This window comes from Chiloscyllium punctatum, chromosome 44 (genome assembly GCF_047496795.1).
Source record: "Chiloscyllium punctatum isolate Juve2018m chromosome 44, sChiPun1.3, whole genome shotgun sequence".
Lineage (NCBI taxonomy): Eukaryota > Metazoa > Chordata > Chondrichthyes > Orectolobiformes > Hemiscylliidae > Chiloscyllium > Chiloscyllium punctatum.
In genome coordinates, this window is record NC_092782.1 from 47,294,111 (window position 1) to 47,351,099 (window position 56,989).

The 56,989-nt window shown below is 40.5% G+C and overlaps 1 protein-coding gene across 1 annotated transcript; it reads left to right on the top strand.

Annotated features, from left to right (window-relative positions):
* Positions 1-8,175: 8,175 nt before the first annotated feature.
* On the top strand, positions 8,176-50,643 carry smo (smoothened, frizzled class receptor). The gene is made up of 13 exons (XM_072562835.1): positions 8,176-8,191; positions 8,761-9,336; positions 12,039-12,244; positions 13,093-13,302; positions 17,094-17,266; positions 21,232-21,451; positions 21,867-21,990; positions 32,442-32,534; positions 34,824-34,932; positions 38,557-38,742; positions 42,851-42,999; positions 45,362-45,496; positions 46,168-50,643. The coding sequence occupies exons 2-13, from the start codon at positions 9,087-9,089 to the stop codon at positions 46,788-46,790; spliced, it is 2,478 nt and encodes an 825-aa protein (XP_072418936.1). The 5' UTR covers positions 8,176-8,191; positions 8,761-9,086; the 3' UTR covers positions 46,791-50,643.
* The last annotated feature ends 6,346 nt before the right edge of the window (positions 50,644-56,989 follow it).

The following is a 56,989-nucleotide window of genomic DNA, read 5'->3' on the forward strand; positions in this document are numbered from 1 at the left end:
AGAATCAGGATGGTATTGGACCTCAAGAAAGAGACTTTGTGGAGTGCCTCAGAGATGGATTCTTAGAACAGCTGGTGCTGGAGCCTACCAGGGAGAAGGCAATTCTGGATCTGGTAATGTGCAACAAACCAGAATTGATCAGGGACCTCGAAGTGAAGGAGCCATTGGAAAGTAGTGACCATAATACAATAAGCTTCAATCTGCAATTTGAGAGGGAGAGGGTACAATCGGAAGTGACAATATTTCAGTTGAATAAAGGGAACTATGGAGCTATGAGGGAGGAGTTGGCCAAAGTTCAATGGTGCAATACCTTAGCAGGGATGACAGTGGAGGAACAATGGCAGATATTTCTGTGTATAATGCAGAAGTTGCAGGATCAGTTCATTCCAAAAAGGAAGAAAGATCCTAGGAGGAGGCATGGGTGGCCGTGGCTGATGAGGGAAGTTAAGAAACATATAAAGTTAAAAGAGAAAAAGTGTAACATAGCAAATATAAGTGGGAAAACAGAGGACTGGGAAGCTTTTAAAGAACAACAGAGGATTACAAAGAAGGAAATACGCAGAGAAAAAATGAGATACGAAGGTAAACTGGCCAATAATATAAAGGAGGATAGTAAAAGCTTTTTTAGGTATGTGAAAGGCAAAAAAATGGTGAAGACTAAAATTGGGCCCTTGAAGACAGAAACAGGGGAATATATTACGGGGAACAAAGAAATGGTAGAAGAATTGAATTGGTACTTCAGATCTGTATACACTGGGGAAGACACAAGCAATCTCCCTGAGGGAACAGTGGCTAAAGGACCTGAACTTAAGGGAATTTATATTTGCAAGGAATGGTGTTGGAGAGACTGTTAGGTCTGAAGGTTGATAAGTCCCCGGGGCCTGATGGTCTACATCCCAGGGTACTGAAGGAGGTGGCTCGAGAAATTGTGAATGCGTTAGTGATTATTTTCCAGAGTTCGATAGATTTGGGATCAGTTCCTGCGGATTGGAGGGTGGCTAACGTTGTACCACTTTTTAAGAAAGGTGGGAGAGAGAAAGCAGGAAATTATAGACCAGTTAGTCTGACCTCAGTGGTGGGAAAGATGCTGGAGTCTATTATAAAGGATGAAATTACGACACATCTGGATAGAAGTAACAGGGTAGGTCAGAGTCAGCATGGATCTATGAAGGGGAAATCATGCTTGACTAACCTTCTGGAAGTTTTTAAGGAAGATGAAGGTGGACGAGGGAGATCCAGTAGATGTAGTGTATCTGAAATTTCAGAAAGCTTTTGATAAAGTCCCACATAGGAGGTTAGTGAGCAAAATTAAGGTGCATGGTACTGGGGGCAAAGTACTAACTTGGATTGATAGTTGGTTGGCTGACAGGAAACAAAGAATAGTGATAAACGGTTCCATTTCGGAATGGCAGGCAGTGACCAGTGGGGTACCGCAGGGATCAGTGCTGGGACTGCAGCTTTTTACTATATATATTCATGATATAGAAGATGGTATTAGTAATAACATTAGCAAATTTGCTGATGATACTAAGCTGGGTGGCAGGGTGAAATGTGAGGAGGATGTTAGGAGATTACAGGGTAACCCAGACAGGTTCGGTGAGTGGTAGAAAGGTTAGGTGAGTGGTCAGATGCATGGCAGATGCAGTTTAATGTGGATAAATGTATTCACTTTGGTGGTAAGAACAGGAAGGCAGATTACTACTTAAATGGAATCAATTTAGGTAAAGAGGCAGTACAAAGAGATCTGAGTGTTGTTGTACACCAGCCAATGAAGGTAAGTATGCAGGTACAGCAGGTAGTGAAGAAGGCTGGCCTTCATAACAAGAGGGATTGAGTATGGAAGCAAAGAGGTTCTTCTGCAGCTGTACAGGGCCCTGGTGAGACCACACCTGGAGTACTGTGTGCAGTTCTGGTCTCCAAATTTGAGGAAAGACATTCTGGCTATTGAGGGAGTGCAGCGTAGGTTCATGAGGTCAATTCCTGGAATGGCGGGATTGCCTTACACTGAAAGACTGGAGCGACTGGGCTTGATACCCTTGAGTTTAGAAGACTGAGAGGGGATCTGATTGATACATATAAGATTATTAAAGGATTGGACACTCTGGAGGCAGGAAACATGTTTCCGCTGATGGGTGAAAGCCGAACCCAGAGGACACAGCTTAAAAATATGGGGTAGACCATTTAGGACAGAGATGAGGAGAAACTTCTTCACCCAGAGAGTGGTGGTTGTGTGGGATGCTCTGCCCCAGAGGGCAGTGGAGGCCCAGTCTCTGGATTCATTTAAGAAAGAGTTGGATAGAGCTCTCAAGGATATTGGAATCAAGGGTTATGGAGATAAGGCAGGAACAGGATACTGATTAAGGATGATCAGCCATGATCGTATTGAATGGTGGTGCAGGCTTGAAGGGCAGAATGGCCTACTCCTGCACCTATTGTCTATTGTCTATTGTCTATAGACAACAACTTTATCATAAACAGATGAACTGTTATAGTTAAATTATTGAATGGACAAACGTTGGCCAAGGCCCCAGGGCAAATCTACAGCTCTTCTTTCAAATTGTGCTGTGGAAACTTTTATATCCACCTGCTAGGCCTTGATATAACTTCTGTAAAGTATAACCCCTCTGATATCGTAGCACGCACTCAGTAATGCACTGGCAGTGTCAGATTAGATTTTGTGCCCATGCCTCTGGACCAAATTTGAAATCATTACAAAAGTGCAACCCCTGAGGTGAAGCAGAGCAGAGTCTGAGTTTCTTCTGTCCTTCATTCACTGCAGTGGTAAAATATCATAGATAGTCGAACTCCAGTCAATTGATCTGAAGATACATAATTTCTGGATAATGTTGTGTCTTTAAGAGGAGAGAGCTCCAGAATTTTGGGATTTTGCTGTGTGCTACTACTGAAATGTGATGAGAGCTTAGTTTCAGTCCCTTATGATGTTTCAGTCTGTAAAGAATGATCAAATGGAGCACTTAAATTGCAAATTGTAAAATGTATGCAAACATTTGGGCAGTAAACTATGCCTACTTGTAATGTTATGCTCTGAATAGCTTTGCAAAGATTTGACTTATTTGTTTTCTGAAATTTAGGTGACTTCATATGAGGCTCAAGAAAGGGAGAGTAATCATTGAAGTTAGTTGGTTTTGGGCTCCAGATCAGTGCTGTACGAGCTTGTTAATGAAGTATTCAGCTGTCCAGTTCTGGGAGTCCTGCTCATGCCTCTTCTCAGTTTGTTGAGTCTGACTGAGTAATGCAAAGCATTCCAGTTGCCTTCATTGACTACTGATTTATAGAGAAGAACATGCACTCACAGTCTGCTTTTGCATTGCAGTCTGGTTATTTCTAATAGGAAATGCAGATGTATATGGAGTATGTGAATGGATATCGGGATGAAAACAAGATTGGGTTCACCTCTGACATCCTTCCTGGCTAAATAGCTGACTGAGTCAGAGAGTCATACAGTATGGAAACAGACCCTTCGGTCCGATTCACCATGCCGACCAAAGTTTCCAAAACTAAACCGATTCTACTTGCCTGCATTTAGCCCATATCATGATGGGGTCCTTGGATGAGAAACCAATTAAACTGATGGCCCAGCTAAAGGTGGTTCTAAACTTCAAGGGGAGGGAATGGAAAAAGCAGCTGGATTAAATCTAGTTTGAAAAATGTCAAGGCAGTGCAATTAATTATATAGCACTGTCAATGTACCAAATAGCTTTCTTCAGGACATCAGAATGCTATCATGGCAGGAGGCTGGATCTTTCTTTAATGTTTTCTTGGATAACAGGTAGGGGCTTTGAAAAACATTTTTAAATATGGTAATATAGTTTTTGTAAAGAGTTCTAATTTGTTAAAAATTAATTATGTCTCTATGAAGTTTATAAACCAACTGTTAGTATTTGCTTATTTATATTGGAAAAAAAATGCCAACTCACGAATTTCATTTCCAATGTTTTGATTTGTTAGGCTTTGAGACAATGAGGGTTGGCATTTAGTTAATTATTTTTAGGAGCTGGCTTTGACTTGTCAGCTTACCCTCAATGTGGAGGAAGTGGATAGACGTAATTATGGAATTATGTAAGTAATGCAAGAGGCTGCAGCTCCCACTTATTAATAAGGGCTGCTGAAGAGAACTTGCAGTGTCCTCTGGCTAAGGTTAATTACTGGAGCTACATTGTGAGGCATTTAGTATTAAGTTTGAAATGTGTGGGCCAATTGTACTTTACTTTTAATGACTCAATAATCTTCTACAGTTTTGGTCTCCATATTTCAGAAGTACTGGAGACGGTGTAAAACTAATTAACAAGGATGATATCAGATCTGAGAGATGACAACTCTCAGAAGAGATTACAAAGTTTGGGCTTTTTTCTGTCGAAATTAAAAGGTTGAGAGGTGACCTGATAGAAGTCTTTAAAATTATTAAGGGATCCAATTTCAGTAGATTCAGAGACAATATTTCCAATTATAGAATAAACCAAAATTTGGGGGCAGACAGATATTCACTAACAAATCCAGTTTGGGTTTCAGGAGAAACTTCTTTTATTAGAGAGCGATGAGAATGTAGAGCTTGCTACTACAAGCAGTAGTTGTAAATAGTACAATGGATTTAAGGAGAAACTAGATGAACCTGTCAGAGAAGAATGAAACTCAATGTTGATTGGTTAAATGAAGTAGGGACAGAGGACACTCATATGGAGTTTAAATATCAGCATGAACCAATTGACTGGAATGGCCTCTTTCTATGCAATACATTCTGTGTAATTCTATTTCCATGCCCTTCTCAACATATTGAGGTTCCAATCAGGATTTGAGTACGACAAACACTGGCCCAACCTCCAATATTTAAAGTATTCTTTAGAAATGTATTAACTTTAACTAGAAGAAGCAACATGTTGTTTGATCTGAGAGAGGAGCAAGAGGAGGAAGACATTTAGTAAGCAGCTCCAGAGCAGCCATTGGCTGTTGGAATATTTATTGATGTTTTTGGAGATGGTGAGGGTGAAATTCTCCTTGGATGTCAGTGCAGAAGGGTAACTGGTTTTGACTTGCCGCACAATTGGAAACATCTCCACATTTGCCTTATTGAAATAATTCATAATTTTGAGGGCTTTATCAGATTGCCCCCAATGTTCACTTTTTTTTGTCAGAAACTGCCATGGTGTTCCTCTTGCCTCACAGTTCTAATCTCTCACTTTTAGTGTCATCTTTGTCAGTTATCTTACACCTCCTGTAATATTTTTGTAAGGTGAGCCCAGAACTGTTTAAAATTATGGATTCATTTAAAGTGACAATTGGCCTGCACTTTTCAAACTTAACACTAACTGAATCATAAGGCTGCCTACACTTTAGATAGATTTGCTTACTTGCTACTCTCACAGAACACTGCCAATTGTTTTCTGAAATAGTCCATGATAAGCAGGAGCAGCAACTGGAATAAAAATAGAAAATGCTGGAAAAATTCAGCAGGACTGGCAGCATCTGTAGAGAGAGAAGCAGTGTTAATGTCTTCAGTGGAAATGAAAAAATGGTATGGTATGTCAATATGTAAAACAGGTATGGTATGTCAATTCAGTATCACTGATTTTTGTGCCATTGCACATCCGTACTCCCTCTTCTGGCATTGTTAGCTGATTGCAGACTATGGATTGATCCTGGGATCTTTTACTTCCATGTGTGGCTCAGTCACAGGCAGGACAACACATAAGCTCCTAGATTTCACCTTCCCATTTTACTGTCTGTGTTTAGATCAAAATGCCAAATTTCCTAGGGTGAGGGAACAGATGGACATCTTAATCCTTGAACAGTGAGAGGAGACTGTAGGCTACAAGTGAATCAGCCTTCATTTGCATGGCATTTGTCATGATTTTCATGGTTTTAACTCCAGCACCCTGTGCTGTATTGCCACCGCCAACTCACTTCCCTCTGTTGAATAAGTTTGAATTGTTTGAATAGCGAACAATGATCAATGTGAAACACCATGAACACATCACTTGGTCCCCTTCCCTGTTATAAACTGAAATCAAATCTTTTCTTCCCCAGTGTACACTGATAATTCTGCACCTCAACAGAAAACACTGATAATAAATCTGCTTCCCCAGCATATGTGGATATTCTGTTGATTATAATATTTTGTGCTACTTCCTATGGATTGAGTCATAGGGTATTCTGTTATACAATAATCTGGGCACCACTAACAAAGTGTGACTATGGGAGTGTGACATGAAGAAAGTGATAGGAAATATGAAATAAACAAATGTTACATGAAGTAGGTGAGGTATTTACAGGAAATGCATTCTGCTTGCAATAGTTTTGATATATATAAATGTTGCTGACTTAACCAAAGTACAAATCCTTCATACTGCTGAACCTGTGGTCTAGCTGGATCATTTTCATACCCCTTTCTGCTGATTATCCTATATTTCTAATTTCTAATGTGATTTTTTTAAAAATGTGATTGAAAACACAATGCTCAAATCAATACTGTAGAGTTTGCAGGTCACAACAATAAGTAAACCTGCACTGAAGTTCACAGAGCAGAAGTGTAAAATGTTAGGGTGCATAGCTGAAGGATTACATAGAGGAAAACTTAGGTAGGGAGGGATACAGAGCTGGGGTAGTGCATGGAGAGACACCGCACTATGGGGTGGTGTGCACAAGGACATTATACTGTAGGATAACACATGGAATGACACTATTGTGAGACAGTACCCATAGGGACAATGCACAGTGAAACACTGTTATTGGAGTACATGAGAGGCATAGCTGAGGGATTCCATGGAGGGACACTGCACTAAAGGACACAGATGGTGCACAGAAGAACACTGCATGGAAGGATACTGAGGAGCAGTGTTTGGACACCACACTGTGGAACACAACAGCGAGTGACCTGTGAGGCACTGCGGTGATCAGATAATAGAAGATTTCTAAAGGACAAGCTGCAGTTACAATTTTTAACATTTTTGTCAGATTCGTTGAGGAGTATATTTCTGTTTGTCCTCTCTGTTTAAAGGCAGCCAATGGGAGCCAGACAAATCTTAGTTCACTTTTTTAGAATCCATACAGTGTAAAAACAGGCCCTTCGGCCTCACACATTCATGATGAAGGGCTTTTGCCCGAAACATTGATTCTCCTGCTCCTAGGATGCTGCCTGACCTGCAGTGCTTTTCCAGCACCACACTCTCGACTCTGATTTCCAGTCCTCTCTTTCTCCCAACAAGTTCACACTGACCCTCCAAAGAGTAACCCACCCAGACCCATTCCCCAACTCTATTATTCCACATCTACCCCTGACTAATGTACCTAACCTACACATCCCTGAACACTCTGGCCAATTCACCTAACCTGCACATCTTTGGATTGTGGGAGGAAACTGGAGCACCCAGAGGAAACCCACACAGACATGGGGAGAACGTGCAAACTCCACACACAGTCATCTGTTGGAATTGAACCTGGCTGTGAGGCAGCAGCATTAACCACTGAGCCACTATGCCGCCCTGAGACCAATCTTCTTGTTTGGGCTGAGATTGTTGTTCTTTCCCAGATGAAGGTAGCATTGTATTCAAGTCCAGTCTTCTTGTCGTGGACTGTGAAAGGAACATGTGAAAAAGGCCAGAAGAAAGCCTTCACATCAAGTGCCTTTTGCACATTCTCAGGAAATGCAAGTGTTTACAGCCAGTTCAGTGCTTTGTAATGTGTACTCAGTGTGGGAAAATGTGATAGCCAATATTGTGCACAGCAAGAGCCCTCAAACAGCAATGACATAATGGTCACATCATCTGTTTTGTAATGTTGAGGGGATACAGTAGCTATTGACCAAGACTCTAGGAGAATCCCTTTTGTCTTCTCTGAAGTACTGCGTTGAGATCTTTTGAAAAAGGATATATGCAGTTCAGAGCAGATCAACTCGACTAGGATGCAGGAGTTATGTGGGATCATTTGATGCTGAAGAGCCTGGAAGTGAGTGCATCAGTTGGTGCTTGTGGATATTTTCTAAACACCCTGTAATTACACGCCTTTGGAGCAGGTCTGAACCTAGGCCTCTTGGTCCAGAGATAGACGCACGATCACCGCACCACAACAGCCCTTTATTAGGCATTAGGCAGAATTCATTAGGCATCAGCAAAGAATGTCACTCCTTGAATGTGGCGCCCTACAACCACTCGGCATTTCCGGCGAGTTATCAGCTGAGGTTTGTAAACTGAGGTATTGGGGACTGGAAGTGAAACAACTCCTGTGCCTGAGTTTGAGACTAAAGCAAAGGTGTTTTTTGGGGGTGGGAATTATTATCTTTCCAACTGCGATGGAAAAGTAGTCGGGGGCCAGAAAAGGGGATACTGACTGCGTTTAACTTTTGCCAGTGTGGTTGTGGTTTTTAAACTGGGTGGGGGATGGGTTCGGTTTAACCTTACTAAGTGCCTCCCACTCCTCAGCATGAATAAAAACTGTTGCTGAACCAAACTCTCAGGGAGTGAGAAAAAGGTGTATACAAAAAAAAACATTTTTTTCAGTGGACTGGTAGACATTCAGTGAATTGGACACAGATTCAAGATCTCTAACGGAGCATTGGGAGAGGTTACAAGGATAGAACGAGAGAGAGGGAACGGGGAAAAAATGGACTGGGTATCAAATTACAATCCTTTTTCTCTGTCACTTCTCTGGCACGTAAAAGTGGGAGTCGGGAGGCAAGTTGAGATCACGCACGTTCTTCGTATAAATCAAATGATTTGCATTTTCCCCCCGTGGGCTTTGTGTTTACAGAGTGTTTAAAAAAAACGTCTCAGTGAGTTTGGAGAGAGAATTTGGGAATAATCGTATCCCAGTCTGCAGCCGGCGGAGCCTGGAATGAGTTGAAACTGACGCGATGGCATTCGCTGCAAGTTGGGAAACTGACACATTTTCTGGGACAAACAGAGGCAGGGAAAGAGGCCAATAACCAGTCGGAAGAAGTTTCGAGTGGAAGGGGATTAATTCCCCGCTTTCAGAGAGGTGAACATTAAAGTTCGAAAATAGGCGACGGGGTGCGCGTGTGTGGAGAGGGTGAAGATTTCTTTTAACTTTGCAACTGGAAGTCTGGAAGAATCAAGATGTCTACCGGATGGCAGTCTTTTGTTAAAGCGGCTACAGTCTCCCTGCTTTTACTCTGGACCTTCCTGGAGCTGAGCGGCACTAACCAAACGTTTCCCCACGACCGCTGCAAAAAAGTATCAGACTGCGAGCCCCTGAGATACAATACTTGCATGGGTTCGGTTCTACCTTACACCCACACATCGCTCGCTCTGGCTGAAGACTCCAACACCCAAGAAGAGGCTCACAACAATCTGGTCCTCTGGTCAGGTATTGCACTCAAACCCCTTGTATTATCAAAGCAAAACGCTTTTTTTTTGGAATTGTATATGATATTAAACAAGTAGAAAATATTTTCAGTCCCAGAAGGGTATCCCCGTTTCCTTTATTTTGTACCATTTTAGCGGAACGCAGAACTTGAGGAACATCCAATGCACTTCCAACAAGATTGTCTGAGGAGGGAGAGAGTTGAGTTGTTGTTATACTTCTTCCCGTGTGATAACTTGGGTGGTATATCCGTCCTAAAGCCACAGTAGATTCTGAGATCCTATCAGCCACAATAAAGTCCTGTACACTCACATCCTCCTCACCCACCACTGATAATTGTGCCTTCAGTTGCCTAGGCCCCACATTCTGGATTTCAGCTCTTGCCCCTCCAAACTTCATTTTTTTTAATCCTTTGCTTAATATCTGGTTCTTTTTTCTTTAGCAAACTTTTGGCCATATGCCCTCATGTGGCTTTGTATGTTTGTTACAGACCCATTGAATACTTTGGAGAATTTTACCATGCTAAAGGGACTGTACAAATGCAGCCTCTGAAAGCTGTTTCAAGCCTACAGTATTATAACTCCAATATTAAATTTATATTAGGTTAACACCTCTTGTCAAATCCAAAGCATAGGTGAAGATCAAAGTACAGGCAAGTAAGGGAGGCATGGCTCAGTCCAGTTTGCTTTATTGTTGATGAAAGTTAATTAAAAATCTAATCTCCCTGTTCATTAACAACTGTGACTTCTATTTATATACTCTGCTTAATATAGTATAAATATCCAGAAACACTTCAAACGAGAGGAATCAGATGAATATTGTTACTGAGCCAAAGAAGATGACATTAGGATAGTTGACTAAATTCTTGCTCAAAAAGGTGGATCTTAAAGGAGAGGAAGAGTAGTTTAGAGATGGAAGCCTGGATGACTCAAGGCTTGACTGCCACAGTCTGATGAAGGAAAATTAGAGGAATGCAGATTTCTTGAGTAGATTTAAAGCCAAAAGAGATTACAGATTTTTTTTATTTTACAAAGGGCAAAACCAGGGAGGGATTGGAACATGTGAAAGAGCATTTTAAAACAGAAGCATTAGAGAATTTGAAGTCATTGTGAGTCAGCAAGTGCAGTTCCAGTGACAGAGTGAGACTGGTTTGACGAGAGATGTAACCATGTAGGGAACAATGGCACCACTTTGTGCACAGTGAGCTTCCACAAACTGCAAGATGATAACATTGTGATAATCTGTTGTGGTAATTGTTGAGGGGTAAGTGTCGCCCAAGACTTCAGGAGAACACCCCTGCAATTCTTGTAATTAGCATCATGGGATTTTTCGTGACAACTGGGACATTAGGGCTTTAACATCCTAGCTGAAGAGCAATCTACATATCATTTCACTCATGCTTCCTATGTAGGATTTGTTCTCCAAATTTGTGACCTCATTAAGAAAATTCAATTAGATAGACATTACTTGCCCTTCACAAATCTATGATGACATGGTTTGATCAGCTCATACTTGTTCAAATGCTTAGTCATTCTGTCCAGGACAATAGATTCCAACAACATTCCCATAAGTAAATTGTACAGTTTACACAGCACACATATGGGTTTTTCAAGCCAAATTATTGTGTTGGTGTTCATATTCCACAGACATCTGCTCCCATTCCACCTACCTCAACTTAAACGCTTCAGCATAGCTCTCTATTCTCTTTTTTTCTCTCATGTACTGCTAAGGTCATGGAGAGTATTGTTGAACAAAGAGACCTTGGAATGCCGGTTCATAGTTCCTTGAAAGTGAAGTTGCAGGTAGATAGGACAGTGAAGAAGGTAGTTGGTATGCTTTCCTTTCTTGGTCAGAGCATTGAGTATAGGAGTTTGGCGGTCATGTTGCGACTTTACAGGACATTGGTTAGGCCACTTTTAGAATGTTGTGTGCATTTCTGGTCTCCCTCCTATCGGAAGGATGTTATGAAACTTGAAAGGGTTCAGAAAAGATTAGCAAGGATGTTGTCAGGGCTGGAGGGTTTGAGCTATAGGGAGAGGCTGAATAGTCTGGAGCCGTTTTCTGTAGATGCTGAGGGTTGACCTTATAGAAGGGCATGGATAGGATAAATAGACAAAATATTTTCCTGGGGTGGGGGAGTCCAGAAATAAAGCGCATAGATTTAGGGTGAGAGGGGAAAGATATAAAAGAGACCTAAGGGGCAACCTTTTCATGCAGAGGGTGGTACGTATATGGAATGAGCTGCCAGAGGAAATGATGGAGGCTGGTACAATTGCAACATTTAAAAGGCATTTGGTTGGGTATATGAGTGGGAGGGGTTTGGAGGAATATAGACTAGGTGCTGGCAAGTGGGACTAGATTGGGTTGGGATATCTGGTTGGCATGGGTTGGACCGAAGGGTCTGTTTCCATGCTGTACATCTCTATGACTCTATAAGTCTTATTACTTTCTCCATCTGTTGCTTTATGCTTCAGATCAGAACTTATAAAATGGTGAATAATGTTAACCGCATCTTTCGGAATAATTGCAATGGAGTTTTCCCCTCTTGGAATATAGAAGGTGCTGCTCCAAAATGTTCCCATTCAAATTCTGTAAATAATGTGAGTAGATGAGTAAACCTCTCGATTCTGCAATCTTGCATTAGAGTTTACACTTTTGATGACAATCTCATTCAACTCCATCTTCCTCTTTATTTTCCTATCCAGGATTGAGGAATGCTCCAGGCTGTTGGAGTGTGATTCAACAGCTTTTGTGTGCTGTCTACATGCCAAAATGTGAAAATGGCAAAGTGGAACTACCTGGTCAGATTATGTGTCAAATCACCAGAAGCCCGTGTGCCATTGTGGAGCGAGAGAGAGGCTGGCCTGACTTCCTGAAGTGTTCAAGTGATCGATTTCCTGAAGGATGCTTGGTAGGTTTGATGAGGGTCAGCCAAAGCAAAGGATAATCCATGCACAAGTTGAATTCCAGCACCAACTGAAATGTTTGTGCCTCATCCCTTCCTTGCAACTCTCTCAAGTGGTGGTTCTTCATGTTTGAACTGCTAGACTCAATGCATTAAGAGACTTTTCTTTGGAGGGAAGTGATGAGTGTTGTGGCGGTAGCAGAGTAGTAGATTCACTAATCTAGTAATCCAGAGGCCCAGGCTAATGTCCATGGAACACAGATTCAAATCCCACCACTGCAGATACTGGAATTTAAATTCACTAAATATGCCTGGAATATAAAGTTAGTTTCAGTGTTCATGACCATAACAATTATCATTGATTGTTGTTTTAAAAAAAACATCTGATTTAGTAATGTCCTTTAGGTAATATCATCCTTGCCTGTTCTAGTCCACATGTGACTCTAGACCCGCAGCAATGTTATTGACTCTTGACTGCACTCAAAAATGGCCTAGCACACCACTCAGTTTGAGGGCAGTTAGTAATCTACAACAAATGCTAGGCTTCCCAGCAATACTCACTTCTCATAAAAGAATAAAAGGAAGAAAAAGACTACAGCAACTTGTTGAGAGGTGGTGAGTGGGAGTAGAGGTATCATATAGGATCATTTCTGTATACAGGCACACACACACTCCAGCAGAAGTAATTGAGCAAACTATCAATTTTGGAAGGTATTGGCACTGAGTTGGGTTGGTGCATTGAATCCTAATAGGTTGCCAAGATGCCATCTCGTCTAAATGGTGTGTGTGGAGGTGGGGGGAATGTCCACAAAGGATGAAGGTAAATTTAATTACTTTAAAATTCTTTCTTTCAGAATGAAGTTCAGAACATCAAATTTAACAGCTCTGGTCGGTGTGAGTCCCCTCTGGTCCGTACAGAGAATCCCAAGAGTTGGTACGAGGATGTGGAAGGATGTGGAATCCAGTGTCAGAACCCGCTCTTCACAGACAATGAACATGATGCCATGCACATCTATATCGCTGTCTTCGGATCCATTGCCATTCTGTGCACGTTCTTCACATTGGTGAGCAATGCTCTTTAATTGGGTATGGCTGCAAAAGCAACCTGAACCCATTCGCACTTCATTAGACAAAGTAAGAATAATATTATTGAATAAAACAACAGCTTTCATGGTTTTATTTTTGTTCTCCTCTGAATGAAGCTAAATTTCATAAACATATATGGGTAGATTTTAAATCCTTGTAGCCTGACAATGCTATGAGGAGACAAGAGTGTGGTGCTAGAAAAGCACAGCAGGTGAGGCAGCATCCAAGGAACAGGAGAATCGATGTTTTGGGCATAAGCCCTTCATCAGGAATGCTAAGAGGAGGCTCACTCCATTTTGAGAGTGAACTTGCTAGTGGAAAAGTAGATAGAGTTGGAGCAAGGCAGTTGTCCATATTTTTGCTCCAGCAAAGTAATTACAGTTGGTTCTGCTATAATGCATGTTTCTTTAATACGAAGTGGCTAAAATGTGATTGTAGAATTTAGACCATTATTTTGTAGAACGCAAACTTTTCTTACCTGTATTGGTTATAAAGTGATTCTGGTCCCATTGGTTTAAATGGTGCTGCTATTACGCGATTTTCTAATAATGCAAGATTGTTCAAGAATAGAACTATTGTGTTATGTCAGAACAGACTGGTAACAAAACGGTAAACTTTATTCATACAATCAGCTGCAATATCAAACAGGATAGAGCCCACAAATGAATGTCTGCCCAGTGGTCTTTCAAAATGGTGGTGGCAATCCTATTTCTGACCCCAATTGTCCTATTTAAAGGCTGACAATCCAAAGTAGATGAGCGTTTTGGGTTTTCACCAGTTCACCCATGGAGTGAGAAGATATTCAGACTAAGTTACTAGGAAAGAGAGAGTGTTTCACAGTGGGGCAGAGGAGAGAGAATGATTATGCCAACAGTGCCTGTACTTTGCAGCTGAACTCAATTCAAAATAGAGCTCCTATAAAAGATATTATATTCACCATATTGAGTTTGAGTTTTGAGAAGATTCAGAGCTCATGTTGAGGTTCAGATTTTAAGTGTGCTGGCTGAGCTGGCAGGTTTGTTTTCAGACATTTTGTCACCATGCTAGGTAACATCTTCAGTGAGCCTCCATTGAAGTGCTGTGTTCTGTCCAGCTTTCTATTTATGTGTCTTGGTCTGTTAAGGTGAGTAATAGCATTTTTGGTTCTTCTTCTCAGAGGTTGGTAAATGGGGTCCAAATCAATGTGTTTATTGATGGAGTTCCGGTTTGAATGCCAGGCCTCTAGGAGTTCCCATGTGTGTCTCTGTTTAGCCTGTCCCAGGATGGATGTGTTGTCCCAGTCGAAGTGGTGTCCTCTTCATTTCGATGTAAGGATACTAGTGTTAGTGGCCATGTTTTTTGATGGCTAGTTGGTGTTCATGTATCCTGCTGATGGGTTTTCTGCCTATCTGTCTGATGTAGTGTTTGTTACAATCTTTGCATGATATTTTGTAAATGACATTCGTAAATGCCAGGACTGTAATAAACACTACATCAGACAAATAGGCAGAAAACTCGCCAGCAGGATACATGAACACCAACTAGCCATCAAAAAGACATGGTCCACTAACATTAGTATCCTTACATCGAGGTGAAGAGGACACCACTTCGACTGAGTCAACACATCCATCCTGGGACAGGCTAAACAGAGACACATGGAAATTCCTAGAGGCCTGGCATTCAAACCGGAACTCCATCAATAAACACATTGATTTGGACCCCATTTACCAACCTCTTTGAAAACGAACTGGAAATGATACCACCCACCTTAACAGATCAAGACGCATAAATAGAAAGCGAGACAGAACACCAGTGCTTCACTGGAGGCTCACTGATGTTATCAAGCATGGTGACACAATGTCTAAAAACAAGCCTGCCAGCTCAGCCAGCAAACTGACAGCCTGAACCATACTGAGTTCTACAATATGAACTGTAAAAATATAGTAATTTTAAAACAGAAATCTCAAGTTCAAATAGCTATAGCCTCTTATCATGTGAACTCCTCAATTCACTCCAGGTATTCATTCTTTTATGTATTCACCACCTACATTTTTCAATAAATTACAGCCTGTCTCTGGGTTCTCTCTTCTATATATGTATCAATCATACCCCCTGACTGGATTTCAACTTGTAATTCACACATGGATATATATCATTAGAACTAAAACAAAAAATCCTACAAATACTCCGTTCTGGTGAGATATGATCAGTCTGAAATGTTAACTCTGATTTTGTTCCCTAGATGCTGCTTGACCTGCCATACTTCCTTTTGCTTTTAATTCCGTTTTCTAGCATCTGCAGTGCTTTGGCTTTGTATGTTATTCAGGGTAGATTTGTTAAGTGCCTGTTTACAGCAGAGCTGTGCTAAGGTTTCTTAAAGTGAAACTGAACTATAAAAGCTTGGAGCAGGTTGACTCTCAAACTCAATCTGATCTAAACATTGCTGCAGCACTGAAACTATGAGAAAGTAAGGACTGTAGATGCTGGAGAGTCAGAATCAAAAACCATAGGATATGCAGTTAGTAAGTTTGCAGATGACACCAAAATTGGAGGTGGCATGGACAGCAAAGAAAGTTACCTCCGTACAATGGGATTTCGATCATGGGCCAGTGGGTCGAGGAATGGCAGATGGAGTTTAATTTAAATAAATGTGAGGTGCTGCATTTTGGAAAGGCAAATCAGGGCAGAACTTACATACTTAATGATAAGGTCCTGGGGAGTATTGCTGAACAAAGAAACCTTGGACTGCAGGATCATAGTTCCTGCATAGTTTGAGCTACAGGGAGCGGCTGAATAGGCTTGGACTGTTTTCCCTGGAGCATCAGAAGCTGAGGGGTGACCTTCTAAAGGTTCATAAAATCATGAGGGTCATGGATAGGGTAAATAGACAAGGTCTTTTCCCTAGGGTGGGGGAGTCCAGAACTAGAGGGCATAAGTTTAGGGTGAGAGAGGTAAGATTTAAAAGGGATCTAAAGGGAAACGTTTTCACACAGAGGGTGGTGCATGTATGGAATAAGCTGCCAGAGAAAGTGGTGGAGGCTAGTACAATTACAACACTTAAAAGGCATCTGTATGGGTATATGAATAGGAAGGGTTTAGAGAGATATAGCTCAAGTGCTGGCAAATGGGACTAGATTCAGATAGGATATCTGGTCGGCCATGGAAGAGTTGGATCAAAGGATCTGTTTCCATGCTGTACTTCTCTATGGCTCTGAGTGTGGCGCTAGAAAAGCACAGCAGGTCAGGAAGCCTCCAAGGAGCAGGCGAGTTGATGTTTTGGACAAAAGCCCTTCATCAGGAACTAGGCAAAGTTACATGCTGGCACCCAGGGTATATTGGTTGTAAGAGTCCAAAATATTGGAGTTTCAAGTCCGTTCCTTATCAGCAGGTACCCACAGTGTGTGGGTATTCACTATTTAGTACAAATTAGAATAGCTCAATGTCTTTCCCATGCTGTCCTTATTAAATCATGGGAATGTATTGTTGAGATTAGAACACAATGGACATTATTAATGGAGAGGATAAGGAGCTGCAATTATCTGTCCAACCAGTGCATCCAACATGAATGGTCCATATTGACATTCAAAGGTGGTCCAATTTCCAGCACTAGCACCCTTCATTTAGTTGTCAACAAAGTAGCATTATTGTTTTTCCAGCAGACATCACTGGTGTACTTATTTCCCAAGCATTTTAGCACCTGTATGACTGTTGAAGGACCTTGTACTGTTTGAGACTTTATTCTGAGCCTAACGTCTTGCATGTTATATTTAGTTTTCCTTTTTATTTTTAGGCTACTTTTGTTGCTGACTGGAAGAACTCTAACCGTTACCCTGCTGTCATCTTGTTTTACGTAAATGCCTGTTTCTTTATTGGGAGCATTGGATGGCTTGCACAATTCATGGATGGAGCACGGACAGAGATTGTGTGCAAGGCAGATGGGACCATGCGACTTGGAGAGCCAACGTACATTTATTTTACTTTTTTTTTTCTTGTGTGTCTCACTCTTCTGACAGTGATTTTAGTCATGCATGGTCTTCTGAAGACATTTGCCTCCATATTCCAGCCATAAAGAATAAAATCTGTAGCAGAACTGAAAGATTATAAATGTCATAACTGGGAACTCACTACCATGAGGATTAGTTCGAGTGAATAGATTTATGTATTCAAAGGGAAGTCAGATAAACATGAGCGAGAAAGGAATAGAAGGTTATGCTGAAAAGGATAGATAATTAGTTTGGGTAAATGTTTATGTGGTGTATGTACACTGACATTGTTCAATTGGGCTGAATGGCCTATCAACACAACTCTATTGAAAACCAATAAGTGGTTGAGCACACAAAGGTTAGTAACTAAACGTTTATACGGTATTCTAAAAGAGGTATTGGTTTGTAAAGTTTACAGATAAATATGAGAAAAATTGCTGCTTGGAATCTAAGATATTACCAAGACTGTTAACGATTGATGGACTCAGACAAATTCAAAATCCATAAGCAGATGGATTCAGACATTCATTCCGTTTGAAAGGAAATCTTCTGAGTCTCAGACTGAAACAATCCTACTGTTGTGGCCTTTTGTTCTCATTTGGAGAAGAGGCAGCTACAGGAAGACAGCTAAATGTCTCAACAGATGTGATGCTGTGCATATTGAGTGGCCCAAACTGATGAAAGGTTTAAATATAAAGTTGCCAACTTTAATTGGATGTAATCCTGGAAGTTTCATCACCTGACTTCCAGAATCCAGGTCCTGTGTAGTCATCCAGCTTCTTTCCAGTATTTCTGTAATACAGAAAAATGACCAAAGCATACTTTTAAAACATAATTTTTCAGTTGCTGCTATGATTTGACTCTGGGGTTCTTTACAGCAGTATCCAGAAAATTAATTTTCAGTTTGAGGACCAACCCATTTTTGTAACAAAAATGAAGTAATTTGTGTCAAGCTTTAGTTTGGTAGTGATTCTGATGTTCTGTCAAATAGTTATATCTCGATCAAATCAGGATCAATGATTATCTGGTCAATATCACATTGGTAACCTCTTCCCACCTTACAGAAGTAACTCTACTTCAGAAGTATTTAATTTGCTTGAAAGCACTTATAGAAATCCAAATGTAATAAATGGCACTAAATATATACAAGTGTTTAAAATCTGTTGCAGAACTGATTAAGAGATTATAAAATTAGATTATAACTGAGCGAGGGTAGCGCTAAATGAATTTTTTTTGTCTTTTTCTGGTGCAAATATTGACAATGTTGTCAAGGAGAATACTGAGATACAGACTACTAAACTAGATAGGATTGAAGTTCACAAGGAGGTGTTAGCAATTCTGGCAAGTGTAAAAATAGATAAGTTCTTTGGGCTGGATGGGATTTATCCTAGGATTCTCTGGGAAGTCCGGGAGGAGATTGCCGAGCCTTTGGCTTTGATCTTTGTTGTCACTGTCTACAGGAATAGTGCCAGAAGACTGGAGGATAGCAAATGTCCCATTGTTCAAGAAGGAGAATAGAGACAACCCTGGTAATTATAGACCAGTGAGCCTTCCTTCGGTTGTGGGTGAAGTGTTTGGAAAAGATTATAAGAGGTAGGATTTATAATAATCTGGAAAGGAATAAGTTAATTAGGGATAGTCAACACAGTTTTGTGACGGGTAGGTCATGCCTCACAAACCTTATTGAGTTCTTTGAGAATGTGACCAAACAGGTGGATGAGAGTAAAGCTGTTGATGTGGTGAATATGGATTTCAGTACGGCATTTGATAAGGTTCCCCATGGTAGGCTATTGCAGAAAATACAGAGGCATGGTATTGAGGGCGATTTAGCAATTTGGATCAGAAATTGGCTAGCTGAAAGAAGACAGAGGGTGGTGGTTGATGAGAAATGTTCATCCTGGAGTTCAGTTACTAGTGGTATACTCAAGGATCTGTTTTAGGTCCACTGCTGTTTGTCATTTTTGTAAACAACCTGGATGAGGGCATAGAAGGATGGGTTGGTAAATTTGTGGATGACACTAATGCTGGTAAAGTTGTGGATAGTGCAGAAGGGTGTTGTAGATTACAGAAGGACATGGATAAGCTGCAGAGCTGGGCTGACAGGTGGCAAATGGAGTTTAATGCAGAAAAATGTGAGGTAGTTCACTTCAGAAGGAGCAACAGAAATGCAGAGTACTGGGCTAATGGTAAGATTCTTGGTAGTGTAGATGAGCAGAGAGATCTGTGTCCGTGTACATAGATCCCTGAAAGTTGCCACCCAAGTTGATAGGGTTGTTAAGCAGGCATACGGTGCGTTAGCTTTTATTAGTAGAGGGAATGAGTTTCGGAACCATGAGGTCATGCTGCAACTGTACAAAACTCTGGTGCAGCCACACTTGGAGGTTTGTGTACAGTTCTGGTCACCGCAATCCAGGAAGGATGTGCAAGATTTGGAAAGAGTTCAGATGAGATTTACTAGGATGTTGCCTGGTATGGAGGGAAGGTCTTACGAGGAAAGGCTGAGGAGCTTGAGGCTGTTTTCTTTGGAGAGAAGAAGGTTGAGAGGTGACTTAGTTGAGACACACAAAATAATCAGGATTAGATAGGGTGGACAGTGAGACCCTTTTTCCTCAAATGGTGATGGCTAGCATGAGGGGACACGGCTTTAAATTGAGGGGTGATAGATATAGGATAGATGTCAGAGGTAGTTTCTTTACTCAGAGTAGTAGAGGCATGGAACACACTGCTTGCACCTGTAGTAGACTCGCCAACTTTAAGGGCATTCAAATGGTCATTGGATAGTCATATGGATGAAAGTGGAATGGTGTAGGTTAGATGGGCTTCAAATTGGTTCACAGGTTGGCGCAAAATCGAGGACCGAGGGGCCTGTACTGTGCTTTTATGTTCTATGTTTTTTTTTCTTCAATTCAGTAAGAATACAGAAGGGATTTAAGTCTAACTGTATTCAGAGCTAATGTCCCAGCTTAGTGTTGTAGGTGACTTTGTTTGATCGTTCCTATTGGCTTGAGAATGTTCAACCCAAGCCATGTGATTTGCTCACAAACAGCTGAACTATTTAGTTAAATGCACAATTGACAATTACTTTTCAATGTGAATTTAAGTAACTTTCAAAGAAAGCCAAAATCATGTAACTTTTTCAACAGTATTTATTGTATTTATTTACTGTTACATTTGGATGAGGAAAAAGATTTGATAGAAAACTGTTCAGGCCAGATAATCCTGTGATTGGTAAAAATATAAGAGGAAAAAACAACTCTGTATATAAAATAAGAATTTAAGCATAAAGAGTTATATTTACAAATTCACCAGGTGTTGTCCATTGTGTTGGGTGAGATTCAAATAGTTTAGCACATACTGTGAATCAAACTTGGTTCATACAAGAGTAATTAAGACACTAGGCATCAGAAAATTACCCCCATCCACCCCACATACACACACCTCCCTTGACTCAGGTATAGCTCAGTGGAAAACACAGTTGCCTTGAATCACCACCTGATGATAACTTAGTCTCATTTCAGAGCTTTCAGCAGAAATTCCGCTGACACACCCAGTGCAGTACTGTTTTGTTGGAGAGCTATCTTTGAGAAAATTCTGAGACCTGCCCACCCTCTTGGATGAATGCAAAAGTCCTGTAGTGCTATTTTGAAAAAAGGGGGGATTGTCTTCCCTGGTGTCATAGCTGATATTTATCCTTCTACAAACATCATTTAAATAAGATACATTTCCTCCTTGATAACAGTGGCTACACTTTAAATGTATTCAATTAGCTGTTAAGTGCTTTGGGATGCCCTAAAGTGTTGAACGGAGCCATATAAATGCAATTCTCTTTTCTTTGTAATTTTATATATCATGGTTTTGAATATATTAGATTCCCAGGTTCACGTGTCCAGACTGTGGCAATGTACAGCAGAAAGATCTCACTATAAACTGCTCTTTCTCTGACAGGTCCAATGAAACACTCTCCTGTGTTATAATATTCATTATAGTCTACTACTCTCTCATGTCTGGGGTGATCTGGTTTGTGATGCTGACCTACGCTTGGCACATGTCATTCAAGGCCCTCGGCACCACCTATCAGCCTCTTTCTGGAAAGACATCCTACTTCCATCTCGTCACTTGGTCAATCCCATTTATATTGACTGTCGCCATATTGGCTCTGGCACAGGTAATTCATGCTCCTATTGTGCTGTCCAGAAACTACAGGGATTGGTGGGGTTGGCAGGAGAACAATGGTAACTAGGGTCTGGGAATAAAGGATATGAAGGACCCCATGATTTTATTTTGGGAGGAGGATGCTGGGAATGTAATGAAGGTCAGAGATGTCACTGAGGATTGCAATAAGATTTGGAACACGAGCCAAATTTAGAATGATGTTTGAGGAGCGAATTGTGATAAATTCATGTGGTCAGTAGATGATTGGTTCAAGGTGAAGGTACTGTGGAGTTACTGATTAAAATTGAGTGAAGATCTATTCCCCAATAAATAAAATGAGAATAACCTTAACTTGTACATGGTCTGAGTCTACTAGTGAAGCGTTCCCTTTGGGATGATCATACTACTATGATTATTTTGTTCTATAGGTGGATGGAGACTCGGTGAGTGGAATCTGCTTTGTTGGATATAAGAATTATCACTTCCGGGCAGGGTTTGTCCTGGCTCCAATTGGGCTTGTTCTGCTGGTTGGTGGCTATTTCCTTATAAGAGGTATGTATTATTATATGAAAGATAATGTCAGACCTTACAATTTTAGTCTTTGTTACCATTGTGTGCTTTACTTGATGTGCATCAGGTGGCTGCAGTACAAAAGCAATCAATGCTCTATCGGTTGACGGCTAGATCTCATTCTATGAAATCAGTTCCCAATGTTGGTTTGTGGTGACTGTACCTTTGATTATTCTCCTTTTCCACAAGCAATAGAGTCTAACACTGACAAAATCAGCCAGTACCATTTGAGAGATAGGATTAACTTTTACTTGGAGAGACACAGACTAATCAAGCATAGACAGCATGGTATTGTTTCCTCTTAATTCAATTTTTTGTAAAAGTAACAAGAAGGATTAAGGGTAGTGCAGTAGGTGTTGTCTACGTGGATTTAATAAGGCAGTTGACTCCACATGGCAGGCTAGTCAAAAATGTAAAAGGCCTTGAAATACTGGGGAGCAAGACCAGCTGAATTTAAAATTAGCTCAGCAACAAGAAACAACAGATAATGGTCAATGGATATTTTTGTGAAAGGAAAGTAATTTCCATGGTGTTCTACAGGGATCAGTGTTGGATCTTTTGTTTATTGTACATGATAATGATTTGGGAACTTTGATGACACAATATCAAGTCATGTAGTCACTAGTACAGTGGATAACTGTCAACTCTACAATGATATCAATGGTCTGATTTGAGTGAGTGGAATTGTGGCAAAAGAAATTCAGTTTGGAGATGTATGAGCTTATGCATATGATGAGCACATAATAAATGGAAGGCCATTGAAAGGGGTAAAGGAACTGGAAGATCTTGGGAGTACATGTCCACATGTGGCAGGAGAGATTGATATGGTGTTATGGAGGCGTATAGAATACTTTATTGGATATATTTTCAACTATTGTATACCATTTATTGCCTGGTTTAGTGGTGGAACAGAAGAGACACCTATTGGATTCAAAATGTTAACTCAGTTTCTGTCCCCACAGATGCTGCCAGATCTGCTGAGTTTCTCCAGCAATTTCTGTTTCCATTATGCTTTATGTTCTGTAACTTTTTTTATTCATTTCCACTTTTTAGTAGTTGCAGTTACTTTTAAATAAAATGCTAGAATTCATTATTACCGCAGAAATAACAAGAGATTTAGAGAAGTTTAACACAATCAAATAGAGTGAAGAGTCACCATTATTTGGTAAAAAGAAAATCATTTTTAACACATTTGCTAAAGTTCCTGAAGAATTTAACAAGCAGAATTGATAAAGTGAAACCAGTAGATGCGGCTTATTTGGATTTCCAGAAGGCAATGATGAGGTGCACATAAAAGGTTCTTGCTCAAGATTGAAGCTCACGTATAGGGATATTTGTATTAGCATGGATTGAAAATTGGTTAATATACAGAAGACAAAGTTGAGATTAATGGAGCATTTTCTTTTTGGAAAGACATAACTTAGAGTGCCACTGGGCTCAATTCTAGGGGTTCAAATATTTACAATCTATAAAGGAATGACTTGGATGAGGGGACAGTGTAATGTATCCAAATTTCTTGTTGATAGAAAAGTAGATGGGAGGACATGTTGGGATGAAGACATAAAGAATCATTAAAGTAAAATTTTGCACCCTGTATTTAAGGAAGGATGTTCTGGCCTTGAAAAGGATCCTAAGAATGAAGGGCTTGTCATATGAAGAGTACTTGAGGACTCTAGGTCTGTACTCGATGGAATTTAAATAATGGAGGTATCTCTTTGAAACTGAGAGTATGCTGACAGGCCTGGTGAGAGTGGACATAGAGAAGATGTTCCCATTAGTAGGAGAGACTAGGGTGCAGGACACAGACTCAGAGTGAAGGGATGACCTTTTAGCACTGAGATGAGGAGAAATTTCTTCAGCTGTAGAGTGGTGAATCTGTGGAACTTGTTGCTGCAAAAGACTGTGGAGGCCAAGTCATTGAGTGTCTTTGAGACTGAGATAAATAGATTCTTAACTAGTAAGGGAATCAAAGGTTAGGGGAAAAAGTCATGAGATGGAGGTGAGAAACATATTAGCCATGATCAAATGGCAGAGCAAACTCAAACTGCTGATTGGCTTAATTCTGCTCCTGTATTGCAGTGATTATAGTGTCAGTATTATAATCAGTTTCCTGATTGGGTTGTTAATCCAGTCCAACAGAGACCCCTGACTGAGAGCTAGCTCTAAGACAGCTGGATCAGTGTCAAGTCTCTGCATGTAAATAAGGGTGACTTGGTGATGGTACACCAGCTTCTGTAGAATTACTTCAGTGGTGATGAGAGCAAAGCATGCTCCTGAAGAAATTGCTTACAACAGTCATTTCTGAGTTGGGGTAAGCATTTCTGGCATCATGTTGTTATTTGGGAAGCTTGACTCGTCCGATCCTGCCGTTGAAGACTGGGACCAGTATGTGGAAAGATTGCGTTATTTTTTTCTGGACAAAGGACACTGGGGTAGATGAAAAGCAACAATTAATTCTTCTGACAGCTTGTGGAGCCCCAGTTTTTAAGAGGCAGCAGATACTGAAACCCTTCAATAGTTGATGGATTTAGTTAAGGAATATTACAACCCCAAGCCATTCTAAATCTGAGTGGCTTTTGCTTTTACTTGGCAACTCAAGAACCAGGGGAATCTGTGTAGGGATGTTTGACTAGCTTAAGATGACTGTCAGAGGCATGTGATTTGGGTTTAACTCTTACTGAAATGCTAAGAGACCATTTGATATATTGGATTAATGATGTAGCCACGCAAAGTGCCTACTAGCTGAAGCCCAACTGGACTTCACATAGACACTATAACTGGTTTTACTATTGAAAAATGCTGCAAGTAGAGCATATGAGTTGCAGGGTATTTTGATGGAATTGGACATGCTTGCCAGTCCCACTGAGCTTGAAGAATACTACCGGAGTGAAAGCAATTGCATAATCACACTCAGAACATATAGAACATAGAAAAGTACAGTACAGAACAGGCCTGAAGATTGTTCCTAATCTAAAGTAAAATAACCTAACCTACACATCTTCAATTCACTGCTGTCCGTATGCATCTCCAGCAGTTGCTTAAATGTCCCTAGTGACTGCTTCCACCACCACCGTTGGCAACGCTTTCCATGCATTCACAACTGTGTAAAGATCGTACCTCTGACTCTCTTAACACCTTACAACTATGACCCTTTGTGCCAATCAATCTCACCCAGGGGAAAAGTTTCTGGTTATTGACTCTATCCATGTCTCTTGTTACCTTGATCAGGTCACCTCTTTTCCTCCTTCTCTCCAGAGAGAAAAGTCCGAGCTTAGTCAACCTCTCTTTGTAAGATAAGCCTTCCAGTCTAGGTAGCATCCTGGTAAACCTTTGCACCCTCTCCAAAGCCTCTATCTTTACCATAATAGGGTAACCAGAACTGGACACAATATTCCAAGTGTGGTCTCACCCCAGGATTTTGTAGACCTGCAGCAATACCTCGCGGCTCTTAAACTCGATCCCCTGTTAATGAAAGCCAAAACACCATATGCTTTCTTAACAACTCAATCCACTTGAGTGGTTACTTTGAGGGATCTATGCACTTGAACACCAAGGTCCCTCTGTTCCTCCACACTGTCAAGAATCCTGTCTTTAACCCTTCATTTAGCATTGAAGTTCAACCTTCCAAAATGCATCACTTTGCATTTATCCAGGTTGAACTCCATCTGCCATTTCTCAGCCCAGCTCTGCATTCTGTCTGTCGTGCTGCAGCCTGCAATAGCCCTCGATACGATCAACAATACTTCCAACCTTTAGTGTCATCAAAATTTACTAACTCACCCCTCAACCTCCTCATCCAAGTCATTTATAAAAACAACAAAGAGCAGAGGCCCAAGAACAGAGCCCTGCGGGACACCACTCACCACTGACCTCCAGGCAGAGTACTTTGCATTGACATCCACTCTCTGCTTTGCTTTGTCAGCCAACCAATTCTGAATCCAGACAGCCAAATCTCCCTGTATCCCATACTTCCTGACTTTATGAATGAGCCTACTATGGGGAACCTTATCAAATCCTGAACAGAAGGACTCTAAGTCCACAGCAAAACCCCAAAACAAAGCCAAGCCTTAGCCAAACTTTAGGATCCAGACCAGCAAACCGCTTTTGTCGCTGCTAGTATGCAGACTTGAGACAGCAAAGGAGTTCCATCAGAATGAAATTGAGTAAGAGAACTCATAGGCTGGTATTCAGGAGAGTGCACACCCTAGAAAGTCTACCTGCATCTGGTTTGGAACAGTTACATTGGTTCTGATTTGAATATGCTAAGCAATCAAAATAAATGTCTGGTTAAATGGTCATCTAGTTCTAATGAAGGTCAATACCAATGTGGCCATTAGTGGTTACTTCGCTCTGGACTCTTACCCTTAAGTTTGTGTAAGATCTCAGCTAGACTGAGAACCTATACCGTGGATTTAGGTTAAGGGTTTACAGATTAAGGGTAGAACTTTGGTTCTGGTTTCTTAAAGAGTACCAATTGTTTCAGTTGCCACTGATTATAGTGAAAGGCACGGACCCAAACTTTTTTATGGGGCAAAATTGGTTGAGAAAGATTCCCCTTGATTGGCTCAATATTTTTCGAATAGAAGATTGCCTGAGTGAAATCCGAACTAAATACCCAGAAGGTCTAGGGACTATCAAAGGAGCCAAAGCCACCTTGCACATTGACCAGGAAGCAATCTCGCAATTCTGCATGTCCTATCCGGTGCCTTACATACACAACTAGAGGTAGAAATCAGAAGACTGGAAAGTGAAGAAAACCAGTCCAGTTTGCGGAATGGGCAGCACAAGTCATCCTGATTGCAAAGCTTGACAGGTCTGTTCGCCTTTTGTGGGGATTTTAAATACACAGTAAACTACTTTTTTGCAGCTGGTTAAATACCCATTCCTTTGCTTAGAGGATTTGTACACAAAGTTGGCATGGGGAGCTGTCCTTCACAAAGCTGGATGTGAACCATGCGTACTTGCAAATTGCAGTTAGCTGAGGATCCCTAGAAGTATGCTACAATTAATACTATAAGAATTTGTATCAATATACAAGACTGTTATTTGGGTATTGTCAGTCTGTGCAATATTTCAGCAGATGAAGGTGAACATTTAACAAGATTGCCATTTAGCTAAATGATGTGGTACTAACAGTGAAGCCCAATAGGAAGCACTTGGACAGAGTCCTGAGACATTTCTCCCAGGTGCATGTATGCCTTAAGAGGGAAAATTGTGTGTTCCAGGCACCCCAAGTGACCTACTTGGGCTAGAGAGTGTCCTGACTCCCACGTCTGTACCAGGGTGTAGGTTTATTCTTTGCCTAGTCAATTATTACAGTATGTTCATACATAACCTGGCCTCCATCCTAGCAGCTTTGCATAAACTTCAAAGATAGGGTCAGCCCTGGAAATGGTCATGTAGCCAAGCTATAACTTTCAGGGAAATGAAGAAACAGCTATCATCGTCTAAGGTGTTGGCACACTATGATCCTGAGCAAGATCTAGTATTGATATGGTGCCTCCCCATAGGTACTGGGTAATATTAGCTCACGGGTGACCCAGTGTAGAGGAATACCCAATAGTGTATGAACATAGAACAGTACAGCGCAGAACAGGCCCTTCGGCCCTCGATGTTGCCCCAACCTGTGAACTATTCTCAGCTTGTCCCCCTACACTATCCCAAAATCATCCATGTGCTTATCTAAGGATTGTTTAAATCTCCCAAATGTGGCTGAGTTGACTACATTAGGAGGTAGGGCATTCCACGCCCTTACCAGTTTCCGCGTAAAGAACCTGCCTCTGACATCAGTCTTAAAGCTATCACCCCTTAATTTGTAGTTACGCCCCCTCATACAAGCTGACGTTATCATCCTAGGAAAAAGTCTTTCATTGTCTATCCTATCTAATCCTCTGATCATCTTGTATGTGTCTATTCCCCCCTTACCTTATTTCCAATGAGAACAGATCCAAGTCTCTCAGCCTTTCCTCATAAGACCTTCCCTTCAGACCAGGCAACATCCTGGTAAATCTCCTCTGCAACTTTTCTAATGCTTCCACATCCTTCCTGTAATGGGGCGACCAGAACTGTGCACAATATTCCAAGTAGCGCCGTACCAGTGTTTTGTATAGTTGCAGCATGATATTGCAGTTTCAGAACTCAATCCCTCTACTAATGAAACTTAATACACTGTATGCCTTCTTAACAGTACTATCCACCTGGGTGGCAACTTTCAGGGATCTATGCACATGCACTCCAAGATCCTTCTGCACATCCATACTACCAAGAATGCCTACAGGACTCTGGCTAATGCAGAGTATAAAAATGTCAGATGGAGAAGGAGGGTTTAGTGGTCAAATTTGGATTCAGGACGTTCCACCAATACATTTACGGACATAAATTTGTAATAATAACGGACCACAAATCCCTGCTAAGTCTCCTTAAAGATGACAAGGCAGTGCTGCACATAGTTTCAGGCTGAATTATTGCAACACCATCCAGAAGGCCAAGTAGTGAGTGCAGATGCATTGAGCCTGTGAACTGTCACTGGAAGAGTCCACAATGGTTTTAAAACTTTCTGGATAAGCTTCCAGTCACAGCTGACAATATCAGAATTCAGACGCAGAGGATCCAGTCCTAGCAAAACTGAAACAGCTGGTAGTGATGGGGAATCCAAAGGGCTGTCACAACCAGAACTGAAACATTTTTGGACCCAGAGAGACCAGATCATAGTAGAGTGATTGTCCTGAGCAAAGGTTTCTGCCAGATAGTGGCTAAACTCCACCTGGGTCATCCAAGTGTTTCCAAAATAAAAGTGTTGGTGCGAAGTTATGTCTGCTGGCCAGGACTGGGTTCAGACATAGCTGCATTGGTTTAGCATTGCCCTGTGTGCCAGCAAGGACAGAAATTACTGCCACCAGCTCCCCCAAATTTGTGGGAATGCTAAGTAAACTCTGGACTCAGTTACACATAGTCTATGCAGGTAATTTCATGGGCTCAATGTTCTTAGTCATTGTGGATGCCCACGTAAAGTGATTGGATGTGCATAGAGTTCATTTTGTCAAACACTGGGATGATGACAGAAAAACTGCATGCATCGTTTGCAAAACACGGACTCCTGGAAGTGTTAGTCACAGGTAACAGGCCATCATTTGCTAAAGTTGAATGGCATTTAAATTATAAAGTTGAATGGCATCTGTCATCCAATGGTCAGGCAGAAAGAGCAGTCCAAAGTTTGAAGGCAGGTTTAAAGAAACAGCATACAGATTCACTAGAATAACAACACAAAAAGAGACTGCAAAAAAGATCCTGAACTTCCAGTTGCTTGCCACTTCAACACAACACCCTGTTTCCTGGCCAACATCTGTCTCAAGCTTGCTGCAGTGCTCCAGTACAGCTCAGCGCAAGCTGGAAGAACAACATCTCACTTTCTGCTTGAGGATCCTGCACCTTCTGGACTCAGAATTCAACAACGTTAGGCTTGAGTTCTCCCATGTCCTTACCCCTACCCCACACATCAGGCCTTGTTATCATACCAATGTTTGCTATTACACACGATGCATTGTTAGCCACTAACAGTCCCCATTCATAGCTATTCACCCACTTAAACAGATTGTTATCCACTCCTTTGTCTGTCCAAATGCTCTTCTTTCTCCTTGGGCTCTATCCCTACCTATTATTTAATCCTTATCCCCTCCCGTCATCTTATCATCTTCACATAAACCAACACTTTACAACTTATCCTCAGCTCTAAGGAAGGGTCAGTTGACCTGAAATATTAACTCTGATTTCTCTCCACAGATGCTGCCAGACTTGCTGAGCTTTTCCAGCAATTTTTGTTTTTGATTTACAGCAAGCCCACTTTGTTTTTCTTTTCTCACCAGATACCAAGGTGTCCTAGTTCCTGCTTGATTGTAGGACTACTCCTCATGCAACTACTGGGATAGTTCCAGTAGAGTTGCTAATGGGCAGAAGACTCCCCAGTGGTTTAAATCTGATCTTCTCGGACCTGGGAGAGAGGATGAAACAGTATCAGGAATGCCAATACCAGACACTAGACTCTGCTAAGCGAGAGAGAGATAGCTACTTCAAGGGATGAAGTTTGGTGTAGGAACCACAGGAATGGCCCTGTATGGGTAAGAGGCATGGTTGATGTGAGGTCAGGTCCAGTGACGTACAAGATTCAAGTAGGTGCGATGGTCCTAAACAAGCACATAGACCATAAGAAAGCTGCAAATTTGTAAACTGCGTGGGAGCAAAACATGCCTGGCTTCTAGGAATGGTGGAAATGCTGGTGGAATGTTCTCCCTCTCCATTGAAAAGACCTCAGAATCTAAGGTAGACATGGCTCGTTGACACCTTTGCCAACTGAAGAGGAGAATGAATTTCTTCCAAGATGCTCTGGGCACAAGAGATGGGCTACTGGAAGTTATACATTGCCCATATCTGAGACAGAGTTTTGTGGAATGACTTGATGCTTAAATATTCTAGGAGGAGCTACAAGAAAAAGAACAGGCCTGTGTCCTATGACTCAGAGGGGGTGGGGTGTAGTGATTGTAACTAGGTCAGTCAGATGGACCTCATAGAATGAGAGTTCCCCTGATTATGGCTGTTAATCTGATCCAATCAGGGAGTCCTGGCTGGCAGATAAGAACAGGAGTGTTGGCCCGGGTGTCCTTGGAGAAGGAGCACGCGGGTGTCCACTGACACCCTGGAGTTGTGACTGGCCACTTGAGTGTTTCCTTCCCTGCTGGAGAGATTGGAAAAAAAGAAGAAAAAAAAAAAAAAAAAAAAAAATATAAACAAGAGATGAGAAAGAGAAGAGAAAAAAAAAGAAGAAAAAAAAAAAAAAAAAAAAAGAACAGGAGTGTTGGCCCGGGTGTCCTTGGAGAAGGAGCACGCGGGTGTCCACTGACACCCTGGAGTTGTGACTGGCCACTTGAGTAAGAAAAAAAAAGAAAAAAGAAAAAAAAATATAGGGTGAAGTCCCGGGTGTCCTTGAAAAAAAAAGAAAAAAAAAAAAAAAATATAACCAGGAGATTATAGTCTCCTCAGGTGAGGACTGAAGGTAATCTGGGATGGAGGAAAAAAAAAACCTTCTGGCTGTAACAGGCTGCCTTTTTTTTTTAGGAAAAGGTATTTTAGGTATAGGAGGTGATGTCTTTGAATCCCAGGAGCAGCGGTTGCTGTTTTGCATAAAAAAAAAAGAAAAAAAGAACAGGAGTGTTGGCCCGGGTGTCCTTGGAGAAGGAGCACGCGGTGTCCACCAACACCCTGGAGTTGTGACTGGCCACTTGAGAAAAAAAAAGAAAAAAAAAGAACAGGAGTGTGTCTCTCACTGTGTCTCACACCTACACACAGACACCATGGGTGCTGGGGAAAAAAATAAGCACTACCGCAGTTAGGCAGTAGTGTGGGGGTTAAATGAAAATTAAAGGAAAAAAAAGAACAGGAGTGTCAGACATCCTGAAACCCTGAGGGAGCTAGATCAATGTTAAGGACTTTACACATGTAAGTAAAGGGTGTCTTGGTGATGGGCTATTGGTCCCTGTGGAGTTAATTCATATGTGGTTAATCTGCAAGGGGATACAGTTGTCTGAGTGGAAGGGAAAAGACTTGGCAGATGAAGCTTAATATAGGAAAGTGTGAGGTCATGTACTTTAGAAGGAAGAATAACAAGGCAAACTATTATTTTAATGGAGATAGTCTCCTCGAAGAAAAAGCAGCAGAGAGGGATCTAGGTGTCCTTGTGTATGAAACACAAAATGTTAGCATGCAGGTGCATCAAATAATTAAGAAGACAAATGGAATTTAGACCTTTTTTTGCTAACCAGTTGAAGTTTAAAAACATGGAAGTCTTGTCACAACTGTACAGAACATTGGTGAGGCTGCACTTGGAGTACCATATACAATTTGGGCCCCTGTATTTAAGAATTTATACTGTGGCCTTGAGACAGTTCAATAGAGATTAAAGAGGATGATTCCTGGCTCAAAGGGGTTGACTCATCAAGAATGGCTGACCAAGATATTCCTTTATTCATTTGAATTTAGAAGAATGAGAGGTGATCTGAGGAGGCTTGACAGTGTAAGTTTTGAGATGTTTCCACTAGAATAAAATCTTGAACTGATAAAAGGGGACATTCATTGAAAACTGAAGGAATTTCTTCTGTCTGATGGTAATGAATGTCTGGAATTCTTCACCTTAGACAATTATGGAAGCTAGATCACTGAAAATATTTAGAGGAGGAAGATAGATTTTTGAAATATCAGAAAAGTGAGGGCTATAAGGAGCTGGCACTAAAAAGGAGTTGAGGTCTGGGGCAGATCAGCCATTAATTTATAGAATGGTGGGGCAGGCTTGAGGAGCTGAATAGCCTACTCCTGCTCCTGTTTCTTGTGTTCTTACATTCTAACTGTTGCAGACTCATTTCAGTTGCCTGCTATTTCTTTTACAGGTGTCATGACTCTATTTTCAATTAAAAGTAACCATCCTGGGCTCCTGAGTGAGAAAGCAGCCAGTAAAATCAATGAAACAATGCTGCGTCTTGGTAAGGGCTTGGCAACATGAGGACTCGCCTCTTTATATTCAAGAACTATGTTAATTCTCTGCTGTGTAACTTGAATTTTCCACTGTTTGGCATATAACCTAGGTTGTCAGCATGCCAGAAATTGAATATTTGCTGGAATGCACTGCCAGAGGAGTTGGTGAAGGAAGATACAGTAGCAACTTTAAGAGGCATTTTGACAGATATATGTATTGGCAGGGAATAGAGGGATATGAAGAACAAAGAGGCAAAAGGTTTTTAGTTTAGAAAGGCATTATGTGTTGGTGCAGTCTTGGCGGGGCTTATAGTGCCTTTAAGAAATGTGTTCTGTTCTGTTTCTCTTGCAGAGGGGTGTTGTCACAGTGGTGCTGAAATTACTCCTTCAGGTAGTTTATAAACAGCTTTGAGTTCTTCCTGGGTGTTTCCTTTTAAGATAAAAGAATCCTGAGTGGGGGGAATCAGGCTCACACAGACCCAAAAGGACATTAGTTTTGCTTCAGTTGGTAGGTTTTGCTGGCTGCTGGAGCTGAAAGCTTGAATTTACTGCAGCTAAAGTGAAGTATTAGAGAGGCTTCCTCTTTTTAAAAAAAAGTAATCAAAAGGACAGATTGTTTCTTTGAGTTTCCTTTCTACTGGACTGAATTGCCTTTGCCAAGGGTGTGTTTATGAGATGCTGCCTGTATTGGACCAGTTGATGATTTGTGGTTATAAGATACATTATCTTGTTAAGTATCTCAATAAAGTTATGCCAGTTCTTCATTTTGTGGTATTTTAACTGTGTTGTAAGAACAAAGTGTGCTTTGATTTTAGTGGTGGACCAATCAAATCATATCTGAAACACAGAACTTTAAACCTTTTAAAAGTATAAAAGTTAGGGTCTAGGCTATCTTCATAATATACTATGGGAGGTCTGGTCTGGTCCAGAACACTCTGCTGTAGTGTTTATTGTTCTTTATTCATCTCCAGCACTTTGTCTGGAGCAAAATCAGGAAAAAAAGTTTTTTTTAAAAAATGTCTTTGAACATTTTTATTGATTAATTTTCTTATTGGAAATTAGTAGAAAAGGCTTTTGACAACTTCATGACTAATTCACTTGGTTTGCAGTGAGCTTGTTTGCTCTCCAGTTGACTGTAGGATTGAAATGGAGCACGAACCAATGACATGGATTGAGAACAGGTGGACATATCGTGAAACTGGCAGAATTGGGAAATCTATGTGCTTACCATTTGAATGAGGAGGCAACCAATTTTAAGGATGTTGCTTCATAAATGTTTGATTGCCATTTTATTCAGAGTGGTATGAATGGAATTTGGCAAAAGCCATGTTTAGGTGTGTATTTCTAGCAAAATGTTCCTATTTTTTCACTTGCCCTGTTTAGACCCAGAATAGGGCTGTCAATCTTCCAGGATTATCCTGTGGACTACAGAAATTAAAGATTAATCTCCCAGCCACTTGCTCCAGCAGTTTCAGTGAGGAAAAAAAAAGACACACAAATGAATTTTCACACATTTGGTTATTGCTATAAAAATATTAGCTTGAAGGTTGCTTGACAGTGAAGAATTATTCAATTGATATCGAAGAGTTAATTACATTTCTGGTTGGATTTGAGAAGGCAATGTGCTGTGTGAGGATGGATGGAGTCGGGATGATTGTATAGAGATACCTCTAGGAATATGTCCAACCAGATCTAGCAACCCTAATAGGCACTTTTTTGATGGTATAGGTGACACAATTCGTTCCTATTTCTAAGATATTTTGTTCCTGTTTCCTCCATGCTCTACTTATTCTCCCTATCCTGCAGCTTGTTCCTAAGCTTCCGGCACTATCATCATGGGACTGGCTGCTGGAGATAACCAATATATTAAGGTATTTCGGACAGTGAGTGACCCAAGGAGCAGTTCACCAACCCATTCAATCTTCACCTTTGCTGAGCAATATCTTTCTTACCATTTTATAAAGTTTATCATTTATGCATTACTTCAAACTCAGGAAGCTACCATCCTCCATTTTCACCTGTAACTGCCCATTTATTTGATACAGGATTATAATTTGCTGAAGAAAACATGCCTGAATTCACATTAGTTTTAAAAGTGGTGGCAAAGACCTTTATCATCATCTGTTTTTCAGACTTCACAATTGCAGGCGTAGGAAAGGAACCTGGGATGACTGTACCATTGCTATGTAACTAAATTCAGCTGCTCATATCCATGTCTGTATGTACATGTGTTTCTCTATCTTCTTGCAAGTGTGCAAAGTATGTAGTGTTTTAATGGGTTGCATTTTACTTTTTAGGCATTTTTGGATTCTTGGCATTTGGCTTTGTCTTCATCACATTTGGATGCCATTTCTATGATTTCTTTAACCAGGCTGACTGGGAGAGGAGTTTCCGTGACTATGTTCTGTAAGTGATCCTACTTCCTTCAATTTAATTCAGGCTCTGAAGTAGAATCAATTAGTTTTGGGTGATTGATTCAGTGAGGACTAAATCTGAGAAATTAGGTACCTCCATACTTGTGCAGTCTTTACAAGCCTTTGAAAGTCCCTTTAGGTCACCATATTGGATACGTTTTCCATTATCCCTTGCATCTCCACTTCCCCCAAATCTTTGAAAATCAGCAATTGGATGTTTGGGCATAAAACAATGGACAGACTAACAGAAACACACAAATTAGGTGTTAATGAAGCATATTTCCATTCTTAGATCTTAGAGTCCACTTTTGGCTAGAGTGGTATTTGTGAGCTTTCTTCTGTAAAGGGAATTATTGCATTTATATTGCACTTTTTAGGACCACAGCATGTCACAAAGTGCTTCAAAGTATTGAGTATATAAGAGTTGGGAGGACATGTTGCGACTGTGCAGGATAATGATTAGACCACTGTTGGAATATTGCATGCAATTCTGGTCTCCTTCCTATCGGAAAGATGCTGTGAAACTTGAAAGGGTTCAGAACCGATCTATAAGGATGTTGCCAGTGTTGGAGGAGCTGAGCTACAGGGAGAGGCTGAACAGGCTGGGGCTGTTTTCATTGGAGCGTCGGAGGCTGAGGGGTGACCTTATAGAGGTTTACAAAATTATGAGAGGCATGGATAGGATAAATAGACAAAGTCTTTTCCCTGGGGTGGAGGAGTCCAGAACTAGAGGGTTTAGGGTGAGGGGAAAGATATAAAAGAGACCTAAGGGGCAACTTTTTCATGCAGAGGGTGGTACGTGTATGGAATGAGCTGCCAGATAAAGTGGTAGAGGCTGGTACAATTGCAAGATTTAAGAGGCATTTGGATGGATATATGAATAGGAATGACATTTTTTACAAACCCACCGACTCCCACAGCTACCTGGATTACACCTCTTCCCACCCTACCTCTTGCAAAAATGCCATCCCGTATTCCCAATTCCTCCGCTTCCGCCGGATCTGCTCCCAGGAGGACCAGTTCCACCACAGAACACACCAGATGGCCTCCTTCTTTAGAGACCTCAATTTCCCTTCCCACATGGTTAAAGATCCATATCTCGCACCTCCACCCTCAGACTCTACCCCTCCAACCGTAACAAGGACAGAACGCCCCTGGTGCTCACCTTCCACCCTACCAACCTTCGCATAAACCAAATCATCCACCGGCATTTCCGCTACCTCCAAAAAGACCCCACCACCAGGGATATATTTCCCTCCCCACCCCTTTCCGCCTTCCACAAAGACCGTTCCCTCCGTGACTACCTGGTCAGGTCCATGCCCCCCTACAACCCACCCTCCCATCCTGGCACCTTCCCCTGCCACCACAGGAATTGCAAAACCTGCACCCACACCTCCTCCCGCACTTCCATCCAAGGCCCTAAAGGAGCCTTCCACATCCATCAAAGTTTTACCTGCACATCCACCAATATCATTTAGTGTATCCGTTGCTCCCGATGCGATCTCCTCTACATTGGGGAGACTGGACGCCTCCTGGCAGTGCACTTTAGGGAGCATCTCCGGGACACCTGCACCAATCAACCACACTGCACTGTGGCCCAACATTAACTCCCCCTCCCACTCTGTCGAGGACATGGAGGTCCTGGGCCTCCTTCACTGCCGCTCCCTCACCACCAGACGCCTGGAGGAAGAACGCCTCATCTTCCACCTTGGAACACTTCAACCCCAGGGGATCAATGTGGACTTCAACAGTTTCCTCATTTCCCCTTCCCCCACCTCACCCTAGTTCCAAACTTCCAGCTCAGCGCTGTCCCCATGACTTGTCCTACCTGCCTATCTTCTTTTCCACCTATCAACTCCACCCTCCTTGACCTATCACCTTCATCCCCCTCCCCCACTCATCTATTGTACTCTATACTACTTTCTCCCCATCCCCACCCTCCTCTAGCTTATCTCTCCACCCTTCATCTTATCTCTGCCTTTATTCCTGATGAAGGGCTTCTGCCCGAAACGTCGATTTTACTGCTCCTCGGATGCTGCCTGAACTGCTGTGCTCTTCCAGCACCACTAATCCAGAATATGAATAGGAAGGATTTGGAGGGATATGGGACGGCTGCTGGCAGGTGGGACTAGATTGGGTTAGGAAATCTGGACGGGTTGGACTGAAGGGTCTGTTTCCGTGTTGCCCATCTCTATGACTCTATTTTAAATTATAGTTGGAATTGCAACAGCCAGTTTTGCATCCAGCACACCTCCATAAACAGCAATGATAATGACAAGAATCTGTTTTTTTTTGATGATTGACCTATAATTGTTGGACAGGATTTGAGCACATTTCTCCTCCTTTGAAATAGTGCCATAGAGTCAGCACTGTCTCTGTCGGAGAGTGATATCAAACTGAGGAAAGGAAGCAATAAAATAATGCTGAATTTCCTGTACTGGATGTATTAACTAATTTATACATCAGCTGTCAGCCTTAGCTGATTGGTAACATTATTGCCTCTGTGTTCAAGTTCACTCGAAAGTCTTGAATACACAATCAAGGCTCCCACACTTTAGTGCAGTACTTGGGGGAGGGAATTCTGCACTGCTGGAGACATTGTATTTTTAGATAATTTGTAAACTTTTTAAATTCATTCATGTCATAAGGCCAGCATTATTGCCCAGAGCGCTGTTAAGAATCAACCACGTTGCTGTGGGTCTGGAGTCAGGGTGCAGTTTCCTTCCCTAAAGGACAACCGGAAGCGGCAGAGACGGGCCACTATAAATGCCAGAGGAAACAGCACAGAAGCACTTCACAGGAGGCTCCCAAGCACTGAGGATGTCACCTAGACAGGGGACGAAACGTTTGCAAGCCAAATTCCCAGCTCGGCGAACAGAACCACAACAAAGGACGTTAGTGAACCAAATGGGTTTTTCCAACAATCGACAGTGAATTCATAGTTATCATTAGACTCTTAATTCCAGATTTTTATTGAATTAAAATTCCACCATCAGTGATGGCAGGATTCAAACCTGGGTCCCCAGACTTCGGTCTTTGGATTAACAGTCCAACAATAATACTACTAGGCAATTTGAGGCTTGGTCTGAGGTAGATGTAGAAGATTCCGTAGCACTATTCAATGAAGAACAGGGGATTTCTCCCCAGAACTCTGACTAACATTTATCTGGTTATTCATCTTATGAATGTTATCGGACTTCATTGTGCAGAAAACACCTGCTTGCTTTATTATAATGCGACAGTATTTAATTGATCGTAAAGATCTTTGGACACATGAAGATCATGAAAAGGGCTCGATAAGTACAAACTCGTTTTATATTCTGCACTGACTTTTAGTCTTACCCAGGGAACTCATCATGATTAGGATTGTATGTGGCATCATAAGTAGGTTATAGTTTGGTTAATTGTAAGGCCTGGACGTGCTGATGTCCATTGGTTAACTCAGTACTTAGTGTCTTTATTGCTTGAATGTTTTGTGTGTCATTTATATTGATTTGATTGTGTTTGGCTTGTGTAGATTTGTTTGCATTTTTTCTGACCAACTTGCATATTGCATTCTGCACTTTATTTAAAATGCATCGTTGTGTCTGATTTGACTTCGCATTTCATCCCTCAGGTGTGAAGCCAATGTCTCTATTGCTGAGCAAACCAACACTCCCATCCCCGAATGTAGCATCAAGAATCGCCCTAGCCTTCTAGTGGAAAAGATAAACATATTTGCCATGTTTGGGACTGGCATTGCAATGAGTACCTGGGTATGGACCAAAGCTACCATCTTAATATGGAAAAGGACATGGTTTAGGTATGAGAATTCACTCACAGAATGGAATAACTGAAATGTTAGAATTGATATGAAAAAAATTTATTTCCTGGATAATTTTCTGTGTAATATAACTTGTGTATCTCCTCCTACCACATTTGATGAACTAGGGAGAACAAATTCCTTTCGCAGGCTGCCTCAAAGACCCCTCTGTGACAAGGAGGTGTTTAATAGTAGGTAGATATAGCTGGATTAATGTTGTGTCAGTTATTAGCAGAGGTCTAGATTAGAGTGGTGCTGGAAAAGCACAGCAGGTCAGGCAGCATCCGAGGAGCAGGAAAATCGATGTTTCGGGCAAAAGTGAAGGGCTTTTGCCCGAAATCAGGAATGAAGGGCTTTTGCCCAAAATGTCGATTTTCCTGCTCCTCGGATGTTGCCTGACTTGCTGTGCTTTTCCAGCACCACTCTAATCTAGACCCTGGTTTCCAGCATCTGCAGACCTTGTTTTTACTCAGTTATTAGCACTCTTGCCTCTGAATCACAATGTTCTGGGTTCAAGTCCTAATCCACTTTTTTTTGATGAAGGGCAAAAGAGTTATAACCAACATCCTAGCCAATATTTATTCCTCCACTAACATCACAAAAACAAATTCTGATTATTGTCCAGTAGTAAGTTTTGTGTGCTCAAATTGGCTGCTGCATATCCTCCATTACAACAATGACGCTTTGAAATATTCCTGTAGCTGTAAAGTGCTACATACAGTGGTCATGAAATATGTATGTAAATGCAAATCTTTCTTTGGGTAATGAAAAGCTAAAGTAGGTTTTATTAGCCTATTCAACCATCTAATTGTGGTTTGATGGGCATTCTATCTCCATCTATAGTACCTGTCTTGGTTCTGTAACTTTTACTACCTTTACCTAACAAAAAAATTAACTAATCTCTGGATTTTTGTCATTTTATATAAATGATTTGGATGTGAAGCTCTGAGGTATATTTAGTAATTTTGCAGATGATACCAAAATTAGAGGTGTAGTGGACAGCAAAGAAGGTTACCTCAGATTACAACGGGATCTTGATCAGATGGGCGAATGGGCTGAGAAGTGGCAGATGGAGTTTAATTCAGATAAATGCGAGGTGCTGCATTTTGAGAAAGCAAATCAGAGCAGGACTCATACACTTAATGATAAGGTGGTGGGGAGTGTTGCTGAACAAAGAGACCCTTGGAGTGCAGATTCATAGTTCCTTGAAAGTGGAGTCACAGGTAGATAGACTAGTGAAGAAGACGTTTGGTATACTTTGCTTTGTTGGTCAGAGTATTGAGTATAGGAGTTGGGAGGTCCTGTTGTGGCAGTACAGGACATTGGATAGGCCAGTTTTGGAATATTGCATACAATTCTGGTCTCCTTCCTATTGGAGAGGTTGAATAAGCTGGGGCTTTTCTTTGGACCATTGGAGGCTGAGGGATGACCTTATAGAGGATTATAAAATCATGAGGGGCATGGATAGGGTAAATAGACAAGGTCTTTTCCCTGGGGTAGGGGAGTGCAGAACTAGAGGGCATAGGTATACGGTGAGAGGGGAAAGATATAAAAGGGACCTAAGAGGCAACGTTTTCATGCAGAGGGTGGTGCATATATGGAATGAGCTGCCAGCAGAAGTGGTGGAGGCTGGTACAATTACAGCATTAAAATGCATCTGGATGAGTATATGAATAAGAAGGGTTTAAAAGGGTATGGGCCAAAAGCTGGCAAATAGAACTAGATTAGGTTAGGATATCTGGTCAACATGGACGAGTTGGGCCATCTTTATGACTCTAAACTTTTCTAGTGCCTCCCAGATTCAACAAATTGCAGAATTTGCCTTGACTGCCTACTATAGGAGCTCTTTAATCATCATCATTATCTTAATTAGATCTTCTTGTCTCCTACACTTAGATTTACAATGCTAGTCTGCAATCTGCCCTTTTTAATCCTTTCAGCCCTCTAACCAAATGGAAAATTTCTCCTATTCTCTCACAGCTCCCTTCAGCAGGATGCCTGAGATCAAGATCTCACTAATGTGAAGGGTTGAACTTGCACACCTATTGGTGTGGCACGTTGTGTTCCAGTTTCAAAGCCTGATGTCATTTACCTGCCAAGAATCGATGATCTGAGAAATGCATTGTGTTTAATTCCATAATATCAGGACGCTCTGTTCTCAATACTGCAGGTGTAGATAGAACACAGACAATATTGAGCAGTTTGTTGATGGTGTATGGAGGCTTATTTTAAAAATTATTTTAAAAATCTTGTGTAAAAGGGTCAATACCTATAGTACAGGATGTCATCAAGGTTGAAAGGAAATGGACTAGTTAAATTAAAACATAGTGATTAAATGATGTCAAGCTTCAATTTTACAGATTCTTTGGATAATCTGAAGGAGGTAAGGAATTCGACATAACTGTGATTCAGGGTTTACTGATTTAGATGAATTGCAACTGACGGTAAATAATAAAGTCAGGTTGGTACAAAGAATGACAAATGTGATCACAGTATGGGATCTGACATTAAATACATTTCAGAATTAGAAATGTTCCAGTTTATGAAACATTATAGCTAAAGTACACAACTTTGTTGTTTATTCACATAAGGTATTAGAGAAGATCTGTAGAAAGTAATTTATTGCAAAATTACAGTTGCTGTGTAGACAGTTGGTCAAAACTAGATTTGGCTGAATTATCAATCTAACGATAATGAGGAACATTTCAGATTATGAATCAGTGAGAATTGGTTGCATCCTAGGGATGAGGGAGAACTTTAGTTCAATTTGTCCCTATGAACAAAATATACTGGAGAGGAAAGGCTCCACGATCCAGTGAATCAGTAAGGTACACATGGAGAAGCACTTTAGCTCGATTTGAACCTTTAGCCAACTAACAAGAACAGGGTGTCTTCGGGTCAAAAATCTATCTTACATCTTGCTCAATTTTTATGCTCCATTGAGTTCACCCCTCTAACCATTCTCCATTTCCACAAGGAGGATGAGGATAAAATTGAAGCTAGTTTGTAAGATCACTTGACAGTGGACCAAATAACTAAGGAGCCTGGTGTAATATGGTCCTTCGTATCTCACACTAAAACTTCACTGAGAGATGAGAGATCCCACTTACTCAAAGTTATGTCTTAAGTTTGAGGTTGGAGCCTTATCCTGAGTCAGTGAAGAATTAATTTGACATAGAGCATCGCTTATAAAGTCATAGTTATATAGCATGAAAACAGACCCTTCGGTCCATGTTGACCAAGTTTCCCAGACTAGTCCCATTTGCTTGCATTTGGCCCATATCCATCTAAACCTTTCCTATTCATGTATCTTTTTTTTTAGATTAGATTACTTACAGTGTGGAAACAGGCCCTTTGGCCCAACAAGTCCACACCGCCCCGCCGAAGCGTAACCCACCCATACCCATACCCCTACATCTACATCTACATCTACCCTTTACCTTACACTACGGGCAATTTAGCATGGCCAATTCACCTGACCTGCACATCTTTGGAGTGTGGGAGGAAACCGGAGCACCCGGAGGAAACCCACGCAGACACGGGGAGAACGTGCAAACTCCACACAGTCAGTCGCCTGAGGCAGGAATTGAACCCAGGTCTCCGGCGCTGTGAGGCAGCAGTGCTAACCACTGCGCCACCGTGCCGCCCAAACTGGACTTAAATGGGCAGGTTAAGATGATAAGGATATATTTTCTAACCAACCTGTTCAGAGATGTTATTATGTGCCTCTGAAGCAGGTGGGACTTGAATCTGGGCCTCCTAGCTCACAGGTAGGAACAATATCACAGTACTACAAGAGCCCTTACTAGTGATCAGATTGGTTACAGTTAGTTCAATACAGCTAGTGCTGCTCTCAGTAAGTGATTGCAATCCTAGAAGTGAACTTGCTCTCAGTGCAGACGAAGAGACTGGGCAGACATCAACCTTCAGAATGATCTTATACTTTCCACAGTGAGAGTACAAGGAGCTCAGTCTGAATTTCAATCCCAAGTAGTAATTTCAAAGTTACATCTCTGTCATAGTCATCTCACCATTAGGAGAGCTAGGAACAATCCCTCACAGGTAAACTAGTTGTTCAACAGGAACTGAAAATCTTGTGTATTTTCAGAATTATCGGTCGAAGTGATGATGAGCCAAAACGAATTAAGAAGAGTAAAATGATTGCCAAAGCTTTTTCAAAACGAAAGGAGCTGTTGAAAAATCCAGACAAGGAACTGTCGTTCAGTATGCAGACAGTGTCTCACGAAGGACCAGTGGGTAAGTATCAGTTGTCAAGGGGTCTCATTCAGTATATGTTCAAGTATTATTACAAAGATGCTTTATACTTAATATTGTTTGGAGGTCTTAAATTTGAAGCATTGTGAGAAATGGGTTTATTTAGGTCTGTGGAAATACCCAGACTGGATTTTTTAAGAGTATTGAAAATTCACAGTGGACACTGGAGATTTTTTTGAAAGCAGGCCTCCTGTAAATCATATAACTGGCAATAACTGCTTGCATTGCTGTAGAACTCCACTGGGGCTGTTTTGAACAGTGACTTGCAAAAGGCTCTTGTTAGTTTGGTTTAGTCGGCGGGAAGCCTGCAAAGAACAGGTTGAGTTGGAGAAAAGTGGTCTAAGAACATGTTGCCCATATGATTTCTGATTTTTGAAAAGTAAACCCTCTTGTTGAGTTTAGGATGAAACCTATTTGCTGTGTTGAAACAGTGATTATAGAAACAGCTCAAGGTTGTGTTTTCTGAGCCATCCAAGTCTACAAGGCTTTAGAGACAATCAGGAATTATTAGTGACTTGACCACCCCTGTCAGAACCTTAGTGCAATAGACTTTGGAACATTCTATGCTTTACCCTTTTTATCTTTAAGAAGAACATATTGGCTGAAGTATTTCTTTTCAGAAAGCAAATCTCTGCAGTGAAATCTGTGATCTCTTATCTTTACTTGAAAAGTGTGTGTATATTGGAGACATTTTAAGGGATAAGCATTTCAGATTTCTGTATATTGACTGCATATGTTAAACAATTATTACATCTTTATTGAATTATTTTTATGTTGATTATTAATCAATAAGTGTATTTATTAAAAAACCTGGTTGGTGAATTTTGTTTAAGACTTGGTATATGTCAGGTATATCTTAGGTCACCTTGTTAACTTTAAAAAAGTACTTTTATGTTTTGTTGTGACCTGTGGAATAGTGAGACTTGAGAAACGGTGCACTCCTTCAATCTCAGTCATAAAGGTATTTGTTTAAATAAAAAGATAAAGTACTGAAAATACTCAGTTCATACTACATCTTTGAAGGAAACAGTTTCAAGTCTATGTTCTTTCATCAAACAAGGGAAAAAAGGTAGAAACATAACAGATTTTAAGCCAGTGAAAGATATGGAAGGGAGGTGAGAACTAAATTGAAGATGAAGGCAGGAGAGATTAAAGCTCAAATAAAATGATAGTACAAAGCAAAATGGAAATAGAAAAATAATATATCAGCAGTTGGTGTTCAATAAAATATTATCCAAAATTGGTGAAGTGCTGAATCGAAACTTGAACTGCTGCTCCTCAAGTTTCCTTGTTCTTCATTAGGTTGCCAAGGGCAGAGGTGTCAGGATGGAAGTGGGAAGGAGAATTTAAAATGAGAGATCAGAAGCTCAGGGACATATTTGCAGACTGAATAGGGGTGGTTGCCAAAGCAGTCTCTCAAATCACAATGACACTCCGTGGTAAGCCGCAAATACAATATACCAAATCAAAAGAAGTATAAGCATATGACTGTCTCATCTAGAAGGCGTATTTAAGGCCCTTTAGGATGATGGGAAAGTAGCAAGTTAAAGGACATTATTTATTGAAACACAGTTCTTGTTAAAAGTTTCTTGATGGCAGCTAAAAAGTCAATTTTATTGTGATTAGGGAAATCAAGGCTTTCGATGCTAGGAATTTTTAGTAGTGGGATTAAACTGCATTTAACTCAATGATAGGATTTGTGATGAAATCAAAATATCATGTCCAAACTGGCTACATGCCTGTGTTTTTGATTTACTGGTCTTGAATTCTGTTGCCTGGATTTTTCTCCGATTATTCTTCTATGGAATGTCAAAGATTGCTCCAACAATCTACTTCTCCTGTAACCATTGCTCTACCCCTGCAAACTGTCTCGACAGTCCCATTCGCACTCTTCTGCACTTAGTTCATGGATGGGAATAGGGAGATAATCCCCATTCTATTATAATACATTTCCTCAATCCTAACATCAGTAATCTGGCACTCCACTCCACCCCCATAAATCTGCCTACAAACTCCCACGTCAACTTGCTTCCCAATCCCCTAAACAATGGCAAAGGATTAGGGTTACAATTGGGATTAGGTCCTTGTAGAGATTTGAACTCATGGATGAGAAGCTAAAAACTTCTCGGTGCAAATGACTCTCGGACAGTGGTTTACATTTGTACTGTTGGAATAGATGGAAATAGACATAATTTAAACAAAAACATTTACTAGGCACCTGACTATCCATTAGTTTCATGATCACAGCAAGACAGATGCAATGGGAGGTGAGGCTTAACTTAAAATATATATTAGAAACTAAGGAAAGAGAAATAAATATCTGAAAATCATCTTGTGTTTTCAGCTGGAATCAACTTTGACCTGAATGAACCATCTGCTGACCTTTCATCTGCCTGGGCTCAACATGTAACAAAAATGGTGGCCAGAAGGGGAGCCATTTTACCTCATGATATTTCAGTCACTCCAGTAGGGACACCAGGTGAGATAAAACAATCGATCTGTCAAAAATCAATTTAAAACTTTCTTGCAAGGCTGTGTGACTTTCGAGCAGTTTGAACTTTCAACTGACTCATGGGAAATTGGGATTGGGAGGTTAGGAATGATTTATATTCCCCCCACCTCCAACACACATCCACCTACTGCTGGGTCCTGAATCTCACTTGCAAAAGCAGTTCAGGTAACTGCCCAGAGTCAAGAGTGTGGTGTTGGAAAGCACAGCAGGTCAGGCAGCAATCAAGGAGCAGGAGAAACAGAACTGCCAGAGTCAGAATTGCTATGGTTATCAGTTTTGAGGCTAATCAATGTATTCATTTAAACTATGCACTTACATCAGCAATAAGACCCTTAGGAAACATTATTGGGTTATTATGGCCACTTTCCTATTTATATGGCCATGTCCAGGAGGTTAGATGGTTCCTGATTTATATACAAATCCTGGACCTATGGCCTTCCCGAAGGAGCCATTTAATCACAACTTTCTATTTCCGATCATTTGAAGCAGTAAAATTCTCCTACACTATTCACCTAACATACATGCTTCAGCTGTTTCCAAAAGCCAAGTAGGCTATTTTAAGTGGGCTGTGTTGCTTTAAGTTCAAAGGTAAAGGTAGTTTTGGAATTCCTGTCTGATTCCATTCTGGCCAATTTCAGTGCCACCAGATGAGAACAAGAGGAACCTCTGGATCATTGAAGCTGAGATTCCCCCAGAACTACAGAAAAAAGCTGGGAAGAAGAAGAAAAAGAGAAAGAAAGGCATTAGACCCCTTGGGCCCACGGAGGAGATGCATGACATGGGCTATTGCACAGAGAGAGCGTCTAGCACTGTTCCACACTTACCCAAGTTACCTAGGCAAAAAAACTTGGTGTCAAAAGCTGTGGAACCAACTGATGTTCAGGATAATTTACCAGGCACTCTCCTGGAATCCGGAATCAATTCTGGATCAAGCAATGGGAGGTTTCTCATTGGAGCATTCAACAGCTCCTTGGGGTACAGGCTGAATGCACCTCTGAATTTGATTGCAAACCCTCTTTCAAATGACGATGTCTTGGAGGATGAGCTGGAACTTCCCCGAGGAGATCAACTCCGGCTCCCACAGAGAACATGTAAAAACCCATTCCCCTATTCCTCAGCCAATGTTGAATTTGGAAGACTCCCTGTAATTAATATCCCTCATATGCCGAGATCTGAAAACAGAAGGACTGCTATTGCACCTGTACATTCCAGAACAAATCTAGTGGACACAGAGTTGATGGATGCTGACTCTGATTTTTGAATATTGGCCGAGTATTGGTATTAATAAGGCATCATCTACTTGAGAAGCAACATATCTGATTCCAACTAGGAACTTTGGTAAATATCTGTTACAGATCACCTAGTTAATGCAAGTGGTATTTTACTAAAGCCTGAATGTTCATGGCTAGCAACTGAAAATAATTTTAATGTTCAAATGGATTCACAGAAGTGCTTCTCTACTTATTTAAGAGATTACAGCATTCCTTCACATGAAGTTCAATCTATCGTGAAGAGGCCCTCCACTTTAATGCTCAAGGTTGTAGAATATATAAGTAATGAATTATCATAATTGGCCAATTTGGTAAAGTTATTGGAGCTTTTTTAGAGCTGAGGGATAGTGAACTATTCTAAGGGACAGGAATCAAACAACTCCCATGTCATGACTTCTGCTGGGCCAGGATTATTCATTGACCTTTGTGCATGTTGATCACACTTTGCCTTCAGTTAGTTACAGTAAACAAATAGGCCATCTGGTCCATTCTGCATTGGTCAACCATATCCTAGAGTTCTACTGAGTTCTGCCTCCCAAGATTCTTATCTGATCGTACCATTAAGTTACAGACTTGGTGTGTTTTATTTTACAAAGACCTAATTGTTCCCCAATGTAATATTTTAACATTAAGAATATTACACAAAAAACATTTTGATCAGATTGAGGAAATAATGTGATCAAGTTTGACTTGGAAAACTCTGTATTCTCTGAATGGAAGGGAAATGTTAGTCATGACAAGCTGAAAGTGTCAATAGCATCAAGATATACCAAACCTGCCTCAGAGAAGAGATCAGTAATGTTTATGTGGCCCAAGATATTTGGGCATGAGTTGTGCCCAAGCTAAATGAAGAAATGTGGTGCCATCTAATCTTTTGTCTGGATACTGGGGGTATGCACTGTCCATCTTCTCATTCTTAACATTCTGCAAACTACAGACATCAAAACCTCTAGTGTCCAGAATTTATCCCAGACCAAATCCCCAATAGTCTTGTGCTTACTTATATTAGCTTCTGATGATCCCAACACTTCAAATTTATAATCCTCAACTTTGTGCTGAACTCACTTGATGGCATCATCCCACTATATCTCCGTAAGCACCTTCCTCCCTCTCACCTTCCTTTATTACCTCTGCACCCCCCTCTGCTTCTCACTTGTCTTTCCATCCTTAAAAATTGCTCTTTGACCAGTTTTTAGTCACCTGTCCTAATCAGATAAGGGATAGCAAATTTAAGTGATGAGGAAAAATTATTTCTCTTAAAGAGTCATGAATATGTGAAATTCACTATCCCAGAGTGTGGTGGGTGCCAGGACATTGAGTAAATTTAAGGAGGAGATAGACAGATTTTTAATTACTAAGGAGTTAAAACGTTATGAAAAGTGGAGTTGAGACAGAGGAGATCAGCCATCATCATATTAAATGGCGGAGAAGGCTCAAGGAATGGAATTAGGCCAAAGTGAAGACTGCACATGCTGGAGAGGAGAGTCGAGAGTGTGGTGCTGGAAAAGCACAGCAGGTCAGGCAGCATCCAAGGAGCAGGAGAATTGCTGTTTCTGGAAAAAGCCCTTCATCAGGAGTGGATTTGCCTACTCCTGCTCCTTGTTCTTATGTTCTTAATATCTCTTACGTTGCTTCAATGTCTTTTTCTGTCTTATCATGCTTCTGCGAAGCACCATGGGACATTATTTGATATTATTTGGCAGAGAAATAGTTGTATGGTCACTTGCTGTTGAGTTGGACTCCAGGATTATGTAAGAAAACATTCAGTAACAGGCAAATTTAGTGTTGCCCTTATACTTTGAGACTAATTTTGCAAATGGATGCAGTGTGTGCAAACACACCTGTAGTCACTAATGCAATCAAAGCCAAAGCTCCATATTCAACAACTTAAAGTATAAAAGCACTATCACAATATTAGCAGCTTAGTCAAACGGTATTGCCTTTGATCTCCTTATGTCACTGGTGTCATACTGTTTGTATTGTATTCTTTGAGTCTGATCTGGTTTCCTATTTGGCCTGTATGTAGCCAATTACATTACCAGATCTATCTCATAACCTGGTCTCTTAGTCAAAAAGCACCTAAATTGGTTGTGGGGCATCTCTGACCCTTCCACCTCGAGCAAAGAGACATAAAGAGTTAAGTGTGAATTTTGTTTTGTTGGTGTAAATTGATAAGGAATCTTCAGCTGAAACGAGGGTGAAACTATGTTGTGTTGAAAAACTGACTGGCATAAATAATTTTATTTAATGATGAATACTGCAGTGCGGTTTCTGTGGTTATGTATTTCAATTTTTTTTGACCAGATTATGTATTGGAATTGCAGTTAATTATAAAAGAAGTGGATTGATCGAGGGCAAGGATATGTGTATGAAAATGTCTGTTATATACACAAAAAAAAATTTCTACAAGAACCAGAGATGGCATTAGAAGTGCAAAACATTATTACAGTACAGGGGGACTAAGTATCTGAATTGGATTTTGTTGTACTGTAAAAACAATGCTAATTCAGGAACCTTGACCAATCTATAGCTAATCGATAGCTATTATAACTGGGAGCATGCTAGGAATTTGAACACGTGGCTCCCAATAATTTCCTCCTCTTCCTCCCTGGGTGGCATGGGAACAGATCACTCCACTCCATCCTCAAAATAACATGTGATGTAATGGTGTTCAGACAATGTGCCTGTTTCAAATTTCTCCATTTGTATTTTAATAGAGGGTACCAATCCATTGATTTTAACCCAGGTACAGAACACAAATTTAATGGTCACAATCAGTATTGTAAGTGTCACACCACCAACAAAAAAATAATGGATTTTTTTATCCTGAGATGTTAGTGCTGAAGAACGGATTCTGCATTTACTCAGAGTCGATATTGACAATACTCTAGTTAAGGTGGAAGGTGACAGATTTAGGATATAACCAGTCAGCATACTGACTGGGCTTGATGTGAATTGAAAAGGAGAGATTTCAAAGATGCCAATTACTGTCCAAATAGGACATTGGAGAGAACCTGTTGTTTTTGATGTTGAATAGTTTGAATACCATATCCAAATACAAACTGTTTGAACAGACAGAAACTGCTGCTTATCTTGATTTCAAGTACGAAGATTCTGTACAAGTGTGAAGAAGGAAATTTCCCAAGTTCGCCAGAATTGTGGTTTTTCAGGGATTTAGGTTCCCTTTTATTATCCTTCAGGAAGGCATCTCTTGGTGACAGAGCGTGACACTTTGTGAGAACACTCTGAATCCTGACCTTGCTCCACTTGCCTCTCTGATATTTAACACATTTTATATTTTTTTAATCCATTGAGGACCTTCATTGCTTAAAAATGTTGAAGGTTTGAATATTCTTGTTTGAGATGTGAGGTGCACTCTATAGATACCCTTTTCAATTTGAGTAATAGTGTAAATTGGGTGATAGCATTTTGGCAGCTTATTTTGTCCTTGTCCTCACTTTTATTTCCCAGTCATTGTTGGTTTGCTATATTATTGACAAGTCAAAATGACACACTTACAGATCAATGTGTATGTGTAAGCATCATAAACAGCCAACATACGAAGACCTTGTAAATATTCCCTTACCTCCTCCACTAAGTGATAGTCTGGTTCTGTAAATTGTTGAAGACTTGATATATTTTTATAGAAACATAATGGTTATTTTTGTACCACATATAGCCATTTAAAACTTCTTGTTATCAGTGTTCATAGACATCTGTAGAGTGGTTACAAATTATCTGGGAAAGAAGATCATTTGTAATACTCCGTTAATTCCTTAGAATGACAACTAAATGTTTTTCACCTGAATTTTACAATAAAAATTTGTAAACCTGTTTATCAAATTGTTTAGTTGAAAATTTATTCAAATTTTGTGTTGGGAGGCAGAGTCAAGGGCCAGCACACAGAGAGCAGACCAACGTGAGAAGGGCAATGGCGGGGGAAGATAGAAACTGGTAGCAGAGAGGGAGGCCAAACATATGGAAAGCAGACCTGCATAGGAGATGCAGCATTGAGGAGATAAAAACTGATGTCAGAGAACCAGAACATTGAGCAGAAACCCAGGCAGATGCAGGGAAACATGAAAACTCCACACAGCCAGTCACCCAGGCTGGAATCAAACTTAGTCCCTGATGCTGTGAGATAGTAATGCCAAATACTGAGCCACCATGCTGGTTGATTAGAAATTATCTGTACTGACACTGTAGACAGTTCAAAAGAGATTCATGAGGCTGATTCCTGGGCCGAAGGGGTCAACTTATCAAGTATGACTAAATAAGTTAGGTCTTTATTCATTAAAGTTTAAAAGAAAGAGAGGTGATCTTATTGAAACATAGCAGATTCTGAAAATACTCATTTAAAATTGAGTTACAAAGAAATTCCTTTTGCAAGGGTCATGAATATCCAGAATTCTCTGTCCAAGAAATTTGTGTAGGCTAGATCACTGAAAATATTCAAAAAGGTAAATTTTGAAATATTAGGGAATTGATGGCAATGAGGAGCCAGCACAAAAGAGGAGTTGAAGCCTGGCGGAGATCAGCCATGGTCTTGTTGAATTGTGAGGCAGGCTTGAGGGGCCAAATGGCCTACTCTTGCTCCTATTTCTTAGATTCTTATCTTTACTGAAGACATTCGTTCCTGCTGAACTGACAGATCCACAAGCAACATGTCCTTCCGACATCTACCGCCATGCTCTTGTATGCAAATAATGGATTGTTAAGTCAAGTCCACATGGTGCACCTGTAAGTTCTACAACTGAGAAATCATGGTTAAACCTCATCTTACATTTTCATTCAATATCCTTGCTTTTACATTCCAGCATGCTTGATAAGATGAATAGTTAGGACCAGGAATTGATTCCCTACCCCACTATTTCATCCAGAGCAGACAGCAATGGATTTGAGCCTTTTCTAGTCTGGACTCCAGTTTGCCATTTAATGTGCATATTTTCACTACCTGTAACATGTAGATTCTTCAAATTCACTAGACCGCTATTGCATTTATGGCTTTATAGAATTTCTCCACAGCACTCTTGTGATAACGGGAGGTTTACTCTTGTGGTTTATGTTAGAATGTCAGGGCCTTGCTGGTGTGGATTGTTAACTTGGTTCTTCAAGCAGTATCAGCCTTAACTCAGTTAGAGGCAAACTTGCCTCCTGAATCAGAAGGCTGTGGATTTCAAAGACTCACTCCAAAGGCCTGCATTGATAATCCAGACTGACCGATTAAGTCCAAGTGACACTGAGGGAATGCTGTGCTGTCTGAGATGCTGTTATGTGGATGTATAAGACATAGGAGTGGGAGTAAGGCCTTTTGGCACATAGAGTCCACTCTATCATTCAATCATGGCTGATGGGCATTTCAACACCACTTACCCGCATTCTCCCCGTATCCTTGTGAGATTAAGGTGGAGGTCCTGTCTGCACTCTCAACTCAGAATCATTAAAATAACAGCAAATCTTACTAAAATACAAAAGTAAACTTAACCAACAGTATGACATCTAAGCTCAACAAAATACAAAAGGCAAATCTCATCTAAAGAAAGTGAGCAAAATTCACCAAAAACGACAGCAAAGCTCCTCAAAATACATCAGCAAACTCAACAGAATTATATCAGTAAATATGAAAAACAAACGGTTTAAACTGTGGCTTATTTTGTAGAAATACTTTGAGGAAAAGTTCTAAAGCTATTTCTCCCAGATGACTGCCTGAACTAAAAACAGCTAAATAAACATTCCAGAAGAATTTTCCATAGTGAGAATCCTGAAACATTCAGCAAGGCACCAGGAGATGGTGCTGTTGTAGAATACAAATAGGGTAAAAAAAACTACTGTTGCTCACCATATACCATGTGATTCGTGCATTATGAATGGTGAACTAGTCCATTGTGTTATAATTCCACAGGATCAAAAGGAGTAATCTTTGTGATTAAAGACCACATTACGTACCTCAGCAGACCAGGGATCAAACCTGAAAAAAAGAAAACTAAATACAATATGTTGTATTTATGTAACATATTTCACAATTTCAGGATGTTCTAAAACATTTTACAGCTAACAAAATACTTTTGAAGCATAGAACTTGTTGTACTTTAGGAAATTTGGTAACTAAATTTCACACTGTAAGCTCTCAAACAGCAATAGGAAATAATAGTCTCCTTTGCCTGTTTGAATTTATATTGAACAACTCTTTCAACTCCATTCACTTCTTCCTAACAAAAGGTGTTACTATGGAAACTTGCACAAGTCCCAACTATGCCTACACTTGATAGGATACATTGAATATTCTTTGTTCTAGTACTACATGTCCCCTCCCTCACCCCCTTTTAGGTAAAATTAATTCACAGGATATGGACATTACTGGCAACATCGGCAGTTATTGCCCTAATTGCCCATGAGTTAAGTGGTCATCGTTTTGCTAGGTTATTTCAGAAGTTAACACGTTGCTGGAGGTCAGGAATCTCATAGAGGCCAGAATGGGAAAGGATTGCAAATTTCCTTCTGTAAAGGAGAAAAGTGAAGCAAATTGATTTTGAATTACTCTCCATTAGTTACATTATTATTACTAATATTAGACTTTGAATTCTTATTTATTTAATAAACTGAGTTTAAATTCTCCAGATTTCACAGTGGGAAGTTGTATTTTTGAAATTATTGGTCTGGACCTCTGGATTACTCGCCCAGTTACTTATTTACTATGTTTCTATGTTCCTATTTCTGATACATCAATGGCTAGGTCAGTGCTACTTCCTGTTATCATGCTGAATGAGAAAATGTTATCAATTTTCCTTAAACTTCAACCTCTCTCGATTTCACCTTGTCCAACTATGACATTTTCTTTCCTTCCTCAACTTGTCTATCGAAAATACTGAGGGTAGGTTGTCCTCCAATATGACTTCTACGTTCAGTGACTCCAGAATCACAATCAGGTTTACCTTAATCTCACCTTACCATTGCCAGTTTCTATATTCAATAGATCATCCTCCATCATTTCAGCATGATGCTATTAAACATACTTCCCTTCCTCTTTTTCAGCATTCTAAATGGAGTGTTGCCTGCATCACATTTTGTACATTCATAAGAACAAAACAAATTGTACCAGGATTGTACCATACTGCTCTTCAAGCCAGCACCACCATTTGTGGATAATTTTCTGGTTCCGCCTTCCTGCCCACTCCCAATGTTGCTTGGTTCCCCAAGAGATCAAAAAAGTGTCTATCTCAGCCTCAAATACATTCATTGATAGAGCAACCAGAGCATTCTCTACCCAACAAAGTTTGATTAAATTAGATTGGATTAGATTCCCTACAGTGTGGAAACAGACCCTTCAGCCCAACCAGTCCACACCAACCCTCTGAAGAGTTACCTATCCAGACCCATTTCCCTCTGACTAATCTAAATATTCACAACTCATTTCACGAAGGAATTTATCCTCAACTCAACCCTAAATAATCAACTTCTTATCCCAAGACTGCTCTTGATTTCCCAAATTGGGGAAATAACCTCCCATAGAGTCATCGGGTCAGATAACATAGAAACAGACCCTTTGGTCCAACCTGTCGACGCTGATCATAATCCCAAAGTAAACTATAAAAATGCCTTTTAAACGGTGTAACTGTACCCACATCCACCACTTACTCTGGACATTCATTCCACATACGAACCACTCTTTGTGTAAGTGTCTGTGTTCTCAAGTCCCTTCAGAACCTTGTATGTTCAATGAAATCATCTTTGATTCTTTTGAATTTGAGAGATTATGGGCTAAGTATATGGGCTAGATTTTCTTCGTAGTATAACCCCTTAAATCCAGGACCTAATCTGAAATTTCGCTCTAACAATTCTAGTGCACGTATATATTTCCAACCCTAACAATATTGTAGTTTTGGGTGATAACATTGTTGAACAACTCTGTTCAGTCTGTTTGTATGACCTTGACCATTTTCTTGCCATTTTAATTGCTGCCACAGACTTTTATGTTCTCCACTTTTCAACAGAAGCTAGAGGACAGCATTTCATTTTACCATTTGCCACTTTACCGCCTTCCGGATTCAGTATTGATATCAAAAAGTTCACATCATAACTATTACTCATATTTATTCTTGAAGATCAGCTGCTGGTAATGGTTCTGTTGATGCTATTTACATCTCCCCTCACCCTTGTTTTGTTTCTTCTTTATTTGTCCCATTGCCTCCCTGTGTTTGTCATTAATAACTCTGGCCCTCCTGACTGTTGTACTTGTTTGATAGCTTTTACATGTCTAATCATAATATGATGAAAGGTCATCAACCTGAAAAATTCACTTTGTTCCCTTTCCACAGATGCTGCATGACCAGCTGAGTAATTCTGACGATTTGTTTTTATTTCAGACCTTCAGCTTTTGCGGTATTTTGCTTTTGTTGTGGTGAGGTGATAATAACCAAATAATTTGTATTTTTAACAATGTTAGTTGAGAGATAAATATTCGTGAGGACACTAAACAGAACTCATTTGCTTCTCTTTGAATAGTACCACTGTCCCTTGTATGGGATCCACAACGGCATCTATATCTGTGCAGCACTCCCATAGTAATGCACAGGAGTACTGGTTTAGATTATCTGCACAGATTCTCCACTGTTAGATTTGAACCTATGACCTTCAGATGGTGGCAAGAGTGCTAATTATTGAGCCCAAGTTAAGACGTCAAACACAGATTCAAATGATGTGAGACATAGCAACCTTTCTCAGAGGCAGAAAACATTGGTTTGTTTCCCTAATCATGAATACAGGGACCTAATTTAATTAGTTGGATTGCATTTGGTTGCCCGGGGAACGTGTGTGGGGTATGGAATTTTCTGTATTACATGCTTGAAGGGAACACAACATCTTCCCTTTTGATGCATCACACTGCAAAGCTCATTGCTCACAAATGCTCCAATTTATGAAATAATTCACAGGCAACCGCTCAGTCTTAAAAGTCCTTCAAAAAGATTCTGCACATAATTATCTGGTCAGAAATTGATTTGAGCTTGTTAGCTATATTAATAGCTTTTGATCTGCTATGGCGATTGAAGAGTCACTGCATGGATGACAACATGTAAGAGAAGGATGGAAAGTTGGGGAAATAATTTGGAGTTACATTTCATCACTGGGGCAGAGTCTAACTGATTGATTGATTGATTCCTAATAAGGCCCAACAAGACAGTGGTACAAATGGGCATTTGATCATGTGGTTGCTATGAAATGCAAAAGGAACACATCATGTGATCTCTATTTGGATATGCTAATAATGTGAGGGAGTTACCTGATACGTTGGATTAATATTTTGACTGGCTAGGAATAGCTAAAGACAGATATTCAGACAATCTGAGTCTTTCTGAAGAAAAATGGACGACAGTTGTTTTGAAGACCTGAGAAGGGATATTCTTGAATTTTATTTGATAATTGGAGAGCTTTACTTCAACCATTCTCTGGGTAATAGAATGAATGAAGCTGAGTTGATAAATCTGCACACTCCAGTAGTAGAATAGTTAGGCAGAAAAGCCTCTTTATTTACCATTTGCCGTTACAAATGCAAGATAGGAAGCATGCAACTTACTCAAAATGGAAAATGGAATTTTGACAACATGGACAACACATGTGTCTCCATGAACTAAACATTTTGTGGGAAACCCAAGTTCTACGAATTTGTGTTGATTAACATGGTGTGAAAATCGAAGACAGTGAGCGGCAGATGTGGATGGTGCATGTAAATAATGTAAGACTTAGGATAAAGAGTGCGCAAAAAGTAGAGTTAAAAGGAATATGTTTCTACAACCAGAGAGTAATTATTTATTGTGCTGAGATATTGGTAAGTATCTAAGAGTTACAGATTGTTAGATTGTACTTACTTTGGCCTCAGCATCAACAAATTAAGGAGACTGCTCACCAGTTGCTTCAGGTTTTTAAAAAAATTCCTAAGTACCTCCTTCATTACTTCTGCAATGACTCATTCTGTAAATGTACTGCCAACAAAAAGGGTGCAGCCCAGCTTCAATCTCCAGTCTAGACTGACCAAGCCAGATGCCAGTAGTTTTACAATGATCACCCTCAGTAATGTTTAGAGGGGATCAGTCCAGAGTTCATATTGCCACCCAGGGGCGCAAGCTAAAAAATCAGCACCAACACGCATGTGGGTTTGTTTTGGTTGAGCTCATGTGTATGTGTCTATTTACAG

Excerpts from the sequence above, each read along its gene's own strand:
- smo (XM_072562835.1), top strand. The coding sequence starts at position 9,087 with ATGTCTACCGGATGGCAGTCTTTTGTTAAAGCGGCTACAGTCTCCCTG. Across the intron at positions 13,303-17,093 it reads TGTGCACGTTCTTCACATTG|GCTACTTTTGTTGCTGACTG; the intron begins GTGAGCAATGCT and ends TTTTATTTTTAG. Across the intron at positions 43,000-45,361 it reads GTCTCACGAAGGACCAGTGG|CTGGAATCAACTTTGACCTG; the intron begins GTAAGTATCAGT and ends TTGTGTTTTCAG.